Source organism: Pectinophora gossypiella, chromosome 23 (assembly GCF_024362695.1).
Source record: "Pectinophora gossypiella chromosome 23, ilPecGoss1.1, whole genome shotgun sequence".
In the NCBI taxonomy this organism is placed as follows: domain Eukaryota; kingdom Metazoa; phylum Arthropoda; class Insecta; order Lepidoptera; family Gelechiidae; genus Pectinophora; species Pectinophora gossypiella.
The window spans coordinates 2,708,004-2,780,092 of NC_065426.1; the positions used below are offsets into that span (position 1 = coordinate 2,708,004).

Genomic DNA, 72,089 nt, shown 5'->3' on the forward strand with positions numbered 1-72,089 from the left:
ATCATATAGGGAATGAAAAATTCGGAATTTCAAACTTTAGGGACATTAATATTAGAACTAAAGAATATTAGGACAAGTATTACGGTAGGATAATCAATATTTAGGATGATCGAACATTAGTACAATTAAATATTAGGAAAATGATGTTCGGAAAATCGACTTTAGGACTATAAACATTAGGAAATACAACAGGCCCCCGTTACCTACTGAGAGGTAAATCTAACTAGATCTAAAACGTTGGTCCCGGCTACGTAAAAAACCTCCGCTTACCCGCAGTGGTGCAGCGTGGTGGAGTACGCTCCATACCCCCTCCGGTTGGTTGAGGGGAGGCCTGTGCCCAGCAGTGGGACGTACATAGGCTGTCTATGTTTATGCGTAAAGGGCGCTTATAACAGGAAATAAAACTAAAGCTAGTATTCTAACATTTATTATTATTTAAATTTAGAAATTTTATTTCTATTAAATCGAAGTTTTACACGACATTCGATATTAAATAAAGTAACGTCAAACGATCAGTCTTTTTGAAGATAAACGTCATTAATTTTGACTAGATTAATTAACATTATCAATTTTAAATAATTTCTAATACTAAAAAGTTTGATACAAATAAAATTTTATTCGATAAATTTAAAAATAAATACAAAAAAGTTTTATTGGCAGTATTGTGTGTTAAAAATGTTTAATAAATAACATTGAGTTATTATCAAAATTTATTTTTTACAGTTAATGTACAGGATCTCTTTTTTAATTATAATGGGGAACTTTCCAGGCTACGTTCACCAAAAACAATATAGATGGCGTTGTACAGCTTTAACATGATAACCACCTATTTTGTCATTACTCGGGTAAGTACAACATAATTATTGCAAAATACAGGCAGAGGCATATATAAAAATAATTGTTGCTTGATATTTGGATCACATTCTGTAATTATGGAATTATGTTGCTACTTATAATATGTGGAAGATGTTGTGTATTAATAATAATAATTAATAATTAAATTCTTTATTCAAGTTACTAGGACTCATAATTTGTTAATAACAAAACTTATATACTAGGTTAGTAGATCAGGAAATTAAATTAATTACGGGAGAGCTGAGCCGCGACTCACCTCGCCACACCCCCAGCAATAGCACAGCAGCGAGACATGTACACACAGTCCAACCTGCTAGCCAACATCGCCAGGACGCTGCTGGAACTAGCCCGTATCCTGCGCACCAGAGACGCGCATCTTTTGCGCATTGTGGCGTAGAAGCAAAAATCGTTGTCGTTCACCCGCCGTCGCGTGCGCATACCTATCTTTGTATCTAACTCTAATATCGAATTAAAAATGTCTCTCAGTGACAATGAAGTGCTTAAAAATGTTATTGTAGACATATTAAAACCACTTGAGCTAAAAATAGATAGTATTCTGTACAAAATACATGAAATAAATAGTGAAATTCGTGAACTAAATCAGTGACAATCAACGCGCGCTTCAGCGAACATCCCTGACGCGCTACAAAAACGAGGCAACCCCAACAGCACCCTGAACGCGTTGTTGTATTGCACGCGGAGAGCATTATATGAATTTTGGACATATCTAGCCCACAAACTGCACGTATAAAAAGAGGTACAATAGGCTCGAAAGAGAGTTAACTTTACCTCTCTTGTATTGGTGATGGTGTCTACACTCAGCGGGATCCCCTGTCTAGGAGACATAAGAGTGATGCAGAGAATTAGATCTGGATTTTTTCTACTGAATTATGCTGAAAACAGAATTTGTTCCGTTAAAAAAACGGAAATACAAAGTTTTCTAACCGACCTCCAGCCAGCGGGATATATACCAAAGTTAAGTCTGATGAAGTATAAATTGGTATTAACTTTTAGATCTGTATTTATTCTGTTCAACAAAACAAAAAAAAAATACTTCTGATATCCTTACTTCAGCTACAATCAAGCTGCAATGAAACCTCCAGTCAGCGGACTTTTTCTCTCAATGACATTCTTTTGTAACTTTTACTTATACCTTCTGCAAATACTTGGGAATCGTTAATAATGTTACTTGCCATTATTGTTTTCCGGAAGTGGAGACCTGGAGTCCTAAAATACAGGTTATCCTAGTTTAGGCTCCAGCCTCTACAATACCTGTATTGTGTAACAACATTGTTATATTATTAAGTACCAATGTAAGTTTTGTGGAGGTAATAAAGTTTATTTACTTTACTTTACTTCATCAGACTTAATACGGTATTAATAAACTAACCTCAGCTTCGAGACTGCTCTCAAGACCGTGTCAATGTGACAGTTCTCATATAAAAACAGGGACTTGAGCATGATCTTGAGGGCAGTCTCAGCTGAGATTCGTTTATTAATACCACCCTTAACTTTGGTAAATATCCCGCTGGCTGGAGGTCGGTTAGAAAACTTTGTATTTCCGTTTTTTTAACGGAACAAATTCTGTTTTCAGCATAATTCAGTAGAACAAATCCAGATCTAATTCTCTGCATCACTCTTATGTCTCCTAGACAGGGGATCCCGCTGAGTGTAGACACATGTATTGGTGTGATAAAAAGGGTCATCATTTATACCCAAAAACAAAGATAAAAGATGCATATCTGTTATCCATGAAATTATAAGGTTATCCAGCAAAAACCTGTACACCGCCATCTATTTTGTTTTTAAGGAACGTAGCATGTAAAAACCCTCTTTCCCTAAAGATGAAATAGTTTTACAATATAACTTTGAATTCGTGTAAAATTGTTCATTGTGTGGAGTGTTTTTCGAGTAGGTTTTTTAAAATGGAACACATTAGCTACAATTAAAATAGTATTTTATGCAACAGTTGTATAAGAAGGGTCAAAAAATGCGAGTGGCGTGAGTTGCGATGTGAGCCTTGGCGAACATCGCAATAAGAGACGCCACGAGCATTTTTTGACCTAGTTATACAACGTTGCATACAATACTTTTTCTACGACGACGTAATTTTAAACGAAACACAAAAAAATTCCAATTTATTTTCCAACGCGCGGGAAAATGGCGGCAAATGTATACTTTTTTTTATAGTATATCTATGGCACCAAACAAAGTAAAGGTGCCAGTTTCCAGGTCAAAAAAAAAAAACAACAACAATGCTCTTTTGGCGATATTATAGTACAGTTACACTTTGTAAACAATGCTTTTATAGGCCATAGAGCGTACACTTTTTCAAAGAGTTTAATTATGTATGTACTTATATTAGACTTTTTGGTTATTTAAATGCCAGATTAAAGTAGAGGAGTAGAAAAAAATATTTAATACCGGTATAGGCCAGTCACGCTTTGGATACGAATATGTAACGTTATGCAAAATATTTAGTTTCATTGTAATTCACGGCGCTAATTCCGATTGCAGCCACATGCTTAAAGATCCTTGTTGCTATAATATGCTTAATGCAAGGTGCCATCTGTATGTACAATCAAAGAACAAAAGTGCAGTTACTGAGCCCAGCGAATTATGAACCATTAGTTGTCAAAATAATAAAATGTATGTTTTTGTAGGTGTTTTTGGTCTATTACAGAAACGACATGTAGCCAGGAGGTCTTAAGTGCAACCAGTTAATTTCTTACTTTGCAAAAAACTGATTGGACTTTTGCACCTTATCGTACCTACTGAAAGTACCTACTATTATTAAAGAATATAAATCTTTTATTTGAACATTGTTGTAATATTGATATAAAAAAGATATAAGGGGTTGAAAAGGCCACATTAAAGCAATTCAACTAAAAAGGAATATTGCTATTTGATATATCTTGACATTGCACACTTTTTTATGCGCAAATGTCAAATTACAATATTGATTTTTAGACGAATTGTTTGTATGAGGCATTTTTAATCCCCGAGTGCTTTAGAAATATTGCTTTCATGTCGATATGGTTTGTAACCTTAAAAGAAAAATCGATTATCAAATCTATTTTGTAATAATATCTTACGTAGGTATTCTTAAATCGTAAACAGTTAAGATGAACAATGAACACAACCTTTTAAAAATATTGTTAACTATTGATTTACTATTATATTTGGTTTCTTCCTCAGCTACCTATGATGTGGTACTCTGCAGCCTTCTGAAATGAAAAGAGATATTTGAGATCTCCTTACTGATAAAACATCTGGGCATCTTCTGGGTAAGCTCGTTCCACCGTCGACCTCTTCTCCTCGTGGAAGAACGAAGTCAAGAGCAAACCCATCTTAATTAAAAAAAAAGAAACATTCGGCCGTTTATAATAATGTATTTAGGTATCCATGGCTTTCCCTCACATTTTTTACGATTACATAACCTATTTTTAATTACATAAAACTAAGTACTGACACACCCCAGACTTTCCATACAAAAATTGATATTTTAAAACATATTTTTTACAGTGTGCCGCTTTATCGCGTAAGTGCGAAAGAGATAGTCAGCACGCGCTCTCTCTTTACTCCTCAGTGGCTTACGGCGTATCAGCCAACTGCCAATAACAATTATCCATCAAAGTAGAAAATACATAATCCCTCTATCAGATTTTGCATTCTCAGAGAGACAAGCTAGAGAGATATTTTTCTAATTATAGTACCATAAACATATACGGCACAGGCCTCCCCTTAATCAACCGGAGGAGTATGGAGCATACTCCACCACGCTGCTCCACTGCGGGTTGGTGGAGGTGTTTTTACGGCTAATAGCCGGGACCAACGGCTTAACGTGCCCTACCGAAGCACGGAATCATCTTAATTTTTCGGACAATCAGGTGATTCAAGACTGAAAAGTCCTTAACAAACAAAGGACAGTCTCACAAAGTGATTTCGACGATGTCTTCATCGGGAATCGAACCCGGACCTCCAATTAGGTATAAATTAAGACATCGAGGAGGGAGCAAGAAGTCGTGACTGTGGAACATCCGCGTTTGGACCGGGGTTACAACCGTGGAGAAACTGTTTCGTCTTGCTTCTGTTAGAGAAGATTTCTTTAAGCTGACGGCCAACGCCCAGTAATGGATAGGCATTGGAAGAAGAAGAAGAGAACGCCCAGTGGCTGGTGTATCGAAGCCGATGCGGGTGGAGGTTACTCTCCTCAAGTCTGAGAGGTCTACAAGCTTTAGGTCTTTCAAGCTTCATGTTTCCACCACACTCGCTGCTAAGCTGCCACATGCAGACTTTTGGCCAGAGGGAGTAGTATTGAGGCGAAGAAGAATAATAAATTCCCTAAACAGTTTAATATTTTAATTATAATTATAATTTTGTATGTATTCAAAGTTAAGGTATATATTGTAAGGGCCTTAGTTACGTGAATTAAATAAAATTATTATTACGTGAATTAATTAATAAAATACTTCCATTCATTTCATTCATTCCAAATTAATTCATTTCATTCATTTGATTTAGACCAAACAGATGAAACTGGCTATTGTTAGTTTTTTTCTGTTTTTAAAACATATTCTAAATAAAATATTTAATTAAATAAATATATTCATTAGTTTATATTGCTTACTTCTAGGCGCACTTTTCAATGTAGTTGTTCGAGATACGCAGTCACTCTCTTCAGATTCCGACCTCATCTGAAAGCTTGTTTCTGAAACAATAACACAAAAGGTTTATTTTTATGTACCTAGTAATATGTAACAGATAAAGTAGTACAATATTAGTGATTATTTTTCATTTATAATATTAGTATGGAGAAAAATAAGCAATTTGATATTTGCGCATAAAAAAATAAGTGCGCAATGTCAACAAGTATCAAACAGCAACATTTCTTTTTAAAATGAATTTCTTCAATGTGGTATTTTTAGAGCAACAGTAGATAAGTAGTTCTTTTTTTATTTATTGTTGAAAACATTTTACATAATGATACAATTGAATCGCATTGCTAAACCTTGCAAGTTTGTCTCGATGCAATATTCCGCTATTGTTACATTTTGTACTTCGGAAGAATACTACCAATTAATTACACTATTGAATAAATAAAGTACATATAATAATATATATGTCAAAAAAAGTGTGTAAAGAGAGAGATTATATATTATGTCAAACGCCAAACGCATACATGGACGAATCTAAAATACATCTTACCGCTATCATATCTGGATTTACTGTTGCCTGGCAGATGTAGCCTGCTCGGCACTTCTTGGTTGTCCACATGACCGAACGTCCGAAAACCTATGGCGAATTGTGCGTATGGACTTATTTCGTATAATTCTGAAACAAATATATAACATAGCAAATACTTTATTGCACACACATGAAATACAAAACAAAAGAGAAATAGGAAAGCTCAACAGGTGGCCTTATTAGGCAATTAGACAAATTAGGCAACCATAACAACCCAATGAAAAATAATACGTTTTGTGGCAAATACGTTTGAGGTAAGAACTTGTAATAGTGTTTATTATCCTTATTAGATGTGTTGACAGAGCGCCTAGCCAATAAATGGTTGCTGCTTTCGTGAGCTTCATCTGACTATAACTAACAATGTACTTACAGGAAAGCTATTTTTACCTATCTTTTCTAGATGACCGGGTCAAAGACAAATCATAAAATGCTAATCTATAAATAGAAGCCAGTCTACGATATATTAAAATATATCTATGTAGGAAAGTAAAAGAGAAGAACGGGAAGACCAAGAAGAGCTTACATGGAACAGATTAAAGAGAAGGCGAACGTCGTGTCTTATAAGGAGGTGAAGGAATTGGTATTTGATAGACAAGAATGGAGAATGCTACACCGACAAGATCGTGGCTCTTAAATTAGTGATGTGATGAGGAAAGTGAGTATAATGGAACAGAAGATTAATAGAAAGTAAGAGAGAATACTATGGAAGGAGAATGAATAGGGATTTGGTTATTTATGGTACGAATTTAGGATTTCCCGTCCCTTTCATAAACCATGAATGGGACGGAAGGAAGTTTCTAAAAAGAACAAGGTTGTTGTCTTTTATACCATTGGGGTCGGAGTGTAAGGTGCATTAGTTTTTTTGTAAAAACGAGAAAATAAAGGGAGTGAAGATAAATAAATTATCCCCGTTAATTTTATATTCTACATCTATGATTCAAATATAAAATCAAACTCATAAAGTCAACTTTAGTATTTTAGAACCCTGGTGCGATTGGAACCCCTGATGTTAGTAATGCGAGTAAGTCGGTACAGTGTCTGGTGTCTTTAATTATGTACTCACCATGTTTACTGTCAGCAGGTAAGTGTATGGGAGTGCTGTATACCCTGTTGTTGTCATTGGCAACACTTTGAGGAGTGTTAGCTGTGACGTTGCTTCGTTCTGATTTACACTCTGCTGTTAGAGAATTCCTGTACTCTGTAAGACGATGGTGACTGGAAAAACAAATTCATCAATATTAAATTTTGATACCTTATCTATGACTGGGTTTAGCTCCTCTCAAATGCTGCAATAATCAAATAGTATGGGGAACTGTGAAAATATGAAAACACTCAACAGTAGCGACACCTGATGGGAGAAATAGGCAATTTTTATCCTCATTGGTGCGCTGCAAAGAGTGTCCGTTCTGTAAGTTATATTTTATTCTTTATTCTATAATATGCTCCTTCCCATTTTATTAAGACAAAAACTACGCTGTATAAAACACATGATATTAGATAGCAGAAAAGTATTAGAAAATAATAACTTACTTATGTCTCTTCACCAAAATATACACGCAAGTCAAAGAACACAGCATAAGAAGAATTGAGCTGCATATGATGACAAGCATATTGAGGTCAATGAACTCTGATGGGGGACCAATGGATTCTGGAAAGGAATAAAATAACAATTCAACAATCACACATCAAACGCACCAAGGAAACTGCTTCTTGATTTTTTCTCATAGAATCAAAGAAATAAGACTTCGAGGAGATTCATTAGAAATACCTTAACAATAATTTATTAATTGAATGAACTTACCTCCAAGAATAGTGGTAGTAGCATAATTGTACACTGAAGTGGATATACCGGCGGAGTTTTCGGCAGTAATCCTTATCTGGTACCACTGCGCAGCTGATAGCTCAGCGATGACGAATGAATTCGGCTGGTTGAGGACAGACGATGAGTAGTGGCCCCATTGCTGATCAAGCTGTGGCTGGAAATGATATAAGATATTAACACAATGCACACCACAGACGAAGGATAGCTTGTTTATCGGTCTTTTATAGGATACACTTCGGCGAGTGTGCGTAGGAACTTCACGAGTTAGAGACCCCTTAGCGTCTTTCGAGCGTCGTCGTATATTATATTTGACGAACTATTACAATTGATGCAGAACGATATAAAATATCAAAAAACGTTGAACTGCGCACGCTCGGCGAGGCGTCGACGTCGCGTAGATGTCGCGCAGACGCTGGCACGACAACGATGCTCGAAAGACGCTAGTGTGGGGGGTCTCTTAATTCCACCCACTCCATTCCATCTACGGACAACTAGGCGTGTGCGGTTGCTGTGAAGAGCTTGCAGTATCAAAAGTGGCTGCAAGTTGTCTTCAGATTACTTCTGACTTTACCCTTTTTGGGATCTTAAACATAAGTTTATGTGTTTTACTTACAACTTTATTATCAGCTTTCTTCCACGTCTTTCCACCGTACTCTCTGTAGTCCACCTCCCACCTGGTGACTTCGCATCCATTGTCATCCCAACCACTCAGCTGGATGTAGATATGAGTGGCGTTACTCCAAAACCATTCTGTACTTGTTGGTGATATTGGGACTGTAACCAAAAATTATTAGTTAATTAAGCCTCCGTGGGCTAGTAGTAGAGTGTTGGACTCATGATCCGGAATTCCCAGATTCGAATCCCGTGTGGTGGGGATGTATGACAAAAATCAATTTGCGCTCCCTAGTTTGGTTTTAAGAGTTTGAGGAAGAGTGAGTGAGCAGGGAAAAAGCAGTAAGACTAAGGCACTGAGAGTGATAAGCACACATGCTCTCTAGCAGCTTTTTCTGCCGCAGTACAAGTTTCGTCGTTTGGTTTCTTAGCTTTTTCTGGAGGGTGGTAACCAGCCACGGTCGAAGCTTATCACCGGTAAATATGTCGCTCGATTAGCATCACCTACGGACATGAGTGACTCCAAACCTCTTGTGTCTTATAACTCTCATATTCTCATCTGAAAGGTTTGCCTACTTTCTTATCCTCTTCGATCTGATTCAGGGAAGCCCTTTTGACCATATCTGCCAATAGTGTGCATCGAAGATTGACAAAAAATAGCATAATATTCAACCAACCTCCCCCTAAAGTGGTAGCATCCACGTAAGTGGGTTGTGAAGACCCAACGCTATTGGAAGCTGTCATCCTTAAAGAGTACTTGGTCCCACATTTGAGACCCTGAAGAGTAAACTCCTGAGTTCCTTGGATTGAGGTGCCCTTATTTGACCAGGCATCCTGCCAGGAACCGTTTGTTTCTTTCCATGTTAGATTGTAACCTGAAAACCAAACGCGTAAACATTGATTGTAGTGTTAGATCCAAATGGACTGTCTTTTTTTCAAGAACTTTGGGATGGACAGAATTGGCTCAAGTAACATTTTTTTGTTGAATAACGGACGATGTTATTGCTGATAAACATTTCGTTTTCTAGTTGCTCAGTTAGTTCATTGAATCGCAATTTCTGGTTAAAATTATGGTCTTTTGTTCAAAAGTATTTTTCATTATGGCTCTGGGAATCTCGGCAAACTATTCCTAGAGTATTGTTGTTTGTGTTTTTGTACCTGATTATTCATTATCTTTCTCATTACCATTGAGTCCGTTGTTATTTTATACTTTTTAATAATAAATACTCACTGTGAGTACTCATTGTGTGTGTGATAGATACTGTGCTCCTGTGGTTCACTGGATTGCTTCTCAAACTGGGAGCGCTGGTTCGAACGCCAGTACCAGACTTACATTTTTACCAACATCGTTGATTCTATCATTATAGACAGCTCATCACCAATCACGTTGGTCTAACAGAATGCTCGATGAGATGTGGATACTTAGTTCATCTTGCGATGGAATAGTCGTGAGCTTATTTTATGTTATTTAATAAATACTTACTAATTTTCTGTAACTTCCCACTCCCTCTCCTAGGCTCGTCCCAGGTTAGATGGAGAGCATTTTTATGAGAGGTCACTCTCAAAGTCGGAGGTTCAGGTGTCGGTAACACTGATACTTCATATGATACTGAGTCCGAGCCGTAGAGGTTCTTGGCTAAGCAGGTGTAGTTACCGCTGAGGGATTGGTCTATGTCTGTAAAATAGGAAGAAGGATCTACGAATAAAATGACTTAACGTTGGGTGGACAGCTCAAGTAATTAGTCATTTTAGAAGAATATCTAATAAATCCGATATATTATCACGTTTTTCCATAACGTCACAGCGTGCTTTTTCATTCAATCTATAGTAATTTCGTGTTTAGACGTTTAGTAAAAAGTTACTGATTAGACTAGTTGGAACCTAGCCTATTTGTAATAAGTAAAGACATTGGATGATAATGTCATTACAACAATACTTACTATTGATAAGCAGACTATCATCATGGTTCCTGGTGAAGCGAGGATGGTGAGTGATGATGTTGTGCTTGTGGTACCACACGGTTCGAGGAGGGGGGACGCCCACACATTGACACACTAGGAGTAGGGAGCTTCCCACTCCTACTGATATAGGGCCACCGAGGGATGCAACACCGGCAACAACTGGAAATAATGTGAAAGTAACGGTACATGAGATGATAATGAGGAAATTTCCAGACCACGTTCCTCAACAACAAAATAGATGGCGCTGTAAAGAATTCCTTCGTTTATCCTTCTAATTTCATGGATAACAGACAAAATGACAAATTAGGACGTGGCTGAAGAAATCAAGGCCAATATTATGTTACTATACTAAGAGTCTAAGACGTTATAAAAACGCTCTCCTCTCCTAATTTTCTACGCCCTCCAGTCTTCTTATCCTATTTTATAGTTCTGTCCATATCTACATTGTGGAATGGAAATAAAGTTATTTAGTAATGAGTATTGATGTAAATCATTGTAAAACCCAACAGGAAATAATAGGATTAAAAGAAAAAATATTGAAAAAGTTCAAAACTCAGTAAGAAGAAACAACTATCCTTACGCTTCTTTCACCACAACGGCAACTGAATTTCCAATTATAAATTCTATTAGCACGAAAGAAGAACCAAATTGTTCCAACTTACCTCTAGAATGCAGTTCAATATGCACTCTATTACTGGGTGTCCCTTCCCCAGCAGCTGTGTGAGCTCTAACAAACACTTCGTACTGTCTTCCTGACGTCAAACCGCTTACAGGGAACGATAGTTGTCGAAATACGTTGTCTTGAGATGGTTCTACTCGGTAGCTTTGAGGAGATATTGTGCTGGAAGGGAAATTTGAATATCGTGTTAAAGTGTTACCCATCAGTAGTCAAAGCCATAAGTCATCAGATGACAATATGCAGATGCTCTTGGTATCAGTGTCAATATACATATTATGTTATTAGCTGTATATTATATTGAAGAAGACATATTCTTTAGACCTATTTTTTGTTCAAGATAGTTTAACCACTATCAGATCAGGCGAGAAATGACTATGCAGCCTAAGAGTCAGCAGCACTTTACTGTCGATAGAGCCAACTGCAGCTGTAGACAGATATAACTGCAGCTGTTGACATTGGTTGAAATTTTGCTGCCGTTAATGGTGACAGCTGCATTTGTCTTTGTACATTTCGTTATTACAGCAAAATGCTCTACATGTGTAAGAGCGCTAAGATGGAACGACATTACTTAGCAAACTATCTATTCTGACCTTGGAAACTCTTGAGATTATTATTTTAGACAAACATAAATTTCTGCAAGCTATTTCGCTAAAAACCGAATAAGTGCAATATTTCGGAAGAAGTGCAGTTTTTGGTTAAAATTTTAGGCTTCAAAAAGTTAATGGATGTCAAGGATGTCGTACTTACCTTGAAACAGGTTTCACATAAACAGTATAGTGCGTGATCTCTCCGTTAGGCTGGTCAGGTTTCTTCCAGCTGACAAGGAGTGAAGAGGCGGATGATACCAGCACTTTGATGGCCGCTGGTGGACCGGGAGCTGGAATAAAATATTTCTTGCAACAAATATCTTGTTGTTTTTGGGTGGTCGGATGACATTGTGAGGTACTCTGGAAAGCAATGGATGAGACTTGCACAGAAAGAGAGGAGGCCTATACCCAGCAGTGCAGGCTGAGTAGATAGATCTTGTTGCCTTGACGGCCTACATAACCAGCCTATATACGTCCCACTGCTGGGCACAGGCCTCCCGTCAATCAACCGGAGGGGGTATGGAGCATACTCCACCACGCTGCTCCAATGCGGGTTGGTGGGGCCTTGACGGCCTAACCATCAGCTATTGGTTATGAATTCGTTGTCGTTTGTCAGTGTCATCAGCCTGTAGCGTTAAACTAAAAGTTAAACTCTCGTTCTGTATTAAGTACTCAACAGACGTACGTAGCGAAGAACATTCCAGATCTTTCCCGTCACTGGAGACCCTGGGTTTGATTCCCAGCGGGAAATCCTAGTTTGGCTTGGACTAAGTACACTTCAATGGTACACCTCCCGATGATCCGAAAAGTGATATTATATGTGCGTCGGAATGTTGGTTACGGCGATATGTATATATGACCATGAACCATATCAAAGGCCTTTCAAAAATAACCTTAGATAGATAGATAAAATCTTAACCTTAATAGAGACGTTTGATACAACTTACCATCTTGCAAAGTAGTGCAAATAACGGGATATGAAAACGGCCCGAGCCCGTAGTTAGAGAACCCAGCTACTTTCACAGTGTAGTTGGTATATTTTGACAATGCTTGGAGGTAGATCTCTGTGTGCGGTGAGCTTATATTCTGCCATGGACCATCTGAAATTTATACAGATAGGTATACTTAATAGTGATACTAATAAAGTGAACAATATACTTAATAAAGGATAGATAGAGGAGTATGGTGAAGCTTAAGGTGGAGGTGAAGTGAAAACGCATGTTAATAAACTTAAACATAAATACTCGAATTAACTGCTGACGAAAATGTTACTTAGGTCCAATCTTGGGGCTCTTTGTGCTACTATAATAGGTACAAAAAGAAATGCATCTTACTACACCATTGACTGATTTAATAATACTTTTTATTATTTCAAGAAGCAAAGGTACTGAAATTTTGTAAACAGCCAAAGAGACATTTATATTAATGACTTATCCAGCAGTTGTCAACAAGACGTATTAAACGTTTAACAAAATTATTGGTATAATATATTCAATTGACCTCATAATATGTTAAACAAACACTGATATAACGAACAGTAAAAAAATCTTACGAACCTTCAGTACTATAATAAATGGAGTAGCCAAGAAGAGAGGTGCCATACGATGGTATCGGCTGCCAGGCGATACGCAGAGAAGATGACGACACGCCTCGACATTCTACTGCTGACGGTGGATGCTCTGGTGCTGGAATATGATGGAGTTAGTTAAACAACATGTAATATGTTAACATGCTTGAAGATTTGCGTAATTATGTTGACCAATAAATGTATGCTGAATAAGTGGTGGGGGTAGCGCTGTTAGGTCAGTATTAGCTTACCACCCATGTGGGACAGACGTCCTGTCCACATTGCGAGCTGTGCGTAAACATAGCATCGTTTGACTATTTTAAGGTTGTTTTGGGAGTAGAAGGGTCAATAGAAGAGAAGACAAGACAATTTGTTGCATTGTCCAACCTTTCCCTGTCTAGGCAGTAGGCAACTCGTCTTTCGTAGATGTTGCTTTAATATAGAAGAACAAAATCACATACCTCCTTCTCTCGTAGTTTGATAGACTGGTAGAGAGAAAGGTCCATTTCCAGCTGAGTTAAAGGCACTTACTGATACTGCATACCTGGAATGTATAATATTTACATTGACACCATTATAATTAATAAGAGATCTTTTTGATTAAATTAAAAAAATATAATTAAATTAAATTACGTAAATTAATTTTAGACAAGATAAAGTAATTTGTGATTGTTAGAGTTTGTTGGATAATTATTTTTAAATATTACTATTTTCATTTTACCTATTTATTTAATTATTATTTTTTAATAGTATTACGGATTATTATTACTTACTTATTGATTACAAATAAATAAATAAAATTTATCGAATCACTCCAACCATCTCAACTTTGACCACCGCTCAGAAAAAATATTGTTTCTTATATACCTGATGGTGAAGTGCGGGTACTTAGTTTACCTTGCGATGGATGTACCCCAATTGGGGACTATATAGTCGTGAACTAATATCATTTATTACCTGGTATTTTTCAGTAATCCGCTGAGTAGCGTTTCTTGTTTGCCCTTCCTCGCTATTATCTTCAACAACTTCGTTTGTGTATCGTTTGGTCCTGAAATATTATAAGGTATTTCATATTTATTAACTTTGATATCGGATTTGGTGTATTATACTGCTAAATATTGATCGTCCCGATTCGTATCCGATCAAACAAGGGGGGTCTGGAGCATTCTTTACCATGCAGATTCAGTCAAACCTCGCTGTTGCTTCTACGCTGAGTATTTTAATTGTCACTAACCCTTACGATTATTAGATACATCGTAAGGGTTAGTGAAAAAACAACAAAAGTGTGTTGTCAGGTGGAGTACTAACCGCATCAACCCTGGTGTCAAGGTTACTAGGGTTATCACGATATTAAAAATGCAAGAATGCTCGCTGTACATTGTCCCCTCTGACTATGAAGGGAATGAGGGATTCCAATCGACGTTTCCCAAACACACGATTCCCTCATTAGGGTAAGCCTGTGCTATAGAACAACTACGTATAGAAAGGTTAACCCCGCCCGCACCAATTCGTATCGAGCGCCGACTCCATCCCCGCTGGGTCCTACGTTGCTCTTATACGGTCGTAAGCCGCTAAGGAGTAAGAGGGAAAGCGCGGACTATCTGTCTCGCTTACACTTACGCGTTAAGCGGCACACGGTAAGAATGTAAGAATAATATTTTTGTACGAAATTTCTCCACCTGTGCTCTAACATGAGTGCACATTGTACATTCCCCAGAAACTGTTAAAAAAAAAATTTACGAACAATCCAGTAATCACCTAATTGTCCAAAAAAGTAAAAAAGATCCGTGCTTCGGATGACACGCTAAGCCGTTGGTCCTGGGCTACTAGCCCAAATACCTCCACCAACCCGCAGTGCCCAGCAGTGGGACGTGTATAGGCTGTTTATATTATGTTACTCCAGTAGTACATACCAGCTTCCCCACTGATCCTGGGTACAGCCTTTACATGGTACCCTTGAAGTTGGCCGTTGTGACTGTCTCGCGGTGGCGGCAGCCAGGACACCACCAGCTCACCAGGATTATCAGTCTGCTGGACTTGCACGCTGAGTGGGGTTGATGATGGTGCTGGAAAAAAGCAAGGTTCTTAAGTGGCGAAAGCTGGGAAATGATCGCATAAAATCAAAAAATATAGTAATCTGAATCCCATTAAAAACGTAAATGTGAAATGAGAGCCAAGTTATACCTATGTCTTGGTTGTTGACTTCAACGACAAAAGAAGTGAGATCTAAATAGGTGCCAAGTTCAATGGTCAGTCCTGAAATTTATTTATACAACATAAAATATAATTTCTTCATGTAGCCGAAGGTCTGATGTCTGTATATATGAGTTAAATTAGACAGGTTTGTGTGAATTAGTTTTTGAATTATGAGGGGGTCAATAGTAATAAGGTTTATCGGGTTCTGGGGTGGGGGATTTTATTTTTTTTAATAGTGGCTCCAAATGGTTCGTTTAATTACACACGGTGCTGCTCGTCATTTCTGTTACTTGAACTTGGCTTGATACGCTACCGCGTGTTTAGATCTTATTTTTGTTTGTATCTTTGAATTCCATAATGCACATAAATACCATATGTTGGCGTCAGATCTGGCAACCCCCGTTGCCTAGGTATTGTTGATTATATGGCGCATAGCAACGGGGGTGTAAAGTAAGGTTTTTTACATTATTATAATTTTGTGATCGTTTACTCTTTTTGTTGGTCATCTTTGATTTCGCTCGCTAATAACATACATACATAAACTCACGCCTATTTCCCATCGGTAAGCAGACACTGACGAGGAGCTCGGTGGCGCAGGGGTAGGGAACGCGCTCCGTAATGGTGTCCTAAATAATTAATTAGTAATCAAGTGTGTGGAGGTATTTCTGAAGTTGAATGCTTCTTTTTACCATTCCATCCATAATTTACAAAATGGTACAACTGAGAATTCTAATTTGAGTATTCGCAGTAGTTCCATCATTTCATCTTGACGTATAAGTGGTACTAATGCGAAAAAAAAATCGCAGTAGTAGGTACCATCATGGGACTAAGCAATGGAACTAATGCGAACGAAGGCGGTATCCTTCGGTATAAACGCGCTCCGTCTGCGATTGTTGAAGTTAAGCAACTTTCGCAAAGGCCGGTCACAGGATGGGTGACCACAAAAAAAAGTTTTCATCTCGAGCTCCTCCGTGCTTCGGAAGGCACGTTAAGCCGTTGGTCCCGGCTGCATTAGCAGTCGTTAATAACCATCAATCCGCACTGGGCCCGCGTGATGGTTTAAGGCCTGATCTCCCTATCCATCCATAGGGAAGGCCTGTGCCCCAGCAGTGGGGACGTTAATGGGCTGATGATGATGAAGCAGACACTGCAAGAAAAGTACGTCAGGATCGAAGCAAATGGAATCCCATAGTCTCTGCTTACCCTGGTGGGAAATAGGCGTGAGTTTATGTATGCACGTGTATGGAACTTCATAATATTAAAATTTTGGGTATATTTGAAATGTAAGACTTAAAACTGAAAAGGGTTCTAGCTCGGGCGTTGTCATATCGACCTATACGGCAAGCAATATAATAAATACCTTGTGTCTGTTTTATTGTGTACAAATAAATAAATAATAAATACAACGCCGATATTCAGCCAGATCCTTAAAAAATAATACAAAAAACACACAGGATTATAACAGAAACACAATGTGACAGCACGAAGAGACACAAAAGGCACAAGTTATTTTTTCTTGTGTCTTCCAGTAATCCAGTATCTTACATAACATAACATAACATAACAAATACTTTATTGCACAAACAGGAAAAAACAAAATACAAAACAAAAGAGAAATAGAATTAGTACAATAGGCGGCCTTATTGCTAAGTAGCAATCTCTTCCAGGCAACCTTTAAGTATAGGAGATATTGAATATTAAGTAATATAGCGGGATAGTGCAGCATGGGAATACTTGTGCATATAAAAATAAATACACTTTCGACTACATAAACTACATAATAATAATACACATAATTATAATTGTTATAATAAATAAATATCACTACTTAAACTACTACATATACTATGGAAGAAAAGGAGTAGATAGATTATGAAGATGAAGAGGAAATAGAGGTAAGGAAATGCGCCTTGACTTGCCGTTTAAAGGACTCCAATGACGAAGCTCTCCTAATGCTTTCAGGCAGAGAATTCCACAAACGGACAGCTTGCACCGTGAAAGACTTGGAGTAGAAAGTACCTTCCTTCCTTACCTTCCTGTTGAGTAGTGAAATGTACAGGCTGCGTGAACGGACTTAGGTCCACTTGGTTGCCAGATGCCACTCGTACTCTGTAGTCTACTGCTGGTTGAAGGTCCCGCAGTTCTATACTCTGACGGAGGTCGCTGTCTTGTCTGGAAGCGTATTTTTAGGTCTTTACTCTATGCTCTAATAGCACCCTGAGCAGTTATTTATTATTTATTTATTTATAAAGGTACATACAACATTACAGTGTGGCCCAATGCGCTGTACGACTAGAAAACTATAAAAACTAATGCAACAAAAAATAAACAAGGAATGAAAAAGGATACAAAAATAAAAATTATAATAGAAAAAACAAAACAGTAAATCATTAATGATAGCGCGACAGCGAAATATTGAAAATCTAAATATTATGTTAACTGTAAACAACACGTGCGGCTAGCAAACAAACAACACCTGCACTTGTTTACGACACACGTGCAAGGTACGGTAGTGGGGACAACCCTTATAAGACGGCGAGCCGCACGAGTTGTACCATTCTTGTGTCGAACTCCGTACAGAGAACATCCAATAAAAGTAATCAGTGACAGTGAGCCATTGTTTAACTGGCGCTATGCGTCCTCCACAAAGGTCACTGTTACCTTGGGATCAGAGTATAATATTCGTACTCTAACATTAATAAATCTTGAGTCTCGTGTATTTATAAGAACATAGGGGTTAAAAAGGCCACATTGGAGCGGTTCATCTAAAAACTAACATTTAAAAAAAACGACTTCAAAAAAAAACATTCGCCAAAAACAGTATCTACATAACTAAAAGCGGTAAATAACGTAAGTAATTAATGTATTTATCTATATCATCATCATCATCAGCCGTACGACGCCCACTGCTGGGCATTTTTCTATATATGTACAATTAATTAAATATTGACAACTTAAAACCTAATAATTTAACAAAGTCATTATTACTATTTAAATATTTACAATTATCATTTATTCTCGAAATATAGACGAATTAAGAACCTCATCCTTTTTTTGAAGTCGGTTTAAAAGCAATATTGCTATTTGACATTGCGCACTTACTTTTATATGCGCAAATGCCACATAAACGCACATCGCACAGTCAAGTATAGAAGCCTTGCATAGTATGTGTAGTATTCAACATCATTAATTTAAGAGCCACGCTCTTGTCGGCGTACCTTACTACTTTTTTAGGGAAAGGTTTAGGACAGTGGTTTCCTCTTGCCTTCCGCACCATACATCCAGTACCCATACGGATAGTAGTACTAACAATAAAACTACTGTAAATAAATGTAGTGTCTGTTTTGGTGCAATAGAGTGTATTTGTATTGTATTGTATTGTACTAACCTGGTAATATTAATATTTTTAGCAGTATCCCAAAGTGTGAAGTCGTTGCTGGCATACTGTATGGTGTAGTATTGAACGTGGGTGCTGGTGGTGTCTCTCCAGCTCAGCTTGGCAGAGATGCTGGTCACTGAGTCCACTTGCAAGTCCAATGGAGGAGTGGGTGGCTCTGAAGATTTTATAAAGAATTTCTTTCAATGAGCATAAAAACTAGAAGCTCAAATGTAGACGGTACCACTGTTGAGTGTTCCTAAATTTTGACAGTTCTCCATACTGTCCGCCTATAACTACTATAAAATGTAGAGCAACGTGGAGTGTACCCCGTCTCAAGAATGAGTTACGAAAAAGAAAAGCGAAAGTTTTTCTCAGTTTTCTGATTTCTATGATTTTGCAGTTGAACGCTGCGCAATAGATTATGGTGTGAATATAATAACCAAAACAATATGTTTGTTTACTCACATAGTATGGGGAACTGTCAAAATTTAAGAAAACTCAACAGTAGCGACACCTGGTGGAGGAATAGACAGTTTTGTACCCCATTAGGTATATGACTGGGTCAAATATAAAAAAAAAAATACATAACATAAGCTTATTGCTGCAGTCCATCGCATATCAAAAGTCAATCTCTAAGTAAGTAAGTAAAATATTTAGTTTTCATAAGCACACAAAATTATAAAAACGATAATAATAAACATACACAACATAAAATAAACAGCCTAAATACGTCCCATTGGTGCCATCAACCGGAATGGGTATGGAGCATACTCCACCACGCTACTCCTCTGCGGGTTTATGGAGGTGTTTCACTGCTAATAGCCGAGACCAACGGCTTAACATGCCCTCCAAAGCGCACGGACAATCAGGTGATTCAAGGCTGCAATGTCCTTACCAAACAAAGGACAGCCTCACAAAGTGATTTCGACAATGTTCTCATCGGGAATCGAACCCGGATCTCCAGATCCCGAGACCAACGCTTTAACCACTAGACCATGAAGGCGGTCAAAATACTTACCAAGAATATTCAAATGCACAGTATAAGCAGCGATGCCGTATGGATTGCTGGCTTTGCACTCGTAACTTCCCCCGTCTCTACTCTCCACATAGTTGATGTTAATGATGCTTTTGATCCCATTGTGAGTCATTGTCTCCGATATTGTGATCCTTAAAATGACATCCAACACATCATTAAGACCCATAGTCAAAAAAAAATCAAAAGAGTTTTATTGCAATTGTACAGTACAAAAAATAAATAAAAACAAAACCATTGCTCTATTTTTCCCTAAAAAGTAACATGGAGGATGCTAAACCGACAAGAGCGTGGCTCTTAAATTAGTGATGTGATGTGTAAAAATAACATAATTTTATCAATCTTCTACTAAATCAATACTAAATAAAGTAAATAATCTGAACTTTTCGGAACTCATCATATCCCTAGCATTATCCCGTTTTTCACAGAAGATTTGACAGGTCCGGTTTTTTTTACAGAAGCGACTGTCTGACCTTCCAACCCGCGAAGGGAAAGCTAGCTCCGAAAATGGATTTCTCGGGAATGTAGGTTTCCTCACGATGTTTTCCTTCACCGCTGAGCACGTGATAATCATTTATGATCCAAACATGAATTCGAAAACAAATCCGACAATCATTGATTTAGGCCTGGATTGGGTTATTGGTTGGAGCATCTCAACTAGAACTGAACAATGAATCCGTATTATTATTATAGTTAGTAAACAATCAAAATGTAAACAATAATGGCGCCCAAAATGGGACCACTACGCCACGAAAAAAATAATATATTATAAAGTAACGCCCTCTGTCTACAAATGACTGAACTATGTAGAGCAGCGTTGTCTATGTTCCTAATCTGGAACTCGGAAGGTGCAAGCGTAGAGTTAGTAACGGTTTTTATGTACTGGAGTCTGCCGCCTCCTAGTTCATATGAATTCCGTTAGATGGCAGCAGTACTAAATAATTAATGGGTTTTGGGCCTCTTGCAACACTCACTGAATAGAGTCTGCAATTCTATTCAAAATCTGTTTGACCGAAAGTATTACTACGAGTATGTAACCAGTAATTATCTACCAGATGAGTTTCTACTACTTCTCTCGTGTGAGATGAGAGATCAAAGACCAAGTTTACCAATCCTGGTGCAGAGCAATCAGGTAGTTTATCCACACGAGATGAAAAAGCTGTATTAATCTTTTATTTTATTGGAAAAGCATTACACGAACCTCGAAGAAGTGAAATCCACAGGAATTCCATTTATAGTCCATTTCACTCTAATAGGATTGTCACCCATCGGTCGACATGTTAGAGTGACTGGCAGTCCCATCTTGGTAGTAAGGTTCGTTCCTACTGACTCGAAGTGCACCGGCTCTAGAAATCACCACAATACAATAATACAATCAAGATAAAACATCAATACAATTCAAAATTATGATACCAAATAAAGAACACCCTCAATTTCGGATCAAATTCTTCTTCTATCGTGTGGATTGTGAGGTTGAGTACCAACCAAACCCTGGTATCCGGGTTACTATTGAGCCGCCAAAGGCCTCTGACGTGGCTCATTTAACGACTACTTACTTACATCAGTAAGTAGTAACCGGGACCAACGGCTTAACGTGCCTTCCGAAGCACGGATCATCTTACTTTTGGACAATCAGGTGATCAGCCTGTAATGTCCTAACCAAACTAGGGACCACAAAGTAATTTTTGTGATATGTCCCCACCGGGAATCGAACCCAGGACCTCCGGATCGTGAGCCTAATGCTCAACCACCTGGACCACGGAAGTAAGCAGCCGCCAGAGAAAAAAACATTAAAAATGAATTACTTAGTAAACATAGAACAGCAATAGCCTCTATAAATAAAACTAAGTATCGGAAAAAAATATTATTTATTCTTCAACAAAAAAAAAGGATAAAATTTATGGGTAAGTAGATAATTTTGGTGGGTTATTGAAAAATATTGCAAAATTTATAAATAATGGCGCCCAATTTGGGACACACAAGGTCCTTAATCACAGCTCTATTTTTCACACAATCACTGCTCTATTCTTCACAATCTTCTTGGATACGCATTATACATGGAAAATTGGTATACAATTCCCCTAATACTTATTAAATTAGGCAGATAACCCTTAGCCATCAACTGCTTAATATTATCTGAGTCAAAGAGCAACATGGTACGGAATTCACTTTTCATGTCTCAACCATACATGGCTAGTATCACATAGAACAATGGCCCCGATCCCTTCAGACACGTCCTAATTTAAAAAATCCGGGCGAGAAGAATAGGCGTCTCGCTCATATGCAATGTCTACGTAATTCTGTCGGGTTATTAGCCAATATAAAATTTTAGAAGGGCTTTTTAAATTTTTGTCTAAAAATGACGTGAGTTCCATAAATTTTATGCCTGTCCATTACCCATCCCTTTCTTATTCAAGGCATAAGAAAATGACAGGTATAACTTAAAATAAATTTAGATTGTGTGTACAGGAATCAGCACCAATTTATATGTAGCAGGAAAACTATTCCTGTATGGTGCCCGCCCACTGCTGAGCACAGGCCTCCCCCATGTCTTTCCAAGTATCCCTGTTCTGTGCAAGCTCTATTCAGTCTTTTCGATAACCGTCGAGGTCATCACGCCATCGCCATTTCCAATAATTACATTAAATTATTATTATCAAAATTTATTTTTTTCTTATTATTAACAAATTGTATACTTACTATTAACACTAATCCAAAGATTCCTATTAAGAGCATCTCCAACACCGTTCTCGACATTACAAGCGTACATTCCTTCATCAGACAGGGACACCACTTCGATGATCAGAGTACCGTTCGGGTAGCTAAGGACTCCACCTCCGGCTAAGTCCAAAACCGGTCTCCAGATACCAAGGGTTGCTGGAATTACAGAAAAAAAAAAATGTTACTTTATGCAATATGTATGTCAAGGACGAAGTAATAAATTGGGCATTATACATAATGCCCAGACATTTTGAATAATGCCTATGACAGTGCAATTTATGACGAGCTCAGCGGTGAAGGAAAACATAGTGAAGAAACCCATATTCCCGAGAAATGCATTTTCGGAGGTATGTTACCTAACCTGTTCTGGGCTAGTTTTCCTTTGCGGGTTGGAAAGTCAGACAGGCAGTCGTTTTTGTAAAAAACCGGACCTGTCAAATCTTCAGGTTAGGTAAGCGGACCCTGTGAAAAACGGAATAATGCTAGGGAGATGATGATTCTGCTAATTGGACATTTTGCGAATTGGACATTCTGCGCCTAAACGTGATTAGAGTGCAATTTTAAAATAAATATGCAAATTGACCAAGGATTATTTCTGATTAACCTGCACAAAAAATATGGACAATATTGTCATTGAACTTAAATTTAACTAAATGATAAACATTTCAAATAATCAGAGCCATTGTTTGAATTAATTATAGTGAAGTCATTTGATTCACCGGCTTGCTTCTCAAACGGGGAGCGCCGGTTCAAAGCCCGGTACCGGACTTGTACGATATTAATTTAAGTGCAATGTTCACTAACACAGTTGGCTCGGCCATTATATAGAGGACGATACAGCTCACTTATCATGTTGGTCTAACAGAAAGCTCAGTGTGGCGTGGGTACTCAATTCATCTTGCGATGGACGTACTTCAATTGGTATATTAAACGTCGATACCGCTCGCCATCTAATAAGTTAGTGTACCAGAAAACTTAGTGAGGCGAAGCTCATCATCATAAACAGCCTATATACGTCCCACTGCTGGGCACAGGCCTCCCCTCAATCAACCGGAGGGGTTATTTTAACGCTGCTTCACTGCGGGTTGGTGGAGGTTTAGTTAATAATGCGACGAATGTACCTCCGCCTACCTCTGATAGTTATTCGTAAAGATTCATTTCATAAAATTTTGTGGGTCTGTACAGTCATGAGCAATAACATATACCCACTTTAGAACCCTGTCACACTAACATATTTGATATTTAATGAGACTTACTGGTCAATTTGTAGAAAAAAATCATATGACATGGTATCAAAATTGTATACATATTAGTACTCGTGACCGTACAGTCATGAGCAATATCATATACCCGCTTTAGAACCCTGTTGCACTAACATATTTGACATTTAATAAGACTTACTGGTCAATTTGTAGAAAAAGTTCATATGACATGGTATCAAATTATATACAAATTAGTACTCGTGATCGTACCTATACAGGGTATTAGTGACACCGTAATGAATAATGAGGACGATGATTCCACTCATGGTTCATAGTTGTGAGCTTATTGTTATGTAATTTTTAGATTGTTGTCTGTAAAATCAAAGAATATCATCTATATTATTATGTAGCAATTTTAGATGGTTCCTAACATTCCGAAATCAAATATAGAAGAAACAAGCAGCAAAGAAAGACGGTAGACAGATATGTTTGCCCTTAGAAAATGATGAATCTACCTACTCCACTCCAATCTCATCAGTCATCCCGTGATAATGGCACTAGCACCAGTGTCGAAATAACGGGAGTCTCATATCCCTGATTAATGCGGTAAGAACCCGGTATTGTGTTTTAATAAAGTACTATTTACCTAATAGACACACTTCTCACTCTGCACATCAACCAATCATATGTTTTATGTTACCTGACTGACGGTATATGTCTTATTTATTTATTTATTTATTTATTATGGTGCATCAACAGCAGTACAGTCATGAGCAATATAATGTACCCACTTTAGGACTCTGTCGCACTAACATATTTGACATTTAGTGAGACTTACAGTTCAATTTGTCAAAAAAGTTAATGTGATATGGTACCAAAGTGTATACATATTAATGCTCGTGACCGTACATACACAAACACACAAAATAAAATACACATAGGAAAAGATCCGGTATGCCTGCCAATTATAGACGCACACAAAACTGATAATAAAAACTAGAATCTAAAGTTAACAAATTAAAAAGAAAAATAATTGAAAATAAAATTAAAAAAGAAAAAAACATAGATCGTATAAACTTTCTTGAAAAAAAGTTTCAATGTCCTCTACAAATATATTAAACTATTTGCCCACAAAACAAAAACTAAGCGACTTAACCCTCCCTGACATTTTAGAGTAGTTTTTCGTGTAGCAAGTGTGGCAAAATCTTGGATCTGGACCAAAAACTGAGCTGGATACAATCGCTGGAGTGACACAGTGAGCGACGTCCAAATATAGCTAGTTCCACGATAGTAGGTGAAATGGCAAATGCACAGTGAAATTTCGAAAGCATCTTGCAACGGATGCACACAAAATTCAATACTGTGTTAATTTATGACTGTGTTAGTTCTAGAATGAAACGTTAGAAACTCTTTAGTCTATGTAGTACGAAGTTAGTCACATCAATAAACATGTAATTTTGAATGTTGTAACTCAAAACCACCAACTTTTTTACTTAAATTCAAATTAGTAATTTCGAAAATTATAATACATTAAAATAATCAATAAAACTTTTAAAAAAATAATATTAACAATAACATAAATAGGTAAAATTAAATTAATGATATTGCATTCGTAAAATTAAATAAAATTATTTTATTGTATAGATCCTGTAATGTCCCAACCCAACTAGGGACCACATAGTAATGTTTGTGATATGTCCCAACCGGGAATCGAACCCAGGACCTCCGGATCGTGAGCCCAACGCTCAACCACTGGACCACAGAGGTCGTTGTAGTAGAATAAGGACAAGGATAGTAGACAATCATAATACTCATAAACTTACCATCTTTCTTCATCCAGTGTATTTGAGGAGTAGGGTATCCGTTAGCATTGCAGTATACTACGCCACGCTGGCCAAGGAGAAGAGAGGTATTCGTTGGTTCTTCAACCCATTTTGGGGCTACTGTTGAGATAAATAAAGATTTTATTAACACAAGAGTTCTACAAGTAACCAAGAGTTCTACGAGTAACATAAGAGCGTAGTGGTAGGCCTATCGGAAGAACGCTTGACTCTCACTTTGGGCATAGGCCTGTGTTGAGATTTGAACCTGCGACCTCATAGTGAGAGTCAATAGCGTTCTTCGAATTCGAATTTCAAATTCGAAAGTTCAAGTTCGAAAATCAGTGGTATAGGGCTATTTTAGAATATATAGATTTCGAATTCGAATTTCAAATTCGAAATTCGAATTCGATTTTGTTTTCGCATTCATGTATGGAGCTTAAACGTTTATCACGTGTTCTGCGTTGAGGGAAAACATAATATATTATATTATATTGCATTAAATTATATTATAATATTTAACTCGCCTCTTGCTCCATTCGCCTCGGCCTTACTGAGAATTTTAGTATTTTTATACGTTGTTTTAAGTTTACGCGGTTGTTATTATAATTAAAACACATAATAACGGGTTCTTACCGCGTTTAAAGCAGGGTCATCCCGTGATCATGGCACTTGCAACAGTGTCGAAATATCGGGTGTCTCATATCCCTGCTTTAAAAGCGGTAAGAACCCGTTATTATGTGTTTTAATTTAGTAGTTTTAGTTGACATTTAAGTCCTCGACTTGAGGAGGTTACTGGAGTGGAGCATAATATAATACTACCAATAAAATAACACGAAATGAATGACGTCATGCCTGAAGTAAACTCAAGTTAAGGTTGAGGAGCCGCCTAAGTATACCGATTTTGAGCCGAGTTCAAGGAAGAGGTCGCCTCGAGGTGTTTTTCGAATTCGAAGGCAGTTGAAGATATTTTTTTTTAGTCCCATTCGAACTCTTAAAATAAACAAAGACAAATTGACACTTATCTCGAGATCACCTTTCCAGGTAATAAATTCAAAGAGATAACAGAAAGCTTTTAGATTCTGCGAATCCTTTGTATTGTTTTTTTCATTTTTCTCTTGCTATTTAAATATCTTCTCTTGGAAATACATTGCCTTGCCGCATTTCATAAACATTACCGAGTGCTCAATAGAGCTATTTATCATTGGGTATTTTCCTTTCTCCAGTGCTCTGAAGTAATTCCGTTTGATTAATTTGGTCAATATCCTTTTAATGTTGGTTTTATATATCTGTTTCTACATTTATGTATATTAAAAGAAGGTGTTTTGATGTTATGTGGTTTTAATATTTAAAGCTTATTAGAAATGGAGTTATTAATAAGCACAATTAATTAGTGCCTTTCGAGTGGGCTTCTGAATAAGTGAATTGCAACTGCAGTAACTGTCAATACTATTCAGAGGCGAAGGACAGGAGTCCTAGTACGGCTTTGAAATAGACTAGTCTGGGCGCTATCCCACTCGCGTCAGACAGAGTAATGCGGGCAGAAGACAAGAGGGAAACCACTGCCCTATTTTTCCCCAAAAAAGTAGCATGAAGAATGCTACACCGATAAGAGCGTGGCTCTTAAATTAGTGATCTGATGAAATAAATCGTAAGTAATTTATAGACACGGTAAGCGTAAGCGATAAAAAGTGTACAGACGATGTAATGAGAAGAACGGATGACTATGTCGTGAGAAAACTCCTTTCCTTGGCTACTAGAAAAAGGGGAGGGGAAGACCTAAAACCACAAGGTTGACAATGTCCAGAGGGACATAAAGATGCTAGGTCTTAAAGAAGACGATGTTTTTCTGCGAGATACCTGGCGCCGCATGATTAGGAATTTCGACCCCGCGGGAAGTGGCGACGACAAAGAAGAAGAACTTCGAAACTAACGTTATACAAGTATTTTTCTAGAAACAACATATTTCTAGAAGGAACGAGAAAATGGTCAGGAACTACACAATGAAGGATAAAATTATAGACCTACTTACCATTGATATAAAGGTCAGCAGTCTGGTTGACTTTCCCGACGTGGTTGGTGGCAATACACGTGTACTTTCCGCAGTGTTCCAATGAAACCCTCTTGATGATCAACACACTAAACAACTCTGAACTTCTTTCTGTTATCTGTAAAGTTCAAATCACATAACACAATACAATACATTATCATCATCATCAGCCCATTAACGTCTCCACTGCTGGGGCACGGGCCTTCCCTATGGATGGATAGGGAGATCGGGCCTTAACCTCTCATATGCCGAGATACCAGACACAATAGATTTTACATTGTGTCTGGTCGAGATCCGCGTTCCGGCGTTTAAGGGGTTAAACCACCACGCGGGCCCAGTGGGATTGGTGGTTATTAACGACTGCTAATGCAGCCGGGACCAACGGCTTAACGTGCCTTCCGAAGCACGGAGGAGCTCGAGATGAAAACTTTTTTTTTTGTGGTCACCCATCCTATGACCGGCCCCTGCGAAAGTTGCCTCACCCCAACAATCGCAGACCGAGCGCGCTCACCGCTGCGCCACCGAGCTCCTCACAATACAATACAAATACACTTTATTGCACCATAATAAAAAGAAATAATTACAAAAAGTATCCTAACTAAGTACATGGCAAATGGCGGCCTTATCGCTTAAAGCGATTTCTTCCAGACAACCGTAAGGTGAGGAAAAATGTAAAAAAAAAATAAAAAAATTGAAAGATTGCGAGTACAAACTATAAGTACAACTTACCAATAAATACATGCAAATAAATATATAACATACTTACAAATATAATGTTATATACATAACCTAACATAAATAGTACACACAAAATACCTAATAATAAGCAACTCAAGAGCTTCAGAATATGAGCACTACAACACACTTTATTATAAAAACAGAACCATTAACAATTAACAACACAATAAGGCATATGTGTTTTTTAATCGTTCGTTTTCGATGCGCGCGCGAATGTATAATACCTATTCCACGTAGCATATCGGAACTTGTCATTTGAAAAATGAGATGGGTATATCTTCGCACGTCAAAACACATTTACATGTTTATCGCTTCACTAGCTTTTCACAACTTTATCAGCATTATCAGCACGCCACGTTTTCCCCATCCTCTATCATCTTCGTTCACGGAGAATGATTTTCGGGATAAAAAATATTCTATGTTCTTTTTTAAGTCTCTAACTCCATACGAAACTTCATCTAAATTGGTTCAGCAGCGGTTTTTGCGTGAAAAAATAAGATACAGACAGATAGAGTTACTTTCGCACTATAGTGTGGTTTGCGCAACAATTTATTGAAGATGAATATCGAATTATGATTATTCTTGACGCTCACTGTAATATACCACCTCATTAAAAATGATATATAATATTTGGAAAGATATCAAATGTTAATTTATTGGTTTGTTATGAAATATACGGGAACTGTGATCCGAATATTTATATCATTTTTGACGTCCATGCTACTCAAAAAGGCCAAATTGGAAACATAAATAAGCAATTTTGCTATTTGACATTTGTTTGCATTGAAAAGAAAAAAGAAAAGAAAAAATATTTATTCGACATACTTATTGTTTTAACATAACTAACATAAAATAATACAGTTATGAATGTATGCCGAAACGGTTCCACCTCAGCATAATGCCATAGCCTAGACTATGACGCTGGTTTTCAGTTGAAACCGGTAAGGTAATCAGGTAACACATTAAACAAAAATGGACACGAAGTCTAAGCACATTTTGTAATTTTCTAATCAAGTACATATTTTAAATGAATGTGCTGAAAAGTAAAACTATATTTTAATATATAATATTTTTTTAAATATATTTTGTGCACTTACTTTTATATGCGCAAATGTCAAATTGCAATATTGCTTTCTTAAATGAATTGCTTCGATGTGGCCATTTTAACCCCCCTTATTTCTATAATTTATGCGCAAATGTCAGATTGCAATATTGTTTTTTAAATTACTTAATTGCTTTCATGTTTTTAGACCCCAGCACTATCATCGGGCGCTTGGCTATGACTTCTTGTAAATATTATACGTACATATATACATAAACCCACGCCTATTTCCCACCGAGGTAAGCAGAGAGGAATTCCATTTGCTTCGATCCTGACACACTTCTCTTGCTTCCTCATTCATTCATCAATCCTTTCATACACGCACGCCGGGTTCAGTGTAGATCGTACTGAACCTTTTCTAAGGACATCTCCAAGCTAGGTCTTCTAGGCAGAGTAGTACATACATAAACTCACGCCCGTAATCCCTAATGGGGTGGGCCTAGCCACAAGTAATCAAAGACAATTTGCAGCCACTGTTGATACGATGTCGTAAGCTGGATATGATGAACCTTATGGTGATAAGGGATCAGCCTATCGCCCATAACATTAGTCTATCATATTAGAGGACACAATCTCTCTGTCGGTTTTTACGACATGCCCGGTAAGACAAGCAGCTGAAGGTTTTCTATGTTTTTTATTTGCTCCCAGAACAGCATAGAAGGTAGAGTAGTCAATATTATCTAAGTACCTTCAAATTAGCAGGAATCTTCTTCCCATCTTTCAGCCAAGAGAAGTAAATGGGAGGATCACCACTTATGATGTTGCAGGTTATCTGGACAATTTGGCCTTCTTTAAGGCCTGAACCCACGCGCAGCTCATCCAGTTCTGGTGCTTCTACGACTTGAATGTCGAATGACCTAAAATTTAGTTCACATACATATAGATCTGAATCAGAGTTAAAACCTTAGTAAATTAGTGTAAGAGGAATTGTGATTTATTACAATATATTATTTATTATTATAATATATATACATTATATCCGCTCTTATTATTGTATAATAATGTATTTTGATTTGTCAAACTTTTTAATTGGCTGTATAAGTATGTAATCTTAAGTTGTTAATATTGTAGTTTATGCTGTAAAGTTTGCAATAAATGATAAAATAAAAATAAATACATGTATATATTTGTGCTAGTAATAACTAAATAAATCACTAAAAATATCTGATATGTCGTTTAATCTTAATTTTTTTATGGCTTATTATTTTATTTAACTTCTCTTTCTCCTTTTACTTAGACAGACTTCTCATAATAAGTAATGATTGATAGCTTATAAGAAACTGCTTTTGAAAATACGAAGGTATTATGACATAAATAACGGGTCATAGTACTTTCATTCGCAGAATAGGGTAGTTTCTAACTAGTCAAATCAGTTACTTTTTACTAAACGTCAAAACACAAAATCACTATGGAATTTGTATGAAAAAATAACCTCAGACGTCATAGATAAGCGTTACAAAATTAGCACTTATTAAAATTCATAAATTAAATTAAGTACATAGAAAAATGAATTAAATTATAATATTGCTTTTTAGATGAACTGCTTTGATGTGGCATTTTAATTTAAACCCCTTTGTTTTTGAATGAAGACAAAAGAAACAAGAAATATTTATTGAGAATAACATTGTTTTTTATAATTTATTTATTTGTTTTTTTTTGAAGGTGTTATGAGCGTTATTGTAAACGTACCTTCTAGCCATCTCTCCAGAAGGACTGTAAACTATGCAGGTGTAAGAGTCTCCATTCTCTTCTTTAGTCACTCTCGGTAAATGCAGTACCCCTTCTTCATTTGGTTCATATAACTGTCTTTTCCTTCTTTTTCTCTTTTTGTTCTTATGTTTCCTTTCTACGTAACGTTTAAAACGAGAATGTTGGGGGAGCATCGACGTCATTATTTTCCGTCCTTTGTGTTCCCATTCTAATTTGCTGTGGAAAAAAGAGAGACGGAGTCATTATTTATGCAACTTTCATAATTATTAGGATGTGTGGGGTTGATAAGAGCAAAGCGAAGGCCACTTTTTTACTTTTTTATGACGGACGCACAAAGTTGTGTCAACATCCGTGACGCGAATACATTATCAGAAACCATAGCGCACCAAAATCAAAGTATAAATAATTTGTATGACACTGATTGACAAACTATTTCAAAGACTATTTCTGAACACATTATACAGAAGACGTATATCATGTGAGTAGATAAAACACATTAAAAGTTTAAAGTGTACAACGCAATTTTGTGGTCCCACATAGGGCGCCATTATGCTCGTCAGTTCAAGTGAAGTCCCATGTCGGGCGCCAAGTTTAAGTAAGCCAATTGAAAAGAAACAGTAACACAAGTTGCGCCAAGCTTTTTAATGTCACTGCGGCTTATTCATGTTATTATTCACGCCCAAGTTATTTAGTGGACGTCAGTTGATCACACACAAGCTCCCAATATTGTAACTAGTATACCTATTGGCATTTGACGGAATTAGGTCAGCGTCAAAACTGAACATTGTAGGTAGTACAGCTCGTATATATCTGACTGCAAAGTTATTATATTTGCTTTTGTCACTGCTATAGTACCACCTCCGTGGTCCAATGGTTGAGCGTCGGGCTCACAATCCGGAGGTCCTGGGTTCGATTCCCGAAGGGGACATATCACAAAAATTACTTTGTGGTCCCTAGGACATTACAGGTTGATCATCTGATTGTCCGAAAGTAAGATGATGAAGATGATAAGCCATTGGTCCCGGTTACTACTTACTGATGTAAATAAGTAGTCGTTACATGAGCCATGTCAGGCCTTTGGTGGCTCAATAGTAACCCTGACACCAGGGTTGATGAGGTTGGAACTCCACCTCACAACCCACACGATAGAAGAAGAATTGCAATAGTACTTATTGCTTTAAGATAATGACGTATCAATGATGATGAGTGTTTTCATGAAAATGACTCACATCAAAATTATAAGTTACAAGATAACAAACCTTATTGGATATCCATAATAGGGGCATCTAAGTTTAAAAGAGTCACCACTTTGTACTTTTATTGGCAGTAATGTTCTTATATAGGGAGGACCTGAAAAAGAAGAGAATAATTGTTGGAAATAAGCATTAAAATACAAGAGTTCATATAAGTCTCAACTTACCCCGGTGGGAAATAGGCGTGAGTTTATGTATGTTTGTATGTAGTTCATATAAGTAACTAGAAAAATCTAGCCATTGGCATTACGCTGATGTTCGAATAAAACGATAACCTTCTTGGTATTATCAATACCATCCATCTAAAGCCAAAGTCATCCAAGTGGTGGTCAATCTTTTTAAGAAGCACTTAGATTACCGTAGATTGTATGTAAAATCAAAATGGTGACAAGCTACCAGGAGTATAAAAAGGCGACATAGAAGCAATTCATTGTCTTCAGAACCCCGAAACCGACCCCGCCGGCGGCGTGGCCGACCATTTCCCTCATATAGCGCTTATTGCTATGACGCCCCGACCCGACGTTCGCGCACAACTGGGCACCCTCAGGCATGTTATCTTAAATTTAGTAACGAGTGAGAGCCCTCGGCGCCTTCATTTGTTCAGCCAATGCCATTTACGGCAAATCTACAATAAGGGACGTCAAAAAAAGGAATTTATTTCCGAAAGAAATATTGCAATTTGACATTTACGAGTATGTCCTTATATTAGAAGTGCGTAATGTTAACAAACATCAGATAACAATATTCCTTTGAGTTGAATTATAATTATTATTTTATCTTGAGACATTTAGAATTGCTTCAATGAGGCCTCTTTACTCCATCAACTCTTTTTAACTTACGTTATAATACCAAAAAACGTAATATAAGTAAATGTGTAATTATTATTTATTGTTAATTTGTATTTTTTTTTTGTGGGTGTGTTAGTAAATTGTGTTATCTATGTTTTTATATAATATTATAGTCTTTGTGATGTTAACGTAATGTAATATCGTAACTTTAAGTATATTGATCCCTTATATTGGTTTGTATCTGATGTATATACCTTGGATATTCGCAAATAAATGAATTGAATTGAATGCTTTTACCGTTTTAATGCTTACCATAAATATCCAACCTGGCTGCATGAGATGTACTATACTCTCCTTCTAGAGCGATACAGGAGTACAGTCCCCCATCTTCCACTCTAGTTCTTGATATGTTCAGGTGTGATACTACTCCTACTCCTGAGGAAGACATCATCTGACCTAATGTGTACCTGGAAGAAAACTTCTCATTATCTTCCAGTGAAGTAAACAGAGCATGTTATGAGCGGGCTAAATAGGCCGTATTGAAGCAATTCATCTCAAAAAGCAATATTGCTATTTGATATTGGGCACTCACTTTTTATATGCGCAAATGTCTAATTTTTAGATGAATTGCTTCAATGCGGCCTTTTCAGAGTCTTAGAATATTATGTAGTTTTGAAATTGAAAATAGGATGAGATGAACTGCATTGTCACAGATTGACAGTCTATTGCTTAATAGTATTAAATTTTTGAGGAATTATAAAATAAAATTAAAAATAGGTATACGATTTTTAGTCAAATGTAAATTTGTAGTTACTGTGAGTTATCCCAATATAATGAGTTATGAAGTAATAGAAAAAAATATACACTGCACAGGAAAATAGGTTCTTTCGGGCAGAAACAAAATACTTTTATAACGTATCGCCTCCTTTAGACTCCTATCCTAAATTATCCGAAACTATACATTTCCGATAGTTTTTTTTTGACTTGGGTGACAGCTCATCCGCAGATGTATTTCATCCTTGGATGAAACGACACTCTTTACAAATAGTAGGCGTCGAGTCATCCGAAGTGGTGCTGTTATTCGGAGGAGTCACCACCTAGCTAATACTACTGTAGTATTTTCGGTTACGGAGTTTCGTAACATCCTTACTTTGGGTGTGTAAAGTTAATTAAGTGACTTTTTGGCTTGAGGGATTCCGACCAAGTAGTTAATGCCATCTGATCTGCGGTAGGTAAATCTACAATAAATCATGTCAAAAAAAAAAAACAAAAAAAGGCTTGAGGGATGAGGAAAAAAATATAGTTGTTAGAACAACAAGACAGTAAAACTTTTAAGGTTCTAAAACTAAGGTTGTTTTTACCTTTGGTCAGTATTGGAAGATATGACGATCCCGTCTCTCTCCCAAATAAATCTTGGTGGCCGATCTGATGTCGCTGCACACTGCAAACTCACCTACAAGAAATACATTTTGGGAAAGATAATCAGTTGAACGTATTACCAACGTTGTTTAAGGCAACAGGCCCGTGTGCCCGGGGCCCTGTTAGAGGTTGATATCGGGGTCCTGAAGTGTTTGTTGTCGCGAGCTGATTGGCCGCCTCTATGGCTAGACTAAGTCATCAGGATAGGAGATTACATCCTTCGCATGCGTACAATTGCATTGTAAATAGCTTACAGAAGTCCTACTGCTGGGCACTGGCCTCCGCCGTACTCCACCACGCTCCAGTGCGAGTTAACAGTGTTTGGTCTAGTAGCCAGGTTTCACGGACAAGCGCCATCTAGCGCATATTTTATGAACCAAGTAATTCGCTTACGATGTCAATGGTGTTGATTCCTGTAGACAACATCTAATTTTATTTTAAGGTATATCTGTTATTTTCTTATCCGCTGAAAAGGAAAGGGATGGATACTTATCGTGTCAATTGACAGGCATACAAATTTATGGAACACACGTCAAAGGCAGATATTTAAAAATCCTCTAAAAGTTTAAAAAATATTTTACCTTGGCCAACCCGACAGAATTAAGTTGACAGCACACGTCAAACGCGTTGCATATCAGCGAGATGTCTATTTTATTCGACCGGGCTATTCATTCATTTTAAAATTAACAATTGTCAATCATCTGTCCCTTTCTGTTTCGGCGGACAAGAAAATGACGGGTATAACTTAAAATAAAATTAGGGGTGTCTACAGGAATCGGGGCCATTATTTATTGTGTGTATGTTAAAAAATATTATTAGAATTTAAAAAAAACTTACGTCTTCACCGGGCGTGATGATCTTCTCATTAAAATGATGAGTCAGCATTATATTTCCTGACACTAAATCTCTTCTCTCTCTCTTTACATCTCCTTCTGCAAGGGAAGTCAGCTGACATTAATTCATTTATTTACGTTTCACGATTTTACAGTGCATAATCATACACAAATAATAAATATACATATTTCTTTTATTAGTAGCTTTCCATCCGGGATTATGTCCGCATAGACTTTGGAAATCGCACGCGTTTTTCATCCCCTTAAGGGGTGATTTTTGGGATGAAAACGATCCTTTAACTTCCTAAGCTCACGATTTTCAGACACAATAGTTAAAAAATACGGTTTGGATTTTAAAATGTCATTCAGTCTTATTTTGTAAGTATACAGGATGTTAGTGACATCATACGAATACTGACAGGGATGATTCGGCTCATGATTCTGAGTTAATAAGCGGAATTTCCTGTCGGAAAATTCATGATAATTTTGATTTTTTTAAATTATTTTCAGTTCGTCTTTTGCAACGGAATATCCACTTGATATCCACAATGTCATTAACACCCTGTATATTCTTCCCTAGGCCTCCAACTATCTCCATTCAAAATTACATCTTTTGTTTAGCAGTTTGTGAATGAAAAGAATACTTTCACACTTACTTATAATATAAGGGTGGATAGTGTCATTTTTTTTGTATGTTTTATGTTATGTTTATGAAACTATCAACAACACCAAAAGATTTAATAATATCTACAAGGTAGCGCTGTGGTAAATTCAATTATTTTGAATAGGTGAGAGCGACGTAGATTAACATTTCTTTTATAATATAATTATGTTTATTTATTATTGAATCTTACCTCTAGATTTCAAGGCACTTTCTTTTCTTCTGACTTTTCGATTAGATCTGAAAATAACAAAAATAGTATTAATGTAATATAAATTCTTATTCATATTTTTCTTTATACAATTTAAGGATCGCCTTCATTAATTTAGGAATTATCAACGCAATTTAAGTTATAATTATAATTGAAAAACAAATTAAATTTTACTTGCTTAAACTAATTACAAAGTTAGATAGACGCTGCTAGTAGTAAATAAGCCAAAACAGTGACGTTTCAGTCTCTAAACCCGAATTCTCGAAACAGAAATTCTCGAAACACATATTCTCTAAACACAATTCCCTAAACACCAGTAATACATCAGCCGGCCCGTGTTATCCCGCGGCTATAAATTTGAACTCCTAGCTTCACCAACATTTCCTGGTACAGGCCTGATCTAATTGAAACTAATAGTTTTAATCACGAACTGAATTTAGCAGTTAATTGAAAGTAACAGATTCCTATTTTACATTCTTTTACAACGTAAACAAAGCTTTTATATTCATAAAGTCCGTCGGCATTCACCGTTTCTCGAAATATAAATGAATGCTTATTTCCATATTCATCAACTAGGTAGTTAGTTTCCTAGGTCAAGATAAATGACGAAATCCTGATAACTAAATAAAGACAGATCGAAATGTGACAGAAAACTTATTCTTTTTCTATTTAACTTATATGAATTTTAATAAAGAAAGCTGTAATAATAAGTAACTTTGACTAGTTGGTAACAACCCTATTATTGCGTATCAGAATTTGAATTCAGAACTACTTAAGTAAAACTTTATTGACGTGTTGTTCGCGCGTCAATCAAAACAAAACAACAGTAAAGTAAGTACCTACTGTTCTGAATTCAAATTCTGAGAAAAATGATGAATTTATTTGCTTTTGACACATATTATTATATTCTCTTATTTTTACAGTTTCTTTTGTAAGTCCTAAATGACAATAAAATATCAAAATGGAAGCAATATTGATTAATAAAACATTTTTTTAGATTAATTGCTTCAATGTGGCCTATTTTGGCCTCCTCGGTTCTGAATTGCGATGAATATGACGACACACAAATTGTCAATAAAATTTTCAATACAAATCCCCTTAACACGTAATCCATCAACCCTGTACACTACATTAATGTAGCCATAAATTTCCATCCCAGTTTCGTAAACACAACATCGCCCTCGGTTCAGTTAATGAATGGTAAATTAAAATCATCCCCGTCGTGTTGTCCGTAACCTTTGAACTACCTAACAGCACCTAACAATATTATATAAATTATGCCATTTAGTTAGTACTTTTAATGAAAATTACTTCGCCCACCTGGGCTTATGATAAAATGTCGGAATTACGAATAAAAAACTGAAATAACTTTTATCGTGTGGGTTGTGAGGTGGATTACTAACCTCATCAACCCTGGTGTCAGGGTTACTATTGAGCCGCCAAAGGCCCCTAACATGGCTCATATAACGACTACGTACATCAGTAAGTAGTAACCGGGACCAACAGCTTAACGTGCCTTCCAAAGCATGGATCATCTTACAATTTACAATAAAACTTTCGGACAATCAGGTGATCAGCCTGTAATGTCCTAACCAAACTAGGGATCACAAAGTAATTTTTGTGATATATCTCCACTGGGATTTGAACCCGGGACCTCCGGATCGTGAGCCCAACGCTCAACCACTAGACCACGGAGGCCGTTGCTGAAAACACAGGACGAAAATGTGTCAGTTTAAAATCTGTCTTTAGTTAGTAGTCAGACCAACGTGATAAGTGGTGCGCTGTATCGCCGTCTATTATGGTCAAGGCTTGTCGTTCATCTAGGAATGGTTCCTCTGACTACCCCAAGTGGGACATAGTCGTGAACGTATGTTATGTTGCAAACTGTTGTCACAATACATTAGAGCAGGGCAGACCATGTGTTATCCTGCATCCATAAATTCAAATTGAGCTCTCATTATGCGCGGCCATGGAGCTGTGTCGAGGTAATTTCATTAATCTCACTTTAATTCAGGACGCTAGGTTGCTCCTTACTGGAGCGAAGATAAAACATACCTATAAAGTCACACCTGGATCTCCTAATAGGGTGGTCAGAGCCTCAATTCTGCAATCCAATCTAGCTAGTTATTTTTACTGTAAAAACCAAATTATGATTGTAAACTTGTTATTTTTATTTTAATGCATGTCCGAGTCCAACTTATTTTTGTGACATATTGAAATGCCCTAGTAACAGGGTTCATGTACTGTTCCACCTATGTAAAACATAGTATTTAAGATCTGTATAAGTATTGTATATGATGGCAATAAATAAATAAATAAAACAATTTATCAGGCTTGAATAACCTGATTGTCCGAAAAAAAAGTAAGATGATTCCGTGCTTCGGAGGGCACGTTAAGCCGTTGGGTCCCGGCTATTAGCCGTAAAAACACCTCCACCAACCCGCATTGGAGCAGCGTGGTGGAGTATGCTCCATACCCCATCCGGTTGATTGAGGGGAGGCCTGTGCCCAGCAGTGGGACGTATATTGGCTGTTTATGTTATGTTATGTTATTAATTTATTACTTTCTGTCTGCTTCTTTATGTCTTCTATGATGGACTAATGTTATGGGCGATAGGCTGATCCCCTTATCACCATAAGGTTTATCATATCCAGCTTACGACATCGTATCAACAGTGGCTGCAAGTTGTCTTTGAATACTTGTGGCTCTGCCCGCCCCATTAGGGATTTCGGGCGTGAGTTTATTTATGTATGTCTGTCTACTTCTCAGTGATGCATGTGTTAGTTATAAGTGGAAACTTCATTGTCAAACAAAACAAATACAAGTAAAAAAATACAAATTAATTAATTATTAATAATTAAATAAATATAATAATAATTTAATTGTTATTAAAATTTGTATTTATATAAATGTATGTGCGTGTGTGCGTGCGTGTGTGTGTGTGTGTGTGGTGCGCAACGACGAATATTTTGACCCTTAGGCTCATGATTGTTTTTCTTTTATTCTCATGTGTTTTTGTTTGTATACCCAAAAGCGTTCATATTTTTTTTGTGATGATTGGTTGTATTATATTGATATACTTACATGTTATTAGAAGCTCTATGTTTCTCATTAATAACGAAAACAAAAAAAAAACATTAAATTATAAAAATAAATCTTATTCCTGTAAGCTCGTCTTGGTATATTAAATAAATGTATGCATAGTTAACCACGGTTCAACTAGTGTTTGCCCTGTGATGGAGGCTGTAATGAGTTTGCCGTTCATTCTTCACTTAATTAACTTACTTACACACAGTGTAGTGAGAATATTAATAAAAGACACAAAACAAAAAAGTCACTGTGGTCAGCTATATTAACCGGCTTGTTTCTCAAAAGGGGAGCGGCGCGCCCGTTCGAACCCCAGTACCGGACTTCCAACAATGAGTTATTAATTACCCGACTGCGGCGATGCAAAAAGGAGGGTTATGTGTTTGACCGCTGTGTACGGTCACGAGTACTAATATGTATACACTTTGAAACCATGTCATATTAACTTTTTTGACAAATTAAACCGTAAGTCTCGTCAAATGTCAAATATGTTAGTGCGACAGGGTTCTAAAGTGGGTACAGATATTGCTCATGACTGTGTGTATGTAATGTGTCTATTACTACCTAACTTCTAAACCACTTGTCAGAATTTGACAAATGAGGAGTCACTAGAAGGGTCATTATTATCCGGTGGTTATAGGTTATATGACGTGATGCTAAATTCAACGTGACACATACAAACACAACTCAAATGTGAACAAAAAGTATGCACCATTGAATATTCAAGTGGGTAAAAGATTGATAGAAAGGTAAAAGAAAGATGTACTACTCCATTGGAACATCAAAATGGCATCATGAACTCCCTAGCATTATCCCGTTTCTCACAGGCTCCGCTTACCTAACCTGAAGATTTGACAGGTCCGGTTTTCTACAGAAGCGAGTGCCTGTCTGAATTTCCAACCCGCGAAGAGAAATCCAGCCCAATACAGAAACATCAAAACGTGATTTTAGAAAAAAAAAAAAAAAACGCTTTTTGTAAGGCGCCAACTATGTCTAGTTGGACAACATTGTTTATTAATAATAAATAATTATTATGACAAAAAAAAAACATTTATGTTTAGAAATCCGTATTTGCTATCTTATTCCTTAGATTTTTTAAATTTTCTTCTTCATCTTTCGGTGTACGGTGTCAGGTTTATTACTGAGTCACCAAAGGCCCTGACATGGCTTATGTAACGACTACGTACTTATGTCAGTAAGTAGTAACCGGGACCAACGGCTTAACTAAATTACTCGGGTGTCCTAACCAAACTAGAGATCACAAAGTAATTTTAGTGGTATGTCCACATCGGGATTCGAACCCGCGACCTTCGGATTATGAGCCCAACGCTCCACCACTGGACCACGGAGGTCGTTGACTCGTATTAAAGTCATTGTTCTCATAGACACGTAATGTTTCATTATAACGCAGAGTTAAGACTACGTTATAATGAAAAACTCTTTGTCTAAGATCTTAAACTAATCAGCTAGTATATGCTCGCAGCTTTCTAGCTTGAGACTAATTAAATGAAAACACCCCCACAAATTCTAGTTCATTTGACAGAACAGAGCCGAGGCTTACAAAGTAAAGCACAAAAGCGCAGTGCAAAACCTGTATGGTAAATGCAAAAAATCTTGTGTTTATGAGGTTTTTAGAAGAAAAATACAAAAAGTGGAAGAGGAAGACCTTTTTTCAACAGTTTTAGCTGTGTCCTAAAAGCTATCAATATTGTCTTAAAATAGTAAGTAAGTGTATTAAAAATCGCTCTAAGCAAAATCTTTTTTAATTTATTATTTTCTATCTAAAGTGCAGTTTTCACATGCTCAGCGGTGAAGGAAAACATCATGAGGGTTTCCCGTGAAATGCAATTTTGGAGGTATGTGACCTAACCCGTGTTGGGTTGGTTTTCCCTTCGCGGGTTGGGAGGTCAGACAGGGAGTCGCTTCTGTAAAAATCGGACCTGTCAAATCTTCAGGTTAGGCAAGCGGACCCTGTGAAAAACTGGATAATGCTAGGCATATGGTGAAGTTTTCACTATATACACAGTTGGCTCCTGCATTATAGACGTCTCACCACCTATCACGTTGGTCTAACAGAAAGCTCGGTGAGATGTGGGTGCCTTTTTTTTTTTTTTTTTTTTTGACGTTGGGAAATGCGTTACGCATACCACGCCGCCCGGGGGGGGGGGGCCTGGTTATGTGGGTGCCTACTTTAGTATATCTTGTCATGAATGTACCTCTGACTACCACATTGGTATACAGTTGTGAGCTTGCCAGTGTAATATTTTTGTCTCTGGCTTTTAAGTTTTTTTTTTTAATATTTAATGACGATAAAATATTGTATAACAGCCTCCGTGGTCTAGTGGTTAGAGCGTTAGGCTCACGATCTGGAGGTCAGGGTTCGATTCCCGATGGGGACATGGTCGAAATCACTTTGTGAGACTGTCCTTTGTTTGGTAAGGACTCTTCAGGCTTGAATCACCTGATTGTCCGAAAAAGTAAGATGATTCCGTGCTTCGGAGGGCACGTTAAGCTGTTAGTCCCGGCTATTAGCCGTAAAAACACCTCCACCAATCCGCATTGGAGCAGCGTGGTGGAGTATGCTCCATACCCCCTCCGGTTGATTGAGGGGAGGCCTGTGCCCAGCAGTGGGACGTATATAGGCTGTTGATGATGATGATGATGATAAAATATTGGAACCTAATAATATCTGAACTTTTTATCTAACAAGATCGTTAGAAACGTGTAAATATCCTGACGAAGTAAGTACATACTTGAAATTCCTCATTATAAAAAAAAGTACTCCGCTTTATAATTCATGAGAAATTCCCTTCCGACATTTTTAGACAAATTCCTTCACTCCTTCTCGAAGTATTTGACGTTCATTAAAAAAAAAAATGTAGGTAGAATATTTTAAACAAACACAAATTCATGTCCGTAATTCTTAAAGGAGTGGGCAGAGCCATGGAATAGCAGAAAGAGTTTAGAAAGTCCATAACGCGCATTTTGTATGAAAACCGCTGTCGCTGGTTCAACCCTACTCTCTTTTACTACTAATCCTGCAAACAGACAACTACGATAGCTCTGCTTCTGAAATTCCATAGCCACTTTACCGGAAATATAATATTTTATGTTGATACCCATATACGAAAAGGAATAACAAGTCTGCTGCTTGACTTACTATCCCTTTTCGTAAACAAAAAAATACAAGAGTATTTTTTTGACAAATAGCCGATCATGCTAAGGTTAGGTTAGCTTTCCTGTGATAAGGAGGGATCCTTGCATGTTAGTCGATATTTACCATAGACTAGAAAAAAGAGATTGGAAGGGCCGTATGAGCGCTAAACGCGCGCCATACAAGAATAAGCAAATAGTTCATACTTCAACTTTGCACTCCACTCGTTGGTTCATGAGGTTTGTACTCTTCCTCGCAATGTATATAATAAGGGTTGTTACGCCGAATTTTACTCGAATGCCAATCTGCCTGTACATTTTGGAATCACGTCACATGATTTTTTTTACAACTTGCACTGCAGTCTATCTATATTTCCAATATGTTAGTGCGACAGAGACCTAAAGTGGGTATATTATATTGATCATGACTGTACACAAGACTTTGTCTTTCGATTTCTATTTACAGCTGACAGACGCCAGAGCCTAGGCTACGAGAATAGACCGCTGAGCTACTTTACTTTTCAACAAAAGCAAAAACGTATGCATCGCCACTAAGAAGACTTCAACTAAACTACGCGCATCTTAAAACTTCCTCAAATTAACTTACAAACTCGCGGGAACATCCATGAATTAAGTAAAGTGTACTCTTGAAGTTGTTATAATTAAGATGGTATTACTATGCACAAGCACGTACAGTATATGCAAGAATGATGGACGTGTTGTGAGTTTCCAGAATGGCCAGTCACACTTATCTGAACGGGGTATTTAAACTTCTTCTTCTTACACAATAATAATTATATTCTCAATGGTACAGATAACAAGGAAAAAGAAAACAATGAAAACATGTTTATCGTAACGAAAACTTTGAGGGATTATTCAGACCATGATTCTGAGTTGATGTCAAGTGGAATTTTCCATCGCAAAAGTGTAGAATTGAAAATTAAAAAAATCAAAAGTTATGACTATTGCAACGAAAAATTTATGACGTATACGCGCATCTGTGGGTGTGACTTGTGATGCGATGCGATTCGAGGGGGAGGAGGGGAGGGGGAAATCTAGCTCAGTCGCTGGTGGTGTTCGGAGAGTTGCCGTTCTATACGCGGTATTAATCGTATGGGCATAATTGGCGATATACTTTCTTACTGGAACGTAAAAGGCTGGTACCTGAAAGTCACGAAAAACCCAAGTCTTTTCATCAGTATGAAGGCTGTGTATTTATTTATGTATGTTGTTCACACATCCATAACTTAACTTGAAAACGGCTGTTGGTGCCAGCGCACTTGTCAACTTAAACGCACAATTACTATGCACAGGCACGCTTGTATGTTAGCGATACCACGAGGAGTATGTATCTAATAGAGCTGTGGTTGAGTTTGTAACCCTTTAAGTTTTTAATTTAACATAATTTAAGCTGAGGTCTGTGTGCATGTGCGTGTGTGTATACTCTTTATTGCTTTAAAATACAAAGGAAATGTATGATTTAACGTTACATAAAGCATAGGCGATTGGGGCAACCACCGTTCTACACGCCCGATCTATGAAGTAATGAAGGCGATTACTCCACCGACAAGAGCGCAGCTCTTAAATAAAGAGAGAAAGCATAGGCGAGCTTATCCATAAATGGCTAGCCAACCAGCCCACCAACCAACCTAACCTAACCTAACCTTTTGTTGAGGTAATGTACACCCCTCCTCGCCAGCTATGTTTAAGTCCTATGTAATCGGGAACGAGCCTATACCATTAGCCGAGCTCAAATCCTCGCTCCCATTTCAAATAGCACATCATAACTTGTCATTTGCAAGATGAGACAGGTATATAATGTTTATACTTTATACCTATATATTTTGTGCCTATGCACGGGAGTTGAAAGCGAGCGATTCAAAAATAGACCCTGTCACGGTCATTTTACCGATTCTGACGATATAATTATGTTGTTTTGTCGATTGGTGGTAATATGTGAACCCAAGAAAGTCATGTCGTTCTGTCAAAATACGAACAAAATCACATAGCATGCATGTGAGGGGAAAAAACAAACAAATCGATTTGGACAAAATTTGTTGAATCCATCGATAATTTTATCACGTCGCGCATGTTAGCCCTACTGGATGTATAGGATAAAGCATAAGTCATTGTTTTTTTTTCTTTAGAACGCATTCCATTTCGAAAACTGAAAACGGTTAATTTCCCGTCGTCCATCGCATCCCCAGTAACGGGCCGATATGTCAACTCATTTCGAGAGATTTGAATGGCAATTTTTGGACACTCCAAAACTGTTTGATTTTTGAATCGCAGGTCGTTCCTTCGCAAGAACTTTTTTTTAGGAAAGCTTAACATGCAGTCGAGCAGTTATTATTGTGTTGTTGTTGAGATTAGTGTATACAGGGTGTCAGTGACATCGTAACGATTTTCCTTTATTAAAATTCATAAAGATTCATAATTGCGATAATTTGTCACATTTTTCTATGACGTCACAGGTTGCTTTTTCATACAAATTCCATAGTGATTTCGTGATTTGGCATTTAGTAAAAAGTTTTCCAAAAATATGTATTTAGGTTGATCTAACGTTTTTGAATACACGTAAACATTTTTAAAATGCAACCCATCCTTATGCAAAAGAAGACCAATAACAAGATTTGTTTTCCCGCAATTAGAAGGTCCGCACACTATACACCTGATGGTATTAGGCAATAGTTTACCATGACGGATATTTTTGTTTTGCGTGTCTAAACAAAAAGTGTCAATTTTCAACGAATCCGGTTGTTTAATAAACTTCATAGTGGCAATGAATGTCACCTGATATAGCTAAAATTTTAATGACTAAAAGAGTCATATAATTTACCTTATATACACATTACGATGTTAATCTTATATTATTGGGCATTCCACCCACCTAAGTGAGCGCAGCGAACGGTCGTGAGCAGAGCGAACGATAGGTGGGGCAGAATGCCCAATAATATACTACTAACGTATTTGAAACTAGCCTATTCTACCTCCAATCCTCGCCAGCTGGTGTTTAAGTATTATGTAATGAGTGGCGAGACTATTGCCATTAACCGGGCACAAACCCTGGAAACCACGTGATATCAATTATCAATTTATGCAAAAGTGCAGCGTTGATGTATGGAAATTAGGTTGTTTTATCAGTGGCTTGTAAGTTTGTCTCCGATGGCATTAAATACTTTTTAGATACTTGAGAATTATCTTACCTAAAAGGTTTTCGTAACGAAGCGTGGCTCGATAGGGACATACCTGAAACACGAAAAGAAACTGGTTTAAAAAAGGAACAGAAAAATCTTTAATAATATGGACTAAAACTTACCATTGAATACATACATAAACAGCCTATATACGTCCCACTGCTGGGCACAGGCCTCCCCTCAATCAACAGGAGGGGGGATGGAGCATACTCCACCACGCTGCTCCACTGCGGGTTGGTGGAGGTGTTTTTACCATTGAATAAGACCATTATTATTATTATTCGTTGATATCAACTATGGTTTCAAACTGTAACGCTCACTAAAATCCGTCCCCATCGGTCATGGAATCATAATCTCTATTACAGCACCAATGAGGCCGATTTGAGTTTTGATAATTTGGAAAATTTTAGTTTCATCGCATTTCATTCACACGTTGATTGTTCTGATGACGTCAACAGAATTTTTCAAATTAACAGTACAAAAATCGATCTTATCAATAGGTTATTTGACAACCTAGTCAAATGAGATACTTTTTAGGAGGAGTTAGTATACCAGATACTGTCCCGTGACGTCATCAATAAAAAAGATCAAACATCGTACTCATTAAGAAAGAAAGAAAGAAGAAAGAAAAAATATTTATTCGACATACTTATTGTTTTAACATAATATTAATACTTAATTCATAAATAAAATTCGAAAATAAGTCGAAAAATAAAATGAGATTGACTTTCGATCATTATAGACTGACTTCTATTTCTAGATAAGCGTTTTATAATTTACACACAAACATTTAATTTAATTTACAGACAGCAACTAATCGTTAGTTGAAAACTGAAAGTTCTTTTCTCGTGTGGGTTGTGAGGTAAATTACTGAAATAATTATTGAGTTGCCAAAGGCCCCTGACATGACTTATGTAACGACACACAGTAAGTAGTAATCGGGACTAACGGCTTAACGTGCTTTCCGAAGCACGGATTATTTTTTCTTTCGGACAATCAGGTGATCAGCCTAGAATGTCCTAACCAAAATAGGGATCACAAAGTGATTTTCGTGATATGTCCCCACCGGGATTTGAACCCGGGACCTCCGGATCGTGAGTCCAACGCTCAAACCAATGGACCACGGAGGCCGTCTGTTGAAAGTTCAGACAGCGCGTATGATTCTTAAGAATTACAACCCGTATCTCTATTATATATTTGTTAGTAAACATGTTCGTGTTTTTAAAGTTTGAAATCACACAAATGTAAATTTAATACAATTCCAGTCTAGCCAACGCCAGAGGGACGAAAAACTAATTGCATAAAATATACGAATACTCACAAACTAAAAACACATTTCAAAAACAAATCCGGAAAATAAAGTCTGAAACTATCCGGCAGTTTAGTTTAAGAGTTAAGAGCGGGAAACCAGCTACGCTACTGCACTTCAAACTCCAGAGTTGCGGGGAAAAGTTTCACTCGAACTCCTAATCTATATCGCAGTTAAGGATACGAATTTGTTATGAACCCTAGAAGCTTTAGTAAATGAGAAAATCAGAATCATTTATTTAACGTAATTATCATGGATAAACTTGTTGAAGGTCAATGTAACACTTTTGAATTTAGAAAGAAAGACAGAAAATATTTATTTCCATATTGGACGCCACATTTACAAACTTACATTACAGAAATAAAAAAAATAGAAAAAAAAACAAAGACAAAAAGACAGACATTAAATACACAATGGAGGCGCCCAAAATAAAAAAAAGGATCTCCCTCAGCATAATGCCGTGACACGTGCTTAGCACGGGCCGCGGCGCTGGTATTATGGGAGACCTATCGAACGTGAGCCACGGACACACCAAACTCAATTACGTACCTACTTATATACAATAAAGAAAACATTTTGGAAAATTTACGTCATTTAGCAAGGTGTTATGGCTGAGGAGAAGGAATGACAAGAAACTGCAACAGCTATACATCTATTATACCAATACATTGCAAGTCATTTAAGGAACACATTTATTACTAGACATTTTTATCATTTAGGTAATCATTAATCTTGTAATTAGTTTTTTTTTCCTTAATGTAAGCTTCATAATTCATTTATTCGCCTTAAAAATGGTAGGTACAGTTTGCAGATGGTCAGCATTTAGCATTAGGTCAACATTTTTAGTTATGAAAATTATGACATGCAAAGAATAATGACAAGAAGATATGAGCACATGAGCTTTAAATTTATTTTCTGACAAATTCAAAATATTATATGGTTGTGTTAGTAGAAATTGAGTAACGAAAATGTAATCTTGCCGTCCTTTTTAGACAAGTAATGGAAAATGTATGTTGGGGTAGAGACCGCAATATGGGTTAATATAGAAACACCCCTTACGACTTAGTTAAATCTTCTAGTTTCATGAGGGTTGCAAGGTCAATGGCCAACCTTACCAATCATGATGGCTTATCACTATATTATGTTCTTTACATTTCACCGGGACTAACGGAAGGCGCATAATTATAATAATTCGACCAAACGAAATTAGGGCAAGCAGTTCGTTCAATCGAAAAACATTTCTATTTTGTGATCGGTTATCCCAAATCCAACTCAGAATCATTGTCTGAATCATCCCCCTCAGTATTAGGTACGATGTTACTAACACTCAGTATTATAATATTAATAATATATAACACTTTATTGCACACACATTTAAAAGACGTATATCTATTAATTACCTCTTAATTTTATTTTAAGTTATACCCGTAATTTTATTATCCGCCGAAAGAGAAAGGGACGGATGATTGACATCTGTCAATTTTAAAATGAACGCGTGAATAAATGAATAAATAGCCCGGGCGAGTAAAATAAGCATCTTGCTGATATGCAACCTGTTTGATGTGTGCTGTCAATTCAATTCTGTCGGGTTATACAATTTTGGGAGAGTTTTTAAATTTCTGTTTGAAACTGACATGTGTTCCATAAATTTCATGCCTGTCGATTACCCGTTCCTTTTCTTTTCGGCGGATAAGAAAATGACAGTTATAACTTAAAATAAACTGAGATTGTGTGTACTGGGGCCTATTTCATAAAAGTTACAATTGTAAATTACAAAGACAATTTGATGTAAATTGCGGAGCGTGTGATCACAAATATTTTGTAACTTCATATTAGCTACGTGATGAACATCAAATTGTCGTTGTAATTTACGATTGTAACTTTTATAAAACAGGCCCCCGGAATCAGCACGATTATCTTTAATTTAACACATAAGCAACCATGACAAACAACGTCTGTTAATCCAATCAAAGAAACTTACATTTGAATACAGGTTTAATATGATTTCGTCTGAAATATTAACTTGACGCGGAATTAAGTTTGTGAGTGAGTGAGTGAAACCACTGGCTATGGTAGAACTGCGCTACAAACTTTCGAGTTGCGGTTCCGAGTTGCTGCTTCCGTACTGTAGTTAAGAACTGATACATACTGTACGATAAAATAATTTTGTGTTACATTGGACTTTTCCATAAGTAAGTAATTATAATGTGTAGGCATCCTAACGTGATTTACGAAGTATATCGCCACTTTTCGTATTTATTTTTTTATTTAAGTATTTAATATTTGGGAGACCATCATTTCCCCTGGTAGTTGCGGCTTCCGAATACATCCCGCTCAGGGACGGTACTGAAAAGTATAACACTTCAGAACCCCGCCGGCGTGGTCGTCGATTTCCCTTATTCAGCGCTTATCGCCATCGACCCACTAGGGTCGATTAATTCTTTCAAATATTCTTCCTCTCAGACGACGCCCTGAGCCGAGTTACGCGCCCTACTAGGCACCCTCAGGCCTGTTGTCTTAAATTTTGTACCGGGTAAGAGCCGTCAGCGCTCCCCACATCCACAATAAGTCACGTCAAAAAAAAAGTCTTAATGTGCCTTACCGGTCGTATGCCCGCGCGCTTTAATTGTTAAATGAGCGTGCCGCGCCACCCCCCGCGTGCCCCCGCTATCTGTCACTTTCATATTTTTTCTCTTCTCTGGACGATTGCGAACCACGTGCACGCTATACGCGCCCTTTCTTAATATGTGTGCCAATCTTGTAAAGGTCTTGTGAAATCGGAATAATTTGTGACAATCGCCCCATTAAACGAAAGATTACCCTGAGATCCGACTATTTTACTTCAACACCTGGCTAGCCACCCCCATAGTATTTATTATTTGGGAGACCAATATATTTTGAAACGTATAGAGAACAAATATAAGTTTAAAAACTGAAACCCGACTACAGAAAAATCAAACGCTTTAAAAAGTATGTAACAAGAAAACAGGTACCACATACCACAACCCCATCTGGACACTTCATAGAAAAAAAAAACATTCTTACCTTGTATCGCCTTACTTACATAAGTGCGAGCGAGGTAGACAATCCGCGCGCACTTCCCGTTACTCCTTAATAGATTACAGCCATTTCACTAAAGTAAGACCTAGAGAAAGTTTCCTTCTATGTAACTAAAAATTACATTTTACTCAGCAAATCCATAGACCTAAGTGGCCGTGGGTATCATTCCAACTTTGCTAATAAACCAACCCAATCTCAACTTTATTCTACGGGAATAAAGTCTCTCGTAATAAACTTGTAGAGGGTTTAAAAAAGTTTGCAAGCGTTCGCTGAATGGCTCGTATCCTAAATGGCGGTAGATTAAAAAATATTTATTTTTATTTTCTACAGCGCAAGAGTTTCGAAGTTTTGTGTCTTTTTTTGCTGACGGATTTCGAAGTTGGGAGCACGATAGAAAAAGTGTTAGGGGTTGGAATTCTTGCTTTGTAATGGTTTTTTAAACCAGTATAAGAAGTCAGGTTTTAAACTAATTGAGAAAATTTCCCGTCAAAGCCTTGCGAATTTTGTCAAAGAGAGTTGGGTTTCTGGGTTTACGCAAACGAAAATAACACGACCAAAAGGTAAAATAAAAATATTCCAAAAACCGCAATCAAAAAGTGTGAAGCAAAAATACAGGGTGTTAGTGATATAGTAACCACAACCGACCATGATTCTGAGTTAATATAAGGAGGAATTTTCCGTCGCAAAATTAATGTTTTTTTTTAGTTTTTTAAAATTATTTTCAATTCTATACTTTTGCGATAGATAATTCCATTTGATATTATCTCAGAATAATGAGCTGAATCATCCCTCTCAGTATTCGTTACGATGTCACTGTCAAAACCGCTTGTCCGCTACAAAGTCGGCATCGTATGAGAGCTGCTTTATTTGGCCATTTCTAGTTTTGTACAGAACAAAGAATTTAAAATAACTATGCATATAGGTGGCATAACTTAATATAGCATCACGCCTATATCCTCGAAGGGGTAGGCAGAGGTATAGTATGATATACCCGACACTCGCCAGCTTTGTTTATGTCCTGGAAACCACGTATCAGTTTTCTATGAACCTTATGGATGCATACAGATGGTATAAAATATAATTACATTTTCAGCGACACATTAAAGCAAATGCTTTATTTTACAGCTTCTCAACTCAAGTCTCAACTTAATACTAAGCATAATTAACTCATACAAGTAATGCTCTTAAGATTTAAGCCGTAAGACTTAATGTTCTTAATACCTACGGAAATTGGGTTAGCTATGAGAAGCGTTAGGCGAATCTACATAACGATGTTGAAATGCTGCATCCGCGGCCATGATTTGGAGGTCCCGAGTTGGAATCCCGGTAGGATATCACAAAAGGTACATTGTGGTCGCTAGTTTGGTTTGGTAGTGTCACGGGTTTAGTGACACTAATCATAGTGTCACGGGTTTAGTGACACTAATCATAGCGTCACGGGTTTATTGACACTAATCATAGTGTCACGGGTTAAGCGACACTTATCATAGTGTCACGGGTTTATTGACACTAATCATAGTGTCACGGGTTTATTGACACCAATCATAGTGTCACGGGTTTAGTGACACTTATCATAGTGTCATGGGTTTATTGACACTTATCATAGTGTCACGGGTTCATTGACACCAATAATAGTGTCACGGGTTTATTGACACTTATCATAGTGTCACGGGTTTATTGACACTAATCATAGTTTCACGGGTTTATTGACACCAATCATAGTGTCACGGGTTTAGTGACACTTATCATAGTGTCACGGGTTTATTGACACTAATCATAGTGTCACGGGTTCATTGACACCAATAATAGTGTCACGGGTTTATTGACACCAATCATAGTGTCATGGGTTTAGTGACACTTATCATAGTGTCACGGGTTTATTGACACCAATCATAGTGTCACGGGTTTATTGACACTAATCATAGTGTCACGGGTTCGAATACCAGCTCAGCCTATAAACCACTGAATTCGATTTTAAGAGTTTGAATTCGTATTTGTATTATAGATAATTGATATCACGTTTCCAGGGTTTGGGCCCGGTTAATGGCAAGAGGCTCGCTCTCTACTCTCTCTCTCTATTTAAGAGCTGCGCTCTTGTCGGTGGAGTAATCGCCATTCCTCTTTTCTTCCCGCCAAAACCTTCACCTCCCGATACGACACGACCTGCACCTACGCTCTCTATTACATGGGACTTAATCAGCTGGCCAGTGGTGTGAGTATTTGCTAATTATACATCTCTGCCAAACTCTGCCTACGTTTTCTGGGATACTGGCGTAATAATAGGCGAGGTTATGTAATTCTGCTAAATAAAGAGAAAATTAAAATCGAAAAAAATCTGAGTCGAACGGGACTTGAACCCGCAGCTCTTGTCAAGTCGAGACGAGCGTGTTAACCAAATACACCACCGGGACCACCGTTTTAAATTTTCTCTTTGTGAATTTCCCTAAACACGTGTAAGAGCTATACAAACAAAAATCAATTCTGCTTCTTCTTCTTTGCGAGTCGATGGCGATCGAAGCTAAATTTTTGCTGACCAATAATTGGCCACGCTTACGGCATTGTCAGGTCAGTCTGTCAATTCTGCTTATGTCGGTAAAGTTTTGGCCTCTGTGGTCCAGTGGTTGAACATTTCACGATCCGGAGGTCCTGGGTTCGAATCTCGGTGGGAAGATATCACAAAAATTACATTGCGATCCTTAATTTGGTTCGGACGATACAGGCTGATCACTTGTCCGAAAGTAAGATGATCCGTGCATCGGAAGGTGCGTGAAGCCGTTGGTCCCGGTTACTACTTACTGATGTGAGTAATGGTTACATGAGCCACGTCAGGGGCCTTAAGCTCAATAATAACCCTGACACCAGGGTTGATGAGGTTGGTAATTCACATCCCAACCCACACTATAGAAGAAGACCTGATTGTCCGAAAGTAAGATGATCCGTGCTTCGAAAGGCGCGTGAAGCCGTTGGTCCCGGTTACTACTTACTGATGTGAGTAATCGTTACATGAGCCACGTCAGGGGCCTTAAGCTCAATATCGATCATAACCCTGACAACAGGGTTGATGAGTTTGGTAGTTTACCTCACAAGTGTACAACCCACACGATGGAAGAAGGTAACGTTTCCAGGCGAAATTGTCCGTCGCAAAGTACGCCGTTGTTAGGCCGGGTTTCCACTGACGCGGAGATGGGCGGAGAAGAGCGGAGATGTGCGGATTTGACCAATCACAGCGTTCAAGGGAGCGAAAAACGAAGACGATCTGTCACTCTCTCCCTCACGGTGATTGGTCGATTCCTGCTCATCTCCGCACAGCTCCGCCTCAATGAAAACGCAGCCTTAGGCTTTTACAACATGCCTTGGTTGACGAGTATCACGGTACCATCTAAGATTCTGTTTACCAGAAGTGCTTGGGAAGTAGGTCATCGCTTATCGTTGGAGGGGAGTCGGCGCTTTACGCAAAACCTTTATGCTTTTAATGACAGTTTGGTATTAATCCTTCTTAGCTGAGACGCTTTGGTATGATGAGTTTGGTAGGGCATGCTCAAACAAATTACTATATGTTAATAAAATTCAAAAATGAAATTCTTACTAGACTACGAATATTCAAATTACTCGATTTGCACTCGGCTAATGAAATTCATTATTTGAGGAAAGATATAATTTGTTCAGTTTTTATACAATTATTTATAACTTTGAAAATTCTAAATTTATACAAATATATATTATTATTTAATTATCTCAATATACTTCAGGAACCAAAAGTTACCTCAAATTTTCAACGACGGAGCCAGAAAACTTGTAAGTACTGTCAAGCAACCTCATCAACCTTTGGGGTCAGGGTTATTATTGAGCCGCCAAAGCCTCATGTAACGATTACCCACATCAGTAAGTAGTAACCGGGACCACCGACTTAACGTACCTTCCGAAGCACGGATCATCTTACTTTCGGACAATCAGGTGACCAGCCTGTAATGTCCTAACCAAACTGGGGATCACAAAGTGATTTTTGTGATATGTCTCCACCGGGATTTGATCTCCAAACCTCTGGATCTTGAGCCCAACACTCAAACCATTGGACAACGGAGGCCGTTAATCCAATAAAAAAACACTTATCAGCAACAGACTCTGTGCTATTCAAAATTGTTGTTTTAAAAGCGAATTGTGTGTTTGCAGATAGACATGTGTGCCTAAGAGTTGAGTGTGCATGTTATGTGAATGTGTGTGTGCTTCGTCTGTCTGTGTCCATCCAACTTGTAACACCACTCAGTAATGGAAGGCAAGTCGGTCAACTCCGCAGAGAGTGCACTGACATGTCAGCTAATACTAAAGTTGGGACTTGCACTCGCATTGGGAAAGTACTGGCTACTCCGAGTGGGTTGTACTTTGTACTATTATGGGAGCACATTTTTCACACCACTAAGTACACTTCTTGTCGTTTCGATGGCATTCCGATTTTTTCAGCCCAGTATTTCCATAATTCATAAATATTTATTCGCAATAAAAATGGTATTACATTTTGCAGATGGTCAACATTTAACATTTGGTCTACATTTTTAGTTATTTACATTATAACCATGCAAATAGTAAAATAAAATAAAATTGATAATTTAAATGTCAATCATTACGTACATTAATTATGAAATAATAATAAAATGATTTACAATGCCATTATTCAAATTACTCATCACAAAAAACAAACAATACACAAATCAGAGAAAAAAAAGAAAAAAGAAAAACAATGACACGAAATATTTTGCCACCCGGACAGCATTTTCGATGGCATTCATCAGCTCCTCTCGCGTACAGGTATTAGAGTACGCGGGGCAAGGTGAACCATAGTCTGTGGCATAACACACGCAGCTCAGGTCCGATCCGTTGAGAAAACCCCACCGCTGAATTCACTAAGCGATATGTACTATATGTACGATATGTTATAAGCCCACAACTCTATCGCAAATATACGCCTGTATTCCGCCTCAACGGTTGCAGAGGCGGAGATGGGAGCCATCGGTACGGCAATAGGACGCAAGGGGCAAGTCACAGGGACTGTAACCCGGAACCTGACAGAGGGCAGCAGTAACTGTCAGTACTATTCAGAGGCGGAGGACAGGAGTCCTAGTACGGCTTTGAAAGGGTCAGGGGTGTAGGGTTTGCTCTATTTTTACTCATAAAATTTTATGTAAAAATTTAACTTGGCATACTGTTACTTGTCCTATTATTAGCTACGCATAGTATTCATTTGTCATAACCTTTCAAGCATAATTTTGAAACTCATAACTACTATAAGCATAATAATTAATGACAATAATGACATATAAGCATAATTATTATAAGCATAAAAACAATACACCGAATAAGAAAAGTTTTGGCACAACTTTGAACATTTTCGAAACTAACTATTCCTTGGCTGCATTTGGTTCATGATTGTGACTTTTTATATTTTTTGACACTATTTCATGCTGTTGGTCATCATTCAGTATAATTTTGGTGTGTAAGATAAACATGCTGGCAGCCAAGGGGTGGCCCAAGGGCCACCCCCGCCGCACCCTAACCTACTATTATCCCTTGTAAAAATTATGACAAAACACTATTATTCTAAAAAAGAATTATGGAAAGCTATTTATATGCGAATCAAATTTATGCCAACAAAATATTAGTCCAAAAATAAGTTATAAGTACCTAACAAACCAGTATTCCTAGATGTTATTATGGGAAAGTACTATTATGCTAAAAAGCCTTATGCAAAGAGGATTATGATAATTAAAATTATGACAAAAACATTTATGCATTTTAAGAGAATCCCCTTTGAAAGTGACTACTCTGGGCGCCATCCTACTCGCGTCAAAGTACCGCGGGGCGGAAGGCAAAAGGGAAACCACTGCCGTATTTTTCCTTAAAAAGTAGCATTGAGAATGCTACACCGATAAGGATGGTGGCCCTTAAATAAGTGATGATGATGATGATTCTTGAAGTAGTAGAGGCTCGCTGTGTTGTCTTTGCATAGAAACGTTACATCAATTATTTACGACCGAGAAATGAATTCAAACTGATAAAGTCGAATAATGAGGAAGTCAAATAATTGGCCTTTGTTAGATAAGAATGGACAATTCTGTGCCGACAAGAGCGTGGCTCTTCCATTGATGGTGACCCACTTACCAATTGCGTAGTAAACACATCTACATACATACATACATAAACAGTCTATATACGTCCCCTGCTGGGCACAGGCCTCCCCTCAATCAACCGGAGGGGGTATGGAGCATACTTCACCACGCTACTTTACTGCGGGTTGGTGGTGTTTTTACGGCTAATAGCCGGGACCAACGGCTTAACGTGCCCTCCAAAGCACGGAATCATCTTACTTTTTCGGACAATCAGGTGACTCAAGCCTGAATAGTCCTTACCAAACAAAGGACAGTTTCACAAAGTGATTTCGACAATGTCCCCATCGGGAATCGAACCCGGACCTCCAGATCGTGAGCCTAACGCTCTAACCACTACACCACAGAGGCTGTTAAACACATCTATCATTGAATTATTACACAACCACCTCACCCCTAAGGGAGACATCTACGAGCCAGTTCGAAGTAGTTTCAAATCAAAGTAACAGTTAGTTGTTAAAGTTGGAAAAAGTTTGTGTGAGCGTGTGCGGAATCTAATTTAGTAACTCACTGGCGACAATTCAATAAGCTTGTTTAACAGATTTACCGAGATTTATTTTATTTACTACGCAATGTTAGATAGAAAAGAATCGATCGATCCAGTATCGACTGATACATCACTATGTTAATACATATTACGACACTAGCCGACGTATTTTGACAGATCTAATTCTTACCGCGCATTCTATACATAATGTGATCCAAATATCAAGCAACATATATTTTTATATATGTTTCTGCCATTAGATTATCATCATCATTAGCCCATTAACGTCCCCACTGCTGGGGCACCGGCCTTCCCAATGGATGGATAAAGAGATCGGGCCTTAAACCATCACGCGGGCCCAGTGCGGATTGATGGTTATTAACGACTGCTAATGCAGCCGGGACCAACGGCTTAACGTGCCCTCCGAAGCACAGAGGAGCTCGAGATGAAAATTTTTTTTTTATGGTCACCCATCCTATGACCGGCCTTTGCGAAATTTGCTTAACTTCGACAATCGCAGACCGAGCGCGTTTACCGCTGCGCCACCGAGCTCCTTTTCCGAGAACTTTTCGAGAGAAAATAGGTGAGCAATTATCACGTTGAATCTCGACAGCGCCATGTTTATTATTTTTGAGGAACGTAGCCCGAATAATCCTCACTTAAAAATAAATAAACAGAGGATATTTTGTTTAACATCATCCTACCTAATCATTTAAAATTAATGATTTCTTCCGAATTCCATGAGAACCGGTTCACCCATTAGCTCTATTTAAAGCTCAAAATAAGGCAAAATGAGTGAAAACAAATGTACTAGTGATTCATTTCGATTCCAATTGCGAATTTCCGGACGATCCACTCTACATTTTCTGAACCCGACTTCAAAACGAATAACTTTTGTACAGCGCCGGCCAACTTAAATGCGTAAACATTTTACAATCTGAAGTTATATCATTGTAGTCTTCTTCTCTTGTGTGGAAAACAATTGAACTTAGTACCTACTATTAAACAGCGCGACCAGGGGGGTTAAAATGGCCATATCGAAGCAATTCATCTAAGAAAGAAATATTGCTTTTTGTCATTTTTTTGCATTGCGCAAATTGCAATTGCTTCGATGTGGCCATTTTAACCCCCCCTGGTCGTTCTGTTCAATAGTAGGTACCAAGTTCAATTCTTTTCCGTAAGTTCATAATGCTCACTAATTTAAGAGTCACGCTCTTGTAGGTGTAGCATTTTCCATGCTACTTTTAGGAAAAAAAGAGGGAAACCTCTTGCCTTCCGCCCCGCAGTATTCTGTCTGACGCGAGTGGGATGGCGCTCAGAGAAGTCTATTTAAAAACTGTACCAGGTCTCCTGTTCTCCGTCACTGAGTAGTTAAAAATAAGTACAATCTCACATCCAAACTCATTTAATGTTCCATTTTCATTGCACGGAAGTGTAATAATGTACCCAACCACAAAACATAAAATGGGTGGAACTAAGAACGGACTGTGTAAAACTTTCCCCTGCAAGTTCAGTTTTACATTTAAAGTTGAAGTGAACATTATTTTGCAACTTCCATTTCAACAGCCAATGAGAAAGCGAGTTTTAATTTTAGAATTTCAAACTGCTTTAGCCGTTACATGTGGTTTTATACACATACATAACCTCATGGGAAACGTGTAACGGATTATTTCTTTCAAATATTTTTCCTCTCAGACGACGCCCTGAGCCGAGGTTCGCGCCAAACTGGGCACCTCAGGCCTATTGTCTTAAACGTTGTACCGGATGAGAGCCTTCAGCGCTCCCCATTTGTACGGCCAAGTAATGCCATCTGCGGCAAATCTACAATAAGTCACGTCAAAAAAAAACATAAACGTCACAACACAAGCTTACGTAATTTTGACAGATCTAATTCTTACCGCGCATTGATACGATTGTAAAATGTTATCTTATTGAAATATAATCAATAATTAATTGTACAGAACTGGTCGTTTAATAATACCAACATAATGCTGAGCATTTTATTTATTATTTTATTTTAAATAATATTTAAAATGTGAAGAGTGTCGTTATTAAAAGTAATATAATGACACATTTTGTAGAAAACGCAATTAATATAAGCTTCACTGAGCAAATAACGTCCTTGGTTCAGAGGAAATAAAAATAAAATGATCGTGTCATCTATTTATAACATGTTTGAGTCGGTGGTATGGGTAGGTATCCATTTTTTTTTTGCACCACTGCTGGGCACAGGCCTCCCCTCAACAACCGGAGGAGGTATGGAGCATATTCTACCAGGCTGCTCTACTGCGGGTTGATGGTGTTTTTACAGCTAATCGCCGGAACCAACGGGATTTTTAGAGTACCGTTTGGCTATAGTTAAAAAATGGGTAACGTAAGTTGTTGGGTAATGTTACGTGGGTAACGTTGAAGAGCTCGGTGGCGCAGCGGTAAACGCGCTCGGTCTGCGATTGTTGAAGTTTAGCAACTTTCGCAAAGGCCGGTCATAGGATGGGTGACCACAAAAAAAATAAGTTTTCATCTCGAGCTCCACCGTGCTTCGGAAGGCACGTTAAGCCGTTGGTCCCGGCTGCATAATCAGTCGTTAATAACCATCAATCCGCACTGGGCCCGCGTGATGGCTAAAGGCCCGATCTCCCTACCCATCCATAGGGAAGGCCCGTGCCCCAGCAGTGGGGACGTTAATGGGCTGATGATGATGGGTAACGTAAAAAAAATGCAAATACCGAAATCCGTATTGACATAGCGAAAACCTCCCCGCACCAATTTGTACCGGCGCCGAGCTAGATTTACTTCACCCCCTCACAACGAGAGCCAAAGAACGCGCGCGCGTATTGTGGGTCTCGTTCGAGAAATCTCGAGCCACGATAGTTTTTCTCGTCTCGAACCAAGGCTAATTCCTCGAGTTCGAGACTTCTCAAGTCAGCGCAAGTTCCGGCGCTATATTTTAGTAACCACATTTCATTTAAGAATCACCAAAACCCCGTCATATATGTGTAAGTAAGTACAAAAATAATATATTATGCATTCTTACTGCCTTGCCTCGTAATTTTCCCACAAGACACCGATAAGCTTTTGAATATTTACGTCTATTTACATAAAATATATTACTTACTGTAATTCCCGAGCGAGACAGGTGTAATCCTCCGGACTGCCTCGACAGATCTGTGAACAACCGACAAATGTAATACGTTAAAGGGTTTTGAAGATTTGTTTCTTTTTTTAAGTTGTCACCATTTATTTATTTGTATACAATAAAAGACACAAGGAACATGCAAAGAAAACAGATTGTACAGGTAAGCTTATCTCTAAACAAAAAGATTATTATTATTATACTATATCCAATCAAAAACATAAATGTGAAATGAGAGCCAAGTCCAATATTATGATAAATGCCTTGGTTGTTGACTTCAACGACAAAAGAAGTGAGATCTAAATGGGTGCCAAGTTCAATGGTCAGTCCTGAAATTTATTTATAAGTAACAGTATAACATAATCATATCTTCTTATACCATAAAATAATGTATTGTAGCCTAAGGTTTGTTTGGCTAGTTTTCAAATATAAATTATAGCCTTCACAAGTTCTAAACCTACAAGTATTCGTCGGTACTTATTTTATAATTGGATTGTTGGTAGAAACTAGCGATCGAACATAATAATTCGTTGGTAGGTTTATAAAATGGGCGACACACTATAGCCTTGAATACCACCTAGCCTTAAAACTGGTATTTAAAGGACGTAGGGGAGATATCTGTTGTCTCCATTATAGTTTATTATATCTATTACTGTTAAAGACCGACAAAAACGATTCATGCGTTTACCATCACTTGGAAAATATTAGAATTTACGAGTATATACCGGTGAGTAAAACTTATTTATCGGATTTGTGGAGGAAGCAAGAGAAGTGTGCCAGGATTGAAAAAAATGGAATGACATAGTCTGCTTACAAAAACAAAGCTTAGAAAAAGGTGTTAGTTTATGTATGTATATGTCTCATGTACCATTCATAAACAAGTATGGTCGCAAAAATATTTTTTCAATCACTCTAGGGTTATCCTGGATTCATTACATACATACATACATACATACATAAACTCACGCCCGTAATCCCTAATGGGGTGGGCAGAGCCACAAGTAATCAAAGACAACTTGCAGCCACTGTTGATACGATGTCGTAAGCTGGATATGATGAACCTTATGGTGATAAGGGATCAGCCTATCGCCCATAACATTAGCCCATCATGTTAGAGGACACAATCCCTCTGTCGGTTTTCATTACATAAGTCCGATTATTTATAGAAGCGACTGCCTGTCTGACCTTTCAATCCGAAGGGAAAACCATCTTAATTACAGGTAAAGTCGCATACTTCTAACAATTTCTCGGGTATGTGGGGTTCCCACGATGTTTTCCTTCACCGCTGAGTACATCTCCCTAACATTATCCCATTTTTTGAATATTTGACAGGCCCGGTTTTTTACAGAAGCGACTGCCTGCAACCCGTGAAGGGAAAACCAGCCCAATACAGGTACCGCTGAGTACATAATAATTATTTTAGATCCAAACATGAATTTAGGTTAATGCTGGATTTGAATGAGGAAAAAAACGTTCTTATAACTACTCTACCACGGCATCATACATAAACAAGTCCACATAAATAGCAAATCTCTTTGAAACTAAACAAGTTTTGCAAACCGCTGGCTGTAATAAGTACTGGATAATTACACCATGTCTAAGCTATTACGGGATAGACCGTCCCGGTCGAGTTTCCACAGGGATTAGCCCCGTACCAGTACAATATAAGTACATTATACTCACCTTCTTACTCATTATAAAATAAGTGTAAAATCGCGCTCTAAAAAGTATAAAACAAGAAAATATTTCGGCTCTAAAAGAGTTCTGTAACCTGAAACCTAACAGCAGTAACTGGCTGCAGAGGACAGGAGTCCAAGTACGGCTTTGAAATAGACTACTCTGGGCGCCATCACACTCGCGTCAGACAGAGTACTGCGGTGCGGAAGGCAAGAAGAAGTTACTGTCTTATAAAAACGTAGCATATAGGCCCTGCGCAGACGACAGACTATCCGTGACGCACTTTTTAGTCTGTGAAAATTATAACCTATGCAATTATATGCAGTAACGCACACGACGCGCATAAAGTCCGGCGCGTTACTGCATATAATTGCATAGGTTATATTTTCACAGACTAAAAAGTGCGTCACGGATAGTCTGTCGTCTGCGCAGGGCCATAATGCTACTCCGGGAGCGTTTACGTGGGAAAAAGAATGTTTTTTATTATTATTATTTTTGTCAATTGTGAAGTAATAAAATAGAAAGTCTTTATAATTTCCTTACGCAAGTTGGGTGCCCCGTGGCCCGGGTGTTAGGTTACCAATTGAAGAAAAGTGGCGAGCAAATATGTTTTTTTTTAGTTTTAAGTACAATTCACACACAGTCACAATCACAGTCGCCACACAATAATATACTCCATGGTAATACTTTAGGTAAATAAGTTTTTTTTTTTACCTCAAAAATGAACCAATCCAAGCCATTAAAATACACTGTAACATTATGTGTTTATCTATCAGCGGGGAACGGTGACCGAAATAAATAAACTTGGTTTTATGACCGCAATCTCGATCCAACATTTTAACACTTTGCCATGATGTTACTTTGTCGTCCTCTGTCTCATAAACTTTGCGTCGGAGACACACTTAACCATGGGTAATAAGAGAGAAAAAATGGCTAATAATTAACACGTTCCAGAACAGAGCGTCAAGCGGCGAAAGACTAAAACTATTTCAAATTAAATAAAATAAATTGACACATTAATTTTCTTTTTTTATTTATTTTTTCATAATATATTTTACATGCATTTATTCTTTACGATGTAACTTCAATATTTCACATACGACACTAATACGTTATCTATCTACATAAATATATTATTTATGATATATAAGAAAAAAATGAAAGAAAAAAAAGAAAAATAGATAGAGATGGCGTGACGACTTGGACGCTTGTCGGAGGGACTGGCTGGAGTACGCACACGACCGCGAAAAATGAAAAGAGGAAGGGGAGGCCTTTGCCCAGCAGTGGGATCTTGTAGGCTAGATTAGATTAGATTAGAAAAGAAAATAAATAGGAAAAAAAAAGGACACACTGACTCGCTTATCGCGAAATATAAAAAAACATGTAGTTAGGAGTCTCATGCATGGTGGTTCATTTTAGGATATAGGTGCATACTAAAAATAGCAAATATATAATACCGACAATTTATCCTGAGCCAAGGTTCACGCTTACCTGAATACCCATAGACATCTTAAAATTACATAATTATAAATAAATACACAATAGATAACAAATAAATAAATAACAAAAACAAACAAAAATAAATAAACACACAATAAACACAAAAACAAAAATAAAGACACAACAAACATAATACAAAAACACACAAAATACATAGTAAATTACATTACAATATAATTTATACATACATACATACATACATAAACTCACGCCCGTAATCCCTAATGGGGTGGGCAGAGCCACAAGTAATCAAAGACAACTTGCAGCCACTGTTGATACGAAGTCCAAAGATGGAATATAATTACAATATAATTTATAAAAAATGTAATTCGAGTTTCCATCTTGAAAATAAACAACACCTAGCTTTTAAATATAAAGCAAAATACGCCATAGAATAAACAACCGAACAGACTTGTCAACTCATTGTACCTACAGCTCAAACAGACAGGAGGACGTAAAAGTTTAAAGGTAATAAAAGTGAGACGATCCTGAAACGTCTGATAAGCGTGTTTTTATTCCACCAGCGCCCATTACAGTTATCTTCCATTGTAACTGCCCTTAATTTCTGAATGGACCGCGGAATTCTAGCCAAGAATGCCGAGATTACCTTGAAGGTAGAAATGGTAGCAATATCCTTACTTATCGTATCTTATCTTTGGATCGATCATAGTGGCTACCGCAGACATTTTCTTATAGATAGTATTTTATTGCAATAAAGGTTATTACGATGAATTATTACGATGAAGGTTATTATGATTACGAAAGAGATGGCGAAAATAAGCCAGGTAGCCCAGTTGGTAGGACGCTTGACTCTCATTAAAAGGTGGCAAGTTCGACTTCAGCACAGGCCTAAGCGAATGAATTTCGAAATTGTTTTCGAATTTATTCATGTTTGGATCATAATTACAATTATGACTAATTTGATTACTAAGTGATTACCGATGACGGAAAACATCGTAAAGACCACGTACCCGAGAAATGTATTTGGCTGGTACTTACCTACTTAAGTTTTGTGGCAAATATTCATCATCATCACCTCTCTAGCATTATCCCGTTTTTCACAGGGTCTGTTTACCTAACCTGAAGATTTGACAGGTCCGGTTTTTTACAGAAGCGACTGCCTGTCTAACCTTTTAACCTGCGAAGGGAAAACCAGCCCAATACAGGTTATGTCACATACCTCCGAAAATGCATTTCTCGGGAATGTGGGTTTTCTCGCAATGTTTTTCTTCACTGCTGAGCACGTGTTTCATATATTATAGCAAATATATTATTTAAAAATAATATTACGAGTATTATTCTTGATAGTAGTAGTCAATTGTTTTCACTCCTTAATATTATTTATTATTATTAGTGCCTAGTTGGTAGAACGCTTGCCTCTCACTTTGAGGTCGCAGGTTCGAATCCAGCACAGGCCTAAACCAATGATTGTCGAATTTGTTTTAAAATTCATGTTTGGATCATAAATTATTATCACGTGCTCAACGGAAAAGGAACACATCGTGAGGAAACCCACATTCCCGAGAAATGAAATTTTCGGAGGTATGTGGCCTAACCTGTATAGGGCTGGTTTTCCCGTCGCAGGTTGGAAGGTCAGACATGCAGTCGGTACTGTAAAAAACCGGACCTGTCAAATCTTCAGGATAGGTAAGCGGACCCTGTGAAAAACGAAATAATTCTAAGGAGATGATGATGATTATTATTTATTATTATTGTAAAGAACTTACCTTGCATATTGTTTAACGGCGTGATTTTTTCTGTTTATCATTGATACTGTGACTGCCACAACTGAAACAAGGAAATAAGAAACATTAAGATAATGAGGCCTATATTTTTTTACCAGTACTTAGGAACTCTGTGTCTTATTTTATGCTCAAATGGCCGTAAGCCGCTAGTGAGAAAGAGATAGCACGCGTGGACGTCTCGCTTGCACTTAGGTACGCGTTAGGAAGCACGGTACGAATAAAATGATCAGTGCGGAAGTCACGTTAAGTTGTTGATCCCGGTTACTACTTATTTACTGATGTAAGTACGTAGTCGTTACATGAGTCATGTCAGGGGCCTTTAGCGGCTCAATAGTAACCCTGACACTAGGGTTGATGAGGTTAGTACTCCACCTCACAGCCCACACGATAGAAGAAGAAGACTAAGAATTTCTATCCTGACGATCTATTACCAAATAAATGACTAAATAACAAAACACTAAACTAGAACAAACGGGTGGTAATCCACCTCACAACAGTCACAACCCACACGATAGAAGTCGGGGATTGAACTTGTGCTCTCCGTTTGAGAAACAAGCTGGTGACTCACAGGATGTGAATATGTAGGAGATGGCGATACTTCTCAGGTTAAGTTGTTATTGGTTAAAACCTGTACAATGTTGTTTACGGCACTTAAATTTTTTAAATTATAATTTTGACACACGATAACATAGTCTTGCTTGAGAAGAAGGGAAAGTATTGCCATACTTAAAATGTAAAAATAATATTTCGTTGGGGATGCCAGCATAGTGACTACAGTCAATAATTCCTACCATTATTTGGAAAGGTATCTCCAAAAGCTTTTTCCTCAATGGCTAACAATGTCAATTACTTATTAAGTACTCATTTATTTCAGCGGGGATCAATTCGCCGCTGACAAGCTTCTTAACAACTTCTATCAGGATAATTAAACACAGGAGAATACTGAACTACCCGCAAACTTACTACAAAGGATTACTTGCTAGTGTTGGGAAGCAGTCTGAGGATTCGCCTAAAAGTATTTTAATTTCACCCACGCGATGAGAAACATTCTTTAAGATGTAACGGCTAAAATTGTAAATAGTTTTAACACTGTATGCACCTATTCCTGGCGTTTTCTTTTTACAAACATTACTTACATATTTTTTTTAATTGGCTATTCCAAGCAATATTTCGAACATTAATTTTAAATTTCGAAACTTGGTGTCGTGTCTTCGTGTTATAATATTCGTTTGTAGAGATGATACTATCAAAAACGTAAAAAAAGAATAATAAAAATATTATTTTAATTTATAAAAGGCATAACAGTTTACAAAAAGATTTCTAAGATGTTATATATTTAAAGGTACATTTTTAATGCAATAAAGTACGAGTGTACGAATATATACGGGTACAGTAATATTTATTTATTTGTGTACAATAAAGTGTTTTATTATTATTATTATTTGTATGTCGCTTCCATATCTCGGGCCTATGGATTCTCGGACTTTTGGAAGGCGTGCGTGGGGCCGAAGCCAACACGTAGAGGCCCCTTAAGACAATTTAATCTAAATGTTGTGTGACACCAACCGGCGATTATCCCTGTATGCACTATGGCAGTGCACCCAAAGACAATCCCCAGCGTGTCGGACTATTGCAGATTATGGGAATAAAGGGAACTGGGCTATTGGGTTAGGGGTTAGTGGACCGGATACTAGGGCTATGGGGGACTATGGCGCCTGCTCGATATTATTAATATTTTCCTTATAAAAAAATGTTCGCGGAAAAATTCCGTATCCCATCCCTAAAGTTGTTGTTAGATCGGCCTTACTAATGGCAACGCGTCATTAGGCTAATGGCCGACGCCGCGGCAACGCACAACGCGTTTTTTTTTTCACTCGTTCCCTCTGAGGCAAATGGGTTTGTAGATAAAAGAGATAAGACCACAATGGGAACACACGCAAAGGCATTTGGTCTGAGTAAAATGATGCTGTATATTCATATTATGTTTTCGTGTGAGAGAAAAACAAATAGTGTAGGAAAGGGAGGCATTGAAAGTTTTGTAGGAAACCTTTGCAGTATGATAAAGTATTGTGAAATAGACATACTTTATAAATATCTAAAAAAAAGATACCGAAAGTTAGGTATTTTTACCTGCACTCATAACTTATTTATGTATATGTTTCTCCTAAAAAATAATCGTTTATAATTATGTTTCTTCGGAAACATTCTCAGTCATTTTTTTCCTTCTATAATGTTTTTAATAAACTCGTCGTATATAATAGTAGGAAAGCTACAAGGAAAGAGAGGAAGGGGAAGACCAAGAAGAGCTTACATGGAACAGATCAAAGCGAAAGGTGAACGATGTGTACGTATTATAAGGAAGTGAAGAAATTGGCCTTTGATAGTCAATAATGGAAAATGCTACTTTTAATCGCTGCGGAAAACATCTCAGACAGTTTTGTTAATTGATATATCAACACAATATTATTTCCTTTCCACGATATAAATATCAAAAAAAAAAAAAATATCAGCGCGGATTTGCTTCTTCTATCGTGTGGGTTGTGAGGTAGATTACCAACCTCATCAACTTGGTGTCAGGATTATGAAGCCGTCAAAGGCCTCAGACATAATTCATATAACGACTACTTACTTATGTAGCAAGTAGTAACCAAAATAACCGGCGTAACGTTGCTTCCGAAGAGCGGATCATCTTACTTTCGGACAATCAGTCTGTAATGTCCTAACCAACTCTCTCTCTGTCTCTTCTCGTCTTCTTCTAATCCTCTTATTCCCCTCTTGGGATATACAGCTCGAATAGCAGATAACCAAACTAGGAATCACAAGTTGATTTTTATGATATGTCCTCCGGAATTCGAACCCGGGACCTTCGGATCGTGAGCCCAACGCTCAGCCACTGGAATGGTTTATATTTTCTATAAAAGTTCTAATAATAATAACAAATAGCCTATAGGTGTACATTCCACTACTGGGCACAGGCCTCCCCTCCATCAACGAAAGAGGATTTGGAGCGTATATCATGATATCCTCTTATATATTTAGCTACTAATTTAACATTATATTCATCTTAGAAATTCGAACGAGTAGCCAAAGTGTTTGCAAGTAGTACATTGATTACTTGTAGCCCGCCTAACTAGGGATTACCCATGCGAGTTAATGTATGCATAGAATATAATATAATCATTTAAAATTTTCACAAAACAATTACAACAAAGCAAAACGGATGTTCGTCGAAATGATCGTAAGGCGGTGGTGGATGTCTGCGATAAAAGGGCCTCACTCAGCACAAGTCGCGGCGTGAACCACGACCCTGGTGTTATGTGGGGGTCCACATAACTAATCAATCAATCATCCAACAGGGTTGTTGGATGAGGCACGAACATCGTGTTCCATAAATAAGTGTTAATGGTGTACGTAGATTATAATGCAATACCAAATTACTTTTATTAAATTAGAGTGTACATAAACAAATATTACATACAGTTGCATGTATGTTTTAATAAACATACATAGCATACGGTCACGACAATATCCCAATTGAGTTAGTCAGAGGTACGATTACATCCATTGCAAGCTGAACTAAGTACTTATATCTCACCAAGCTTGTTAGAACTGTGTGGGTGTGTATAAATAAATTCATGTATAATATTAGAGCAAAAATGCGAGGAGAAGTGAAGACCATAACCTTTGCTTTAGCAATCTTTTCTTGTTACCATGAAGCGCTGAGGAGAAATATGGAAGGATTATCTAGCAAAATTCCTCTCGGAAAATGAAGAAGGATTTTTCAATTTAGTAAAAACCCTTGCGGATTTTATAACTTCTATATAACAGTGGAATATTAAATGTATAACTGGATACGATAGTAACAAGATAAAGTTTGGTTTTCATCTGAGTTTTAGCGTGAAGCGAACTAGCTATAAGTAGGTATATAATTACTATTCATACTTTATTATTATACATATCGTTACCGAACGGTGCAGTACTGTTGTGGTTATCGTTAGTGCTAGTAAGAGTAAAGGAAAGGAGATAATTAATAAGGAAAATAGAGAAATCGAAAATAGAAGGAAAGAGAGAAAGAGGATGAACAAGAATAGCTTACATGGAACAAAATTAAAGAGAAGGCGAACGTCGTGTTTTCAAGGGAATCAAAGGCTTAGAATGTATATATTTAAAGAATTAGAGGATGCTATACAAGAGACAACAGCCTGGCATTATCACTTATGATCCCTAGTTTGGTTAAGACATTACAGGCTGATCACCCGATTGTCCGAAAGTAAGATGATCCGTCCTTCGGAAGGCATGTTAAGCTGTTGTTCCCGGTTACTACTTACTGATGTAAGTCAGTAGTTACATGAGCCATGTTAGGGGCCTTTGGTGACTCAATAGTAACCCCGACACCATGGTTGATGGGGTTGGTAATCCACCTCACAACCCACACGATAGAAGAAGAGAACATGTAAGCGCCTTTTTGAAAAATCAGAATATACTGATGTGATTTTCTACAACAAAATTTTTTCTTACAATTATTTTTTTTTCTTAGAATTTGTTTTCGAATTTATGTTTGGATCATAAATGATTATCACGTGCTCAGCGGTGAAAGAAAACATCGCGAGGAGACCCACATTCCCGAGAAATGTATTTTCGGAGGTATGTGACCTAACCTGTATTGGGCTGGTTTTCCCTTCGCGAGTTGGAAGGTCAGACAGGCAGTCGCATCTTTAAAAACCGGTCCTGTCAAATCTTCAGGTTGGGTAAGCGGACCACGTGAAAAACGGGACAATGTTAAGGAAATTATGATAGTGTAATTCCACTTGATATTAACTCAGAATCATGAGCTGAATCATCCCCCTCAGTATTCGTTACGATGTCACTATGACCCTATATTTAACAGAATGCAATTGTTGAATGCCTCTTTTTGTTACTCCCAGTCCAGCATAGAATTAATAAAGAATTCCATAGAGATATTACGTGAAAGAGAAAAAAATATCGGTTATCACCAGGTACAGGGTAAATACCTATCGTAGGTATTTTAGTTTTCATACCACTTTTTGTAAAAAAATCATGTTTCAGTTTTATTAAAAAGCTTTCTATCTTTTGAATTTTTTATACTGTGTTAAAATTAATAGTTAGCCTCTAAGGCTTACTTCAGAGGGAATGAAACGGGAGTTTTTGTATGTAGGTTACTTACATTAATCTTCTTCTTATCGTGTGGGTTGTGAGGTGGAATACCAGCCTCATCAACCCTGGTGTCAGGGTTACTATTGAGCCGCCAAAGGCCCCTGACATGGCTCATGTAACGACTACTTACTTACATCAGTAAGTAGTAACCGGGACCAAAGGCTTAACGTGCCTTCCGAAGCACGGATCATGTTACTTTCGGACAATCAGGTGATCAGCCTGTAATGTCTTAACCAAACTAGGGATCACAAAGTGATTTTTGTGATATATGTCCCCACCGGGATTCGAACCCGGGGCCTCCGGATCGTGAGTCCAACGCTCAACCACTGGACTACAGAGGCCGTTAATGTATGTTGATCTAGATTATGTGATAAATGACAGTGACATATAAGGTTTTAGTTGACAATGTGTTAGTGACATCGTAACGATAACTTTGAAGAATGATTGAGACCATGATCCTGAGTTGGTATCAATTGGAATTTCAGTCGTAAAGGTATAAAATTAAAAATGATAAAAAATACACTAAAATTTTCATGAATTTTCCTACACGAAATTCCACTTGATATTAACTCAGAATTATGAGATGAATCATTCCCCTCAGTATTCGTTACGATGTCACTATGACCCTATATTTAACGGATTTATTTATAGCTACAATGCTTTCCCAATAAACTATTTCTGGTCTTAATAAAACAAATTGAAAACTAAAACTCGACTACTACGCATATCTACAAAAAATCGCGTTATAAAAAATTTAAACAAGAAAATATGTTTCCCGAAATTCTTACCTACACACAAAAAAGAAACTGTAGAAATTCGGGTAGAAAGGAATTTTAAACTTTATCACCTAAGCGATAAAATCAAACACCTTCAATGATGAGATGAAATAGCAAAATTTGGAATGAAAAACCATTTTAAACTTTAAGATCGGGTTTACGATTGGATCCAAGTTCGATTCGTTTACGCCTAGTAAACTTTAATTGCTTACGTTTTATGTTTCTATGCTACGCAAATAAAGCTTAAAGCAATTAAGAATTCTGACGACTTTAAATTAAATGTCTCGAAAGGTTTTTGGTTACGAGAAGTTACGTAAGTAAATGAGGAAATCCTTTTAAGCGATGAAGCCATGAGTTTGAGATATGGCTTAGCTTAAATCAACAGAATATTAAAAAATAATGATTAAGACTAACATGACCCAATTGGGGTCTTCAGCGGTACATTCAACGCAAGATGAACTAAGAACCTACGTCTCACTGAACTTTCTGTTTGACCAACGTGATATGTGGTGAGAGAAATTGTTGCATATACGTAATGGTCGAGCCAACTATGTTAGTGCAAATTATATTTATGTTGAGATTAAAAATGATTTAATATAACAATTAATCATTCTTATTCTTACATTAATGGCATAGTAACGAATACTGAGGAGGATGTTCCAGCCCATGATTCTGAGTTAATATCAAATTGAATTTTCCATTAAAATTATTTTTGAGTTTTTTTTAATATTTTCAATTTATACTTTTGCGGTGGACGTTGTTAGTGACATCGTTCCGAATACTAAGTGGAATTTCCTGTAGGAAAATTAAAATTTTCGTGTTTTTTAAATTATTTTCAGTTCCAAACTTTTGCGACGCAAAGTACCTTTTGATATCAACCCAGTATCATGGTCAGAATCATCCTTCATAGTTTTCGTTACGATGTCACTAGCAGCCTGTATTATAATAAGTATTTCTTTATGACTACAATAGTATTGAGGTAACAATAGCTCACGAACAATTCTGCCAAATTGCGAGACAAACATTACCATACAAAATACAGGGTTTTCATTCACACAATAAATGCAATTTACGCTGTGGCATCGCTTTTAATGAGGTCTCTTTCAAAGCCTGAAATTTTAGTCTGAATTTCAGGCTGCGATAATTTTCGCGGTCCAGTTACACAACTTGTATTCAGTTGAGCTGA

At 37.4% G+C, this 72,089-nt stretch overlaps 1 protein-coding gene across 1 annotated transcript; it reads right to left on the reverse strand.

Moving 5' to 3' along the window:
- Positions 1–3,960: 3,960 nt before the first annotated feature.
- Positions 3,961–49,876, reverse strand: LOC126377455 (Down syndrome cell adhesion molecule-like protein Dscam2). Its single transcript, XM_050025189.1, has 31 exons — positions 49,795–49,876; positions 35,579–35,673; positions 34,684–34,775; positions 33,635–33,789; positions 32,541–32,631; positions 31,261–31,497; positions 30,260–30,428; positions 27,714–27,849; positions 25,685–25,804; positions 22,639–22,815; positions 21,140–21,284; positions 19,924–20,072; positions 18,915–19,080; positions 17,559–17,698; positions 15,244–15,396; positions 14,288–14,378; positions 13,792–13,874; positions 13,320–13,448; positions 12,711–12,863; positions 11,924–12,053; positions 11,160–11,338; positions 10,477–10,656; positions 10,020–10,211; positions 9,214–9,411; positions 8,538–8,698; positions 7,904–8,078; positions 7,633–7,750; positions 7,166–7,317; positions 6,064–6,189; positions 5,486–5,566; positions 3,961–4,082 (listed from the first exon to the last, which is right to left on the reverse strand). The coding sequence occupies exons 1-31, from the start codon at positions 49,874–49,876 to the stop codon at positions 4,054–4,056; spliced, it is 4,284 nt and encodes a 1,427-aa protein (XP_049881146.1). The 3' UTR covers positions 3,961–4,053.
- Between the last annotated feature and the right edge of the window lie 22,213 nt (positions 49,877–72,089).

Bases quoted from the DNA above. Each gene is read 5' to 3' on its own strand.
- LOC126377455 (XM_050025189.1), bottom strand. From the start codon at position 49,876: ATGAAAGTGACAGATAGCGGGGGCACGCGGGGGGTGGCGCGGCACGCT. The intron at 35,674-49,794 runs GTAAGGCACATT...CTTCCCTTGCAG, and splicing joins AGCGCGCGGGCATACGACCG to AAGGAGATGTAAAGAGAGAG. The intron at 7,318-7,632 runs GTAAGTTATTAT...TTGTTTTTCCAG, and splicing joins ATTTTGGTGAAGAGACATAA to TCACCATCGTCTTACAGAGT.